The sequence below is a fragment of the Homarus americanus genome, unplaced genomic scaffold, assembly GCF_018991925.1.
Source record: "Homarus americanus isolate GMGI-L3 unplaced genomic scaffold, GMGI_Hamer_2.0 scaffold32583, whole genome shotgun sequence".
In the NCBI taxonomy this organism is placed as follows: domain Eukaryota; kingdom Metazoa; phylum Arthropoda; class Malacostraca; order Decapoda; family Nephropidae; genus Homarus; species Homarus americanus.
Window position 1 is genome coordinate 19,856,161 of NW_024713129.1, and position 72,089 is coordinate 19,928,249.

Consider the following 72,089-nt stretch of genomic DNA (forward strand, 5'->3'; position numbering starts at 1 on the left):
CTGTCCTAACACTATATTTATGCTGTTTAAGTCTGGTTATAAGATCTTTACCCGTCTGGCCTAAGTTGAACTCTATTCGAAATCACCTGGAGAAGCACCGATTGGTCAATAATTCCCAGCATGGCTTCACAAGCGGACGTTCTTGTCTAACTAATCTATTAACATTCTTTTCATCAGTTTTCGAATCGGTGGACGAGGGGCACAATTATGATGTGGTATATCTCGACTTTAGCAAAGCCTTCGACAGAGTCCCCCACGAAAGACTAATTAGAAAGGTAGAAGCACATGGCATCAAAGGTAACATCCTTAAATGGATTAGGGCGTGGTTACAGGACAGGAAACAGCGAGTGAGCATTAACGGCACTAAGTCCCATTGGAGCAACGTCACAAGTGGAGTTCCCCAAGGCTCAGTACTTGGACCATTATTATTTATTATATACATAAACGACATAGATATCGGCATAGACAGCAACATAAGTAAATTTGCTGATGACACTGAAATAGGACGTGTTATTAAATCTGACGAGGACTCCGCAAAACTACAGGAAGATCTAAACAAATTTTTCGAATGGTCTGAAAAATGGCAGATGAAATTCAACGTGGACAAATGTAAAGTACTCAGTATAGGAGATGTAAACAGGGAAACCAGATACCAGATGAACAACGATGCCATAGAGAAATCCGACTGTGAGAGAGATTTAGGAGTAACGATAAGTAGGAACCTTAATCCAAGTAAACAATGTGTTTTTGCTTGTAACAAGGCTAATAAAGTACTTGGGTTCATACAAAGGAGTGTTAGTTACCGGACTAGCGAGGTCATCCTAAAACTGTATCTTGCGCTTGTGAGACCACACCTGGATTACGCAGTTCAGTTCTGGTCACCGTACTACAGAATGGATATAGAATCATTGGAAAGAATTCAGAGGAGAATGACAAGACTAATCCCGGGCATTAGGAACCTTGAGTATAGAGACAGGTCAAAGCATCTTAATTTGCACTCCCTCGAGAGACTTAGAGTGAGGGGCGACCTGATAGGAGTGTATAAGTGGAAGTCAGAGCTAAACAAAGGGGACATTACAAAGGTACTCAAACTATCCAACCAGGGGCGAACTCGTAACAATGGTTTTAAATTAGACAAATTTAGGTTTAGGCGTGAAATAGGTAAACACTGGTTTGGAAACAGAGTAGTGGATGAATGGAACAAGTTACCAAATATCATCATTAACTCGAATACGCTGAATAGCTTCAAACATTGGTTGGATGCTTATATGAGCAATAGGGGTTGGGTGTAAACGGGACTGCCCAGTATGGGCCAATAGGCCCGTTGCAGTTTCCTCCATTCTTATGTTTTTATGTTCATATTACATTCCTTGCAAGGAACCTTGTAAATGTAAATGCAGTTAACCCATGACAATAAGAATCTCTTAGTATTACCATTTAAAAAAAAATTCTCTCAAATTCCCATATAACTAAAAACCAGGAACGTTAATGTGACATTTAAAAACCCATGCACTGTAAAACAAATGTTAATTAAGAAGATTAGAAAGGGTCACTGCCTTATGACCGGAACATTGTGGACCCCTGCTGTCCCCTAGGGACTTGATCTCACTCTCCTCTACTGTATATATTAGCCTTCTCAAGTATTTCTCCTTAGTCATTACTCACCCCTGAAGATGTGAATTACACGAAAGCTCTTGGGAACTTCGTGTTTTCTTGTTTCCTTGTGGTTATCAGCATATATATATATATATATATATATATATATATATATATATATATATATATATATATATATATATATATATATATATATATATATATATATATATATATATATATGCCCTGTATATTTAAGCCTCTCTCTGTCCATGTAATCCAGTTGCCTCTGAAGATGTCTTGAATAAAGACGAAAGCTAAGGTACTCCGTTGTTTCCCTTTTCCCGTGTGATTTTATCAATATATATATATATATATATATATATATATATATATATATATATATATATAATATAATTCAATTCAATTGTCAATGTATTTCATTATAATATAGAGAAACTCCGTAAACCCGTGACCATCATCATCATCAGTCAATAATAACAAACTACCTCGTAATACGTCATTTAAAAGTCATCAAACAAAGTGACAGTGATGTGATGTATAGTACTGTGTGTGTTGATGGTTCACTGTTATCATCTCTGTGTCTGCTCTTCTACGGTTTGGTTTTAAATCTTTCATTTTTTCTGTTATTATCGCATTTTTTTTTCTATTTATCTGTGTTTTTGTACCACTTGTTCTCTTCTTTCTTCGATCTTTCTCGCGCATTTTCGCTTTTTTCTTGTTTCACTCTCGTATTACCTTATATGTTATTCCTCTGACGTACTTTTCCTCCTCTCTCCCTCCTCCCCTTTTTCCCTTTATCCTTTTTTCCAATTCATTCTTTCGCTCTCTTTCACTCTACGCTTGTCTCTTACAACACCACATTTATTCTCTCTCTCTCTCTCTCTCTCTCTCTCTCTCTCTCTCTCTCTCTCTCTCTCTCACACACAACCTCGATCATCCTGGGATTAGTCAGTCAGGATGAATCCATCTCCCGTTACTCGTTCACCACAGCCAACAACCGCTTGGATATTCCCCATGAACAGGATGTAACCGCAGGTATCCACATCCCCGTAGCCGGTAACGATACCCGCCATGAGCGCATCCGCACACGCAACACGAACGAAATCTTTCAACAGTCACCTACGATCGACTGGAATCCAAATCGCCACATTTCCACCGTAGACGACCCCGCTGAGTGATATAATAAACATGCAAGTCGCCTTTATTCTGCTTTAATCCGGGTCTCAATGACGTCACTGACAGCTGGTGATCTCGATTTCGCGAACGTGAACAGAATCTGAGAAAACGTGACCAGATGGTACAGATCGAACGGAAATGTCTCCACAAGGCGAGTGGTGACGCCTGGGACGACATAAATCTTCTTGATTCCCCTACGACATATACGTGAAGGTGTGAGAAGAGGCTAACGTACGTGTTGTTCTCTGTTTTCAATTGTCTGTCTCATGATTATCAGTTTTCTTCTCATTTTACTGTTAGTTCTACTTGTTTCCCTCACTTTTACCATCAGTATTTTCAACAGATTCCTCATGTGTGTCTTGTAGCCATCATAGGAGCTCTCAATATAAACCTGCTGTCAGTGATGTGTCCTCGTGTCAACTATTGTGTTCCCTATCATTATTCTTTTGATCATTTGTGTGTTTATCTTAGCATTGAACTACTTCACTTTCGTATGTTTAGTATCTTAGACTTGTTCTTTGTTTTTATCTTGACTTCGTATAAGTTGATTTGTATATTTTTTTAAAAGCTTTTCAATATTTAATTTTATTCTTATGGATGTAACTGTAGAGGTTTGTTACTTTACACTCAGCTCTGTTGATGGATTAAGTGATGTTCCGACACGTTGGGTGATTAAACAACTGCAAACTGTAAAATAGATTTATTAAACATCCGTTTTCTTTATATCTCTGCACTTCTCTTATACTCTCCCATCCTCCCAGCCGCTGAACCATTCCTTCCCATCTACCTCGTTGATGAATGAACTTTCCCCCATCCTACCCCCATTCCATCCTTCCATCCTGTCAAAGGACCTCAACTCTGACCATCTATCTTGAGGGGCCTTCAACCCCTTCACAATATATTTCATTGAATTCTGCCCCAGTTGTAAATCCTCACTAGGCTCGGGGACTCGGCCATGGAGACGAGCTCTTGTTCATTGAAGAGAGACAATTTTTGTGTGTTATTCTGGCATTTCCAGGAATGAGTTTGTGTTGCTTATTTAGTCGCTGGGATTATTTATGTCTTAAATGTCTTTGTAAGGGTCTTTGAGGTTGGGGTTAGTTTCTTTTGAGTATAGAAGTGGAGGAAATAACTTGTGTATGCATTTACGCAGAGAGACACACACACGCCCTCTGTCTCTCTCACATGGATACAGTGAGGTAATATCACTAATGTGTATATGCATCTACATAAATATACCCTTGCACTCGTGGTCTACTCCCTCTTCCTCGTCTTTGTTTTCTCTCTCTTATTCTTTCCCTCTTCCACTCCCTTTCTCTTTTTAGTCTTCCCTCTTTATATTTATCTTTGTTTTATTTTTCCCCCTCACTTAATTTTCTCTCCCTCTATGTTTTCCCTCTTATCTTTCTCTCTTTTACTCTTCCTCCTCCTCCTCTCTCTCGAGCCGAGTGAGTGAACCACTGGGTGGCGTCAATGAGCGTGTGCACTAGTGCTGTCCTCTAGTGGCACGATTGACGTATGCATGAATGCTGCCACCTAGCGATGTGTATGAAGTTGGATGTCTGAGTAGTTAGATGACATAGCACGAGGTTTCGTGATCATATGTATTACCCTGTGAGACAGATTGTTTCCTGCTGCACCACTGTACAGACCTCTTCCAGTAAACTGCATCTATGACGACTGTGTTTCATTGAGCCGTCAGTAACCAAGTAGAACTTGAACATGGCTTTGTGAGTAGGATCCAGTGCTCGTCTATCGCGGCTTGTTTCTACGTATTCGAGATGGAGAAGCAACTGGAACAACTGACGGCTCTCCTGATGCAGCAGGCAGAGATGCCTAAGCAAGCCCAGGAAGAATCCCAGCGTAGGGAAGAACGCATGAGCCAAATCCTAGAGCATGTGGTCTCTCAGCAGGCGCCAAGTCAACACAGCACAACGACTACAAGTGGCAACGCCGCCGCCAGCAGCAGTGCGCCATGGCAGGCCAAGTTTCCCTTCGGCGCTGCACCCGCCCCGCACCTGTCGTCTTCGGCTTCACTACAAGAGTTTGATGCCTGGCGCCACAAGTTTAAGGGGTACGTGACGTTGACGAAGATCTCCTCCCTGCTTCCAGCCGAGCAGAGAACAGCACTTGTGTCTGTGCTGGACGACAAGTGGATTCGAATCCTTCGTTACGGAATTGGTGTAGCTGACGACACAGAGTTAGAGCCTGTCCTCGATGCGATGGAGGCGTATCTTCGGGGACAGCGTAACGTCATCGTGGACCGGAGGGACTTCTACTCAAGCAAGAACCGGGTGAAACGTTTGACGACTTCCTGTGTGCTGTGAAGGAAATAGCAAATTCCTGTGACTTTTGTGAGGCTTGTATAGACAATCGCGTAAGAGACCGGTTTGTTGTCGGTACTCGCGATGAGGAAGCATTGAAAGCTTCAGAAAATGCTAATGTGAGCAGTGCAGTGATTCGAGGCTCGGCGAGTCATACGTTACCTAAAGTGTCTCAGTACAAGCAAAACCGAAGTGCCAGTGTAAAAGTTAAGACCGGTTTATGCTCTAGGTGTGGCAAGTACTGTCGTAGTGACACGCGAGGGTGCAAGGCTGTGGATAAAGACTGTTTGAACTGCGGCAAACGAGGCCAATTTGCTGTTGTGTGTCAGAAACCCGCTCGAGTCTCACGTGACAAGGCTTCGAAGCATCCCCGAAGCAGTTCTCGAAACGAATCCCGGGGGATAAACATGATGGTAGAGCCACTCACCGGCTCCTGGCGGCGGTTTACACCAAAAGAGTGGCAGTGCGTCCGGCGCCACAGGTAGTAGTCGACGTTACCCACCCTGCAGGGTGCGACACAGTCGTTTGGACACCAGACTCCGGGGCCGAGGCGACGGTCATGGGGTTCTACATGGTTAAGTCCCTGGGTATTTCTCAGTCCACCCTGGACTCCCCAGACAGTGCAGGTCTCTTCGTCGCAGGTCACCATCTGCTCACCTGCTTGGGAACCTTCCCGTCACACCTGGAGCTGGGAAACAAACGCACCAAGACGGTAGTATCAGTCGTCAAGGAGGCGAAGAAAACCCTATTATGCTGGTACGACTCCATTGCCCTTGGTATCCTGCCAGAGGATTTTCCAGCTCATATCCAGCCGATTAAGCAGAGTAAGTTGACGGCGAGTCGAAGCAACCGTGAACCTCCCGGAGCGCTTCGGACTCCATCGCCTATTCCGACGGTGGTGCTGCCCAGGTGGCCGCATGGACATGATCCTACACCAGCACAGCGCGCAGAGTACGCCGCTACTATAGTTGAAGTCTTTCCGCTGGTCTTTGGTGCTTCGCAGCGTTTACGGGAAATGGATGGAGTCCCTATGTGTATCCAGCTCACCGACGATGCTCGTCCCTTTGCTGTTACAGCGTCCCGCACGATTCCCTTCAGCTGGCGGGCGGAGATCAAAGCACAGCTGGATGACCTGCTTGCTAAGGACATCATCGTCGGGGTGGACTACCCGACAGCCTGGTACCACCATATCGTCCTGGTAGCGAAGAAACCATCTGGAGTGAGGCTGTGTGTAGACCTCACGGGCCATAATGGTTATGTCCGAAGGCCAATGTACCCTGTGCGGTCCCATCATTACGCTGTAGCTTTCATAGGATCGGAAGTATGTTGGATCACCAACATGGATGCCAAAATGAGGTGCTTCCAAGTAAAGATTGCGGACGAGGACCAGGACCTCACGTGCTTCATAACGCCCGGGGGCCGCTTCAAGTTTAAGCGCACTTTCGTGGGGCTAGTTTCGTCCGGCGACGAATCAACGCGGTGATGAAGCTCTCCGGGACATCCCTCGAACGATCAAGATCGTGGACGACATCTTGGCGTACGACACCTCGTACAAAGACCAACTCATCCACGTTATTTCCATCATACAACATTGTGACCGGTTTGGCATCACCATGAATGCTGAAAAGTTCAAGTTTGGAAGGAACACGGTTGATTTCTGTGGCTACACCATCTCGCCCCAAGGTTACACCTCAAACACTCGGAAGGTCAAGCCAATCGCAGACTTCCCTAGGCCACAGAACTTCACGGACCTAAGGTCATTCATGGGGCTCATAAATCAACTGGGTGGTTTCTCCTCGGCAATAGCAGATGCAAAACAGCCCCTTAGAGACCTCCTGAAGCTCCGGAATGAATGGCACTGGTCCCAGCATTTTTTGACCCGTCGCTACCAACTACGCTGCAGACCGATGCATCCAGGATGTATGGATTCGGCTTCGTTCTCCAGAGACATGGCAAGTTGTGGAAGCTCGTCCAGTGCGGATCAAGATTCCTCATTAGCCGCCGTTCTCTGGGCAGTCAGAAAATGCGGTACCTGCCTCACAGGCCTCCCTCACTTTGAATTAGTGGTTGATCACCGCCCCTTGTTCCAATCCTCAACACGAAGTTTCTCAGCGAAATTGAGAATCCTCGCCTGCAGCATATACGTGAAAAGCTTTGTGGTTACTCCTTCACAGCATGGTGGCAGAAGGGCACGCCTCATTGTGCTCCTGACGCGCTGTCCTGTGCGCCAGTTCAAGATCCTGCAGACTGTGGCAACGGTCAGGCGGTGATCACTTGGATCCCCTCCACGCCGCTGTGGTGTCTGCCCTCAATGCTGTCTGTGAGGAGGGCAGTTGTTTGGCACCTCTCAAGGACCAGACCTTGGAGAAGGTGCGTGCTGCTGCGGGCGACACAGTACCCGGAGTATGCTGCCCTGAGAGACGTAATCATCACCGGCTTCCCTGAGCACTGCCACGAATTGGAACCACTCTTACGGCCGTACTGGGCCGTCCGTAGCCAACTTTGCCCTGGACGACTACCTCATTGTGTACGGGCTGCGGCTACTTATATCCTGCAGCCTTCAACTGGAGACTCTGTCACACCTGCATGATGGTCATCAAAGGGTGGGGTGCACCAAACGTCAGGCCCGGCAGACTGCGTACTGGCCAGGGAACGACCAGGACATCGAGAATGTCGTTTCTGGTTGTTCACGATGCCGTCCCCTCCTCCCTACGCTATTTACGCTAACAGTAAATACATTTGAAGCTTTCAACAGCAGTCACAACGGAACTTGAATGCTTCATCTGCAATCAGACATCTCTAAGTTGACACAAAGCAAGGGTGTTCTCTTACCAATTCAAATGCATGAACACCGTGTGCGGAATTTAGGTATACTTGAGTTTCTCCGGTAATATGACATAGAAAACGGAGGACGCAGATCTCCTGAAGTGGTTAGAGAACGAATGTTTCAACTGGGAGACTCAAAAGGTTTACAGGTTTTGTGGGCGTGGAGCGTAATATGAATTATTAGGTTAAAACAGACTAGCCATGTCATTATGGCCATGACAGTGAGACAGATTGTTTCCTGCTGCACCACTGTACAGACCTCTCCCAGTAAACTGCATCTGTGAAGACTGTGTTTCTTTAAGCTATCAGTAACCAAGTAGAACTTGAACACATATTCGGCCAAAATACTAAGTTACAACACTAAGGGACGAGGTGGGACATGGACTACTAGACTTTACCTGTGTACGGAGTGGGGACATGGCTTAAACATAAATGAGGTCAGGTCGTGGTCTAGAGACGCGGTCTCCAGCCAACGTCTCACACCCTTACGCCACCAAGCCGTAACTTACAGATAATTCAACTACTTCCCTCACTCTACACATTGGCGTATGAACATTAGGTTGCGAACTTATTCCAATCTTTTAAGTTAAGCATTTCAAGCTAAGTGGTGACTGAGCTCTCAAAGACAAGAAAAATAACTGACAACAAATACTCAGAACGGCAATGTGCGGGGGTGTGATAAGTACGTTTTGTGTTTACATTTCAGACAATTATCTAACTTCTGTAATACAAGACTGACAACACTTTCTATGTTTCCATCGGATTCTCTGATGTTCATACATCATAACAGAATGACTTCACCTTCGAACTGCCGCCACGTAAGAACGCATGGTACATATGATTTACAGCTGGCAAACAGAGTACTCAACACATAATCTCTGAACACAAAATACTCTACACATAAGATACAAGATGCCTTCACCATTTACTCAATACATCTCGACTATATCCTCTCATTGTACAATAAATTCATTCACTCACAATTTCAAATTCCCTGATCATCCCGAGTTATTTAAAAGCTACCTGAGTCCCTGAGCGAGTATATGAGAGAAAATTGAGGAATTACGACATCCTGAAATGGATAGAGAACGGACGTCTCTACTGGGCAACTCAAACGTTTCACATGTTTTGTGGGCGCTGTAGCATAATATGAATAATTAAGTGTTGAAAGGACTAACTGCACAAACGTCACCATGACACAGGTACTGCTAATTTGTTACCCCAAGAACAACGGCAAATACAGGTAAAATACGGCGGCGACTCACGCTGCAGGCATGTACAAATGAGGGTACAGTGAGACTTCAGTAAACGAAATATATGCAGGACTTTTCAGGTACAGATTGGGGGTACTGTAAGTTTGTCACTAAAAAGTAATATAAATGGACAATTTCAGCGTTGCTCACATTGTCTTATCACAGGAGTCAGGAGTCAGCTTTATTAGCGTATTTATAATTATTCGTTGCTTTTGTGAATTTAAATGCTTTATGTTTTAAATTTATTATATCTTTGCACCGATATTTCTTGTCTTTTATCGAGTTAATACCTAGCTAGAACATTCCTCGATTGGTTTGTAGCTCAACTGTTTTCGCACTAGTGGGTTGTACTCTGTGTTTGTAATGATGAGCTGAAGTTCTCGGGCCATTGCGAGAAGAAGGTAAATCAGGCAAATAAATTTTTGGGTCTTTTAAAAAGGTCGCACAGATATCTAGACGGTCCGTCCCTCGTAGCGATCTTCAGGAGTGAAGTACTTCCCCATCTGGAGTACTGTTACCCCGTCTGGTCCCCAAGATATGCTAGGGACTGTCAGTTGGTTGAAAATGTTCTAAGGAGGGCCACCAGACTGGTGCCTGCCCTTCGGCACCTCAGCTACCCTGAGAGATTGGAGCGCCTGAACCTGCCTAGCTTATACTACAGACGGGCAAGGGGTGACCTAATTGAGGTGTATAAGCATCTCAGGGGGCACTACTCAGTTGAGTGTCCTTACTTGGAGCTGGCGGACACTCGCCCCACAAGGGGTCACAGCTCAAGATTGAAGAAGCCACAAGTCCAGAAAACTGTGAGGGCAAAGTTTTCGGAGTGAGGGTTGTGAACTCTTGGAACAATCTGCCAGAAAGTGTTGTGACTGCATCGAGTGTGAGCTGTTTCAAGACAAGACTTGACCAACACTGGAGCGGGTTCAGGTACATTCAGGAGCCGGTGCATGCCCAGTACTTGCTACCAGTGCGTAACAGAGACGTGACCGATCGCCCAAGCGGCTAACGAACCGATCAGTGGTGAAGAGGATAAAAGAAGAAAGAAAAGGTCAGTGATAAATCAATTAAATATATTTCCCACAAGCAGATACCGGATTATGTCTGATAATGAAGGGATTCTACCAGTAACTGTACACAGGAAGCTTAATTACATAGACTTACAGGTACGGTAAAGCTTAATTACATGAACTTGCAGGTACGGTAAAGCTTAATTATACAACTATAGGTTCATTGAAGTCTATATCTATATAAGTGAAGTGATAGGTACAATTAGTATGATTTATTTGGGTTACAGAATACAGATAAGACATATTAGTTATGAGATAACCTGTATTGTATGAGTAGCCATAAGTCAGATATACCTACAGTGGGATAAAGCATTCAAGGTGTATTAGGTGTATGTTCAAAGCTTCATCTATCTTTGTATGTAGAGTAAATTGTGTTAAGACGATGTGTTTTAAGTGTCTAGCCACCAGCTGAAATCAGTTTGTTTCTCGTGAACTTACTTGTACTTTTATCCTCTTCACCACTGATCGACTCGTTAGCCGCTTGGACGATCGGTCACGTCTCTGTTATGCACTGTTTGCAAGTATTGGGAATGCACTGGCTCCTGAATGTATCTGAACCTTCTCCAGTGCTTATCAAGTCTGGTCTTGAAAGAGCTCACACTCAGTGCCGCCACAACATTTTCTGGCAGATTGTTCCAAGAGTTCACAACTCTCACTATGAAAAAGTTACCTCTCACAGTTTTCTGGGCTTGCTGCTTCTTCAACCTTGAGCTGTGACCCCTTGTGGGGCGAGCGTCCGCCAGCTCCAGGTAAGGGCACTCGGCTGAGTAGTGCTCTTTGAGATGCTTATACACCTCAATTAAGTCTCCCATTGCCCGTCTGTAGTATAAGCTAGGCAATTTCAGGCGCTTAAATCTCTCAGGGTAGCTGAGGTGCCGTAATGCACGCACCAGTCTGGTGGCCCTCCTTTGGACATTTTTAATCAACTGACAGTCCCTAGCATATCTCGGGGACCAGATGGGGAGACGGGGAAGCACTTCACCTTCTTATAAGACCTAATAATTGAGTTGCCTGATTTACCTTCTTCTTGCAGTGTCCCGAGAACTTCAGCTCATTGTCAACGTACACGCCGAGGTCCTTTCACATTCAGTCCCAATTAATGAAGTTTCTTCGTTCCGTTGGGACATATTATGATCTTAGGGGATAGCAATTCAAAACTGAAGTTGTATTTCCTTGATGTGTAGACCTCAGAGAATCCGATGAGAGTATTGAAATTATTGTCAATATTGTATTTTAGATTCTCATTATTCTTGAGGGAGTAAGCTATCAAGTGTAGAAAACTTTAAAAATGTAACTTATACTTCTTGGAGAACAGGATGCAGCGGTCAGAAGCTCCGCTCACAATGTACTGCCATTCTGAGGACTTGACATCAGTTTAATTCTTGCCTTGCAAAGCTCAAACGATTTGATTATGAAAGTTAATCTTAGAAAATTAATATAAGCTAGTAGTCTAATTTTCATAAGCCAATGTGTATATTAAATGAGACCGGTAAATATGTCTATAAAATCCCTGACTAAATATCAGGAGCATGAAAAGGGAGCGCGGGGTTTGAATCATTCACTCTGAACGTATTCTGCTCATCACCCAGGCACTGTGTGGGATGCTGGAGCTGCAGGGAGGTCTTTAATTCGTCAGGATTTAAATATGAATTTCATGGAGCCGACCTGAGTCGTGAGCTTATGGGTACGGCCGTGTCCGGGAAGCATGGCTCGAACCCAAGACGAGGAAACCTTGCCGCCGCGTCACGGAGTGTCTACGCTCGGCTTTGTTTTGTACACAGAACACATGGCGTTTTGGCGCAAGCCGTGGGGTGTTACAGGTACAGGTGGAGTTTAATTACCGAGTTGCAGGTACATTTAAGGCTTAATTATGTCGAATCATGGGTACAGGTGACGTATGATAAATAGTTACAAATATTATGGAGCCTTGATTAAATAGGGATACAGGTACAGGTGAGTTATAATACATGGAATTACAGGTACAAGTGATGTAAAATACCTATAGGTACAGGTATACATGAGAGGTAATTACATAATTACAGGTAGAGGTGAGGTATATAATACATGAAATTACAGGTACAGGTGAGGTATAAATACACGGGATTACAGACTTTGGTAAGAGAAATTATCTAGAATTAAGAGATACAAAAATGAAAACACTATGACAGGTAATTCTATACATTTATAGTGAAACCCCCATCTAACGAACTATAGAGTGAGATAAAAGTCCGTTATATCATGGTTCCGTTAAAGATGATACTCCAATCTAACGGATTATATGTTGAGAGAAGTCCGTTGTATGTAGGCTTTACTGTATCCAACTACCTATTCATATATGTCACGTGACTAATAAACGTAGCAGCTGTAGTAAGAGGTATGGGATTACTGGACGGAGATCACACTGTACCTCTATGACTATCCTTGTACATACTCCTGCCTAGACCCCTCCTCCTCGGTGTGTGAAGGGTATCAACGTACAAACAACCTCTAGCGTCTAGGAACGATCGTGAATGTTCTTGATGTGTACTTAAGTGAATATTCGATCACGACTCATATACAGAGTTGTGGTCAAGAGAGGCGGGCCGCTGCAGGGTATGATATGTCCACTTGGAAGTTTAAACCCAAAAATGTTTATTAGATCTATTCAAGGCGTCAGCCACACAGCCACTTGAGACGGGAGGTATGTGATTGTCTTGTTATATCTGGATGTTTCTAAACCGTTTTGGTTTTTACGACAAACTGGTGAGGGTGCCGAGGTACTGTAGCACGGCTCCCTCTCCAGTGATCTGTTTGAATATTTCGCAATGAGTATTTACTAAAATCTACGAGCTACAAAGGGTAGACTCCAGAGGAACATGCTCCCTCGGTGTTCGCTTCCCTGCGTGCTGTCCACATTACCGGCGGCTCTATATCGTTCTTCTTCCACAGGGACGCTATAACTTGGCGCGTTCGGTGGCAGAGTGAGTGAGTCTCCTCCCACAGATAGATGATCAACTCAATGATCCTGTGTTGGTCCTTTATCAACAGAACTCTTAGGTTATTCTCCAACAAGAGGAAGGCGCCAGGTGAAGCCACCGACACGGAGAAGAGCATTATATACACGTTGAAATTGGCAAAGGCAAACCGTGTACGCATGTCCATATCTCCAATTGCGATGACGACGAAGGCAGGGATGACGGAGATAACCATGACGAGGAACTGGCTGACGCAGGAGAGAAAGCTCGGGCACGACCTACTGCAGTTGTCTCGGGTCTGGTGGGCGTCCATCACGGCCCGACGCTTCTTGACACCGATGCGGTAATAGCACCAGCCACTCATCCCGAGGCACACCAGGGCGATCACCCCTAAGTGACGAGGGGAGTAATTGATGTCCTCTACCTGGATACAAGAGTAGAAGTAAGCAACTTGAAAGATGCTGTACCAGTACACTAGAACCTGTTGAGTGAGAAACTAGGAATTAGTAAATGGGTAAAAACCTGTATTGTGTACTTGTATTATTGTTGGTACATGTGCAGCTTCATCACAGGTAACCATCTTGGCGTGATCACTGTCGGTAAAATACTACTACTAATAATAAGGCTTTGATAATTCAGCATCATAAGACAGAAGACGTCACGTTGCTCTGAATATATTCCCCGTATATCACAAATATAATGTTTTATCTGCATATTGCTGTAGTAGTTCATTAAAGCTTATATATGATAGGTTACAAAATCACGTCTGTATATCAGCAACCTTCGTCCTCTTCCTTACCTGTAGTATGACCCAGGGAAGGCAGCAGAGGGTCATGGTGACGGAGGGCAGAAGGTCGTTTCTGTAGCGGACGACGATGAATGGATGGAACACATATATGTAGCGGAGAGCTGCCGTTATCACCAGTGATGCCACGAAGGTAACGTAGCTGCTTATGAAGAAACTAAGGCCCGCGCGACACACGTGGACTCTAGCTGGACCTTGGATCTGGAAGTCGATCGTGACAACCAGACAGATAAAGAACTCAATCACCGACAGCACCACCTTGTAACACTGGAAGCGCAGGATGTTTCTGTTGGAAGTTTAGGAAGGTTAATATTGAGGGTGAACGTAGGTCAAATTTTTGAGTCGAGTTCGTCCAATCTTTAGATATTACTTTTATCTCGTCTGTCTGTCTGTTTAAGATAGATTATAGGTTGCAAAAATAGTCTTTCTCTTTGCCCTCTTTCTCTCTCTTTTGATTGTTTCTCTCTCTCTGCCCATGTCTCTCAATCTCTCAAAATACACACACACACACACACACACACACACACACACACACACACACACACCACTTACTTAAAAACGGTGTCGAAGGATGACAGTCTCAGTATCTTAAGTAACTGGAGGTTGAGTGCCAGACCAGTGCCACACAACACGTACCAACCATAGGGCGTGTCCTTCTTCACGTGGCCCTCCTCTGACCCTCTGACCTAAGATGGGGGAAACTTTATCCTTTGGGGAAATTGTAGGAATCGAGAAAAATAAGAAAAGGAAATGAGAGTGAGGAGAAAAAATATGGAATGTAGGAGATGAGAGAATAATATGTAAAAGGAAATGACATAAAGGAAAAAGGAAATAGAATATAAGACTCGAGGACAGATGAAAAATGGGGTTAATTTATCATTAGTGGCTAAAACATTTATATCTATCTCTTGGTTATTCACATAATCACATACTAACATCAACCAACACACACACACACACACACATCAACCAACACTGACGCACACACTCACATTAACGAACGCGCACACACACACGTCAGTGAAGTTGTCAAATCCTCCAGTTTCCGTCTCCATCTCCTCCGCCGACTCAAGTCCCTCGGAGTTCCTGCGCCCGAGCTCCTCAGTGTTTACTCAACATTCATACTTCCCAAGCTCACCTATTCCTTCCCTACCTGGTCTTCCTCCCCAAATGCCACACAACGTAAACACCTAGAAAAAGTGCAAAAGAGGACATGCAAGACTATTCTCTCCCCTTCCTACTCCACATATCAAGAAGCGCTCAACACACTGACCCTCTCGGCTCTCTCTGACCATCACCACGACCTCATCTGAAAATTTGGTGTGAAGCTTCTGCACCATCCTCAACACCGGCTCCTACTACCATCCGAGATCCCTCGTCCGAGAATTGCTGTTCGACACCATAACCGCATCCAGTCCATACGAGAACGAACTGATCGCTATAAGAACAGCCCAGTCCCAACCATTGTAAAAATTATCAATAACTTGTAATCAACCAGAGTATTCACTCCCAGTCAATCTTACTTTTCGCACTGTCACTATGTTGAAATGCCCTGTAGTATGACCTTCTCCCCACCTAGTTATTATATATCATATTTGTATCACATACGTTACTTGTACAGGTTATATTATTTGTCAATCAAGAGACCCATTCCCCAATTATATAACTGTATATTTTCAGCCTTCCGGTTGCCATGCTCTTTCAATAAACCGTTAATTATTATTATTATTATTATTATTATTATTATTATTATTATTATTATTATTATTATTATTACACACACACACACACACATCAGCAATACACACAACGAACACACACACACACACACACACACACGCAGTCACACACACACACACACGCAGTCACACACACACACACACACACAGTCATAATCACACACACACACTCACATACCCACATCAACCAATGCTCACACACACACTCACACATATCAACACAATACTCACACATACTCACATACTCACATCAACCAACACACACACACACACGCACACACACACACACACACACTCACATCAACCAATACTCTCACACACACTCACACATATCCTTGACCACCGACGGGTCAAGACGGGTCAGACGCACCTGGCGCTGCTCAGCAGCAGCCACGTCAACTGTTATGTTGGCCCATACCAACTCCCTCCCCTGAACCCTCCTCCCCACCGGAATATCAACAAGTTCTCGCCAGAAGTTACTATTTCATTTGGGAAAGGAATGGAACCAGTGTTGAATAGTGGTGAACAGTGTTTAAGTCAGTGAAAAACAACTCTGCAGTTGAGTTTGAGCCAAGCTAACCTTCACACTTATTAGACACTGGAGTTGTGTTTAGACACTGGAGTTGTGCCAGACTTGTGGAAACAGGCAAATGTAGTACCCATATTCAAAAAGGGAGACAGAGCATCAGCGTCAAATTACCGGCCGATCAGTTTGACGTCAGTAGTGGGGAAATTTCTTGAATCAATTATAGCAGATAGCATCCGATCGCATCAAGAGAAAAGCAAATTAATCTACGGCTCTCAACATGGGTTTACAAAGGGAAAATCTTTTCTGACAAATCTGCTAACGTTTTTTAGGAAAGTCTTCGAGGTAGTAGATAATGACGAAAATTACGATGTTATTTACTTAGACTTTAGCAAAGCATTTGACAGAGTACTGCATCAGAGGCTTCTGAGAAAAATTAAGGCTCATGGTATCGAGGGGAAAGTTCTAAATTGGATAAAATCATGGCTCACCGATAGAACGCAGAGGGTCAGCGTAGATGGTGTTAAATCTGAGTGGGGCCGTGTAACCAGTGGGGTTCCCCAGGGGTCAGTACTAGGCCCACTCTTGTTCATAATCTACATTAACGATCTAGATACTGGGATCAGCAGTGACATAAGCAAGTTTGCGGATGACACCAAAATAGGGCGGCAAATTAATTCAGGGCAGGATGCAAATGCATTACAGGAGGATCTAAATAAACTGCAGGGGTGGTCTGAAAAATGGCAAATGAAATTCAACACCAGCAAATGCAGCGTACTTAATATTGGAAGAACAAATACTTATAATGTATACAGCCTTAACAACATCAACCTAGAGAAGTCGCCTTGTGAAAGAGACCTAGGGGTACTTGTAAGCCCGGACCTACGGCCTAGAAAACAGTGCGTTAATGTTCGAAATAAGGCAAACAGAGTATTGGGTTTTATATCTAGAAGTGTAAGTAACAAGAGTGCAGAGGTCTTATTGCAACTATATCTTGCGCTAGTCAGGCCGCACCTCGATTATGCGGTTCAGTTCTGGTGCCCTTATTATAGAATGGATATCAATTCACTAGAGTCGGTGCAGCGAAGAATGACAAAATGATTCCGGGACTTAGAAACCTTCCATATCAGGATAGTTAAAGAAACTTAACTTGCATTCCCTAGAAAGACGAAGAGTGCGGGGAGATATGATAGAAGTATTCAAGTGGGTGAAAGGAATCAATAAAGGTGATATAGATAAAGTTCTTATAATATCCGAGCAGGATAGGACTCGAAGCAACGGATTCAAGTTGGATAAGTTTAGGTTTAGGAGGGAGATAGGAAGGAACTGGTTCACAAATAGGGTGGTGGACGAGTGGAACAAGCTTAGCAACTTTGTAGTAAGTGCGGGAACTCTGGAAAGTTTCAAAAGGAGGCTACATAGATTCATGGATGATAGAGAGTGGTAGTAACTCTCGACAGGAGCTGCCATGCGCAGGCCAACCGGCCTATTGCAGACTCCTCATTTTCTTATGTTCTTATGTTCACACAGTGAGGTCCCAGGTACCCAGTGATAATTCCTCTGAGTCTCCACGATAGAGAGGCCTGGGACCACACCTCACCCACTTGAGTGAGTGAATTCCTGTGACAACGGACCACGTGGTGTCCCCATTATGCACGACACCGCATAGTGAATGAGTTGCTACAGCATCATGTGAAGTTCCTCATAACACCTGCGAGGGAATTACTACACCACGTGATGCCCCTTATAACACCATCCGTGAGGGAATTACTACGCCATGTGATGCCCCTTATAACACCATCTGTGAGGGAATTACTACACCACATCAGGCCCCTCATAACACCATCTGTGAGGGCATTACTACACCACATCAGGCCCCTCATAACACCATCTGTGAGGGAAGTACTACACCACATCAGGCCCCTCATAACACCATCTGTGAGGAACTACTACATCATCAGGCCCTTCGTAACACCATCTGTGAGGGAACTACTACATCACGTCAAGCCCCTCATAACACCACCTGTTAGGGAACTAGTACTCCACGTGATGCCCCTCATAACGCCATCTGTGAGGGAGTTACTACACTACGTGTCTGCTGTTCAACACCTCAGCTCACATGATCTACGTGTGTAAACATTAATCTGTATGTTCACTGTATATGTTCCTTCACCTTTCTCTAATGAAGGCTTTTGTTAAACCACCAATGTATGTAATAAGTCATTTATGTCCAATGTATATTTTCAGCCTTCGGGCTGCAAACTTTTTCAATAAACCGTTTATTATTATTATTATTATTATTATTATTATTATTATTATTATTATTATTATTATTATTATTATTATTATATCAACACAATACTCACACACACTCACATCAACCAACACACACACACACACACACGCACACACTCACACACACACCACAATTTCATCAATCTCTCCCAAACTCACAATTATTACTCACTCTCATCTCTGTTTCGTTGAGTATTTTGAGTAACTTATGAGATAGTGCCCAGGGTGGCCATGGTAGATCCCAGACCACACCATCATCATCATCATTGTCACCATCACCATCATTATCACCATCACTGTCCTCATTACCATCATCCACAGTCACCATTGTAGTGTTTGGTAGTTCTTGAGGAGGGTGGAAGCCGTCCATGTTGGTACTGACACTTCAATGGTGTTTCTCTGCCGGAGAGAGAGAGAGAGAGAGAGAGAGAGAGAGACGGCCATTTTTTTTAAACACTCGGGGCAGCAAGCCCGAATATCAATCCCGAATGTCGGGTTACTATTTAGTGACACGAACGCCGCAACTCGAGAGGGCTGGTGCGCCTTATCCAAGATAAATATAAACAAACCAGGTTGATCTGCGCGCCAAAATTGACGCAGAAACATGAGTTGTGGAGATAAAAGTTCGTCTGCAAGGAAGAAGGCAGACACCACCAATTATGCCAGCGTCTGCACCAGCAGGAACACTTAGATCAACTGATCCAACATCAGGATCACCTGTGCCACCAACAGCAGCATCAACATCCAGTCACAGGGGGAAGATAAAGGAAGCAGGTGAACAAGAGGAATGAATACTTAATTGCCATTATTAAGGACAGTACACAAGAACTGAATGGTGCTATATTGGAAACTTTAAAGGCCCTCACTAGTATGTACAATACATTATCAGCCCAATCTGTGCGTAATGTATTTAAAGCAAATATTAGAGTTGTTGACCAGTAGGGGGCAGGGAAAAACACTTTTATTTGAGTTGCAGGCTGCACTTTTCAGGCATCGTTTGTATGGCTGTAACAAACACCTGTGCAAAATTTCATGCCATTTCATGCATACTTACCCTGCCGCATCGCGAACGACTTTTTGTCAACTTTTAGTGTATACCAAAAATTAGGTGTCATTTAATGTTTTCCAGGATAATGATAAATTTTACATGGGTGACATCGATTTAATTCACATGTTATTTTACAGGTACACCGTATAGAAAATCATTACAAGTTCATATTGAAATTCTTTTTTGTGCGGAACCTTGGCATCATTTTCCTAGACAATAATCTTTGCCTAATATATCCATCTCTCGATTCGTATCCCGTCACTTCAGTGCAAGCTTCAGTCATCACTTTTATGCCTCTCTCGACCGCCTGAGTGCTGTTTGGCCACTTGGGCACCACTAATGGTGTCTCAAGAATGTCATTAACCTGTAGATTTGACAGAGAAGCAATGTAAGGAGGCTCAGTCTTGAGTTCATTCCTCCAGTTAATCATGGAATGATAGTTTTTTGCTTGCCACTTTAGTTTCGGAGTCACCACCTTTCTCATGTTGACTACAGGAGGCACATCCTCATTCCCATCTCCATCTTTACCCTCCTCATCAGTATAGTTTAACAAATTCTCGTCAACAGCAGCATCAGAATCTTCCTCCTCCTCTTCAGATCTGCCAGTGCATTCTTCCTTTTGCTGATTCTCCTCTCTAATTTTTCTTATCATTGAGACAGCTTTTTCTCTAACAGTCATGTCCTCATCTGCACACATACCAAGAAGAAGTTGATCTGTGTGGGCGAAGTATGCATTTCTCTGGACAGCCTTCTTCACTATCGTCTCCTCCTCACTATTCAGGTGTTTCATATATAGCAGGGACTGGAATACGTTCCTTGAGCCGTGTGTTACGTAAGGGTGTATCTTGATGTAAAACCACATTGGAGCACTGAACTTTATTATTGTAATGACAATTCTTTTCAACTCATGGCTGGGTCTTGATGTTGCTACATACAGCCTGAGGATTCTACTCCATAAGGTGTTCCACCTTGACACACAGGGAGGACCTGGCTCAATAGCAGCCAAGTCATCTTCAACAACACCTGTGATAACTCCTTTACAAATCCTATACAGGTATTTCTGATCCCAGGACAGATCTTTCCCCACTTCATCATTAAACACAGGGAAATCAGGGAAACTGACTGGCTGGAAGGCGACAACTGGAAGCTCAGACAAAGACTCCTTGATCTGCTTTCCAATGGGACCACGCCAATGCTCAGGACCACTTGGTTTACCACCATAGTGATAAAAAACTGCGGTGTGAACTGCTTAACGGTAACTATTTGAATAATTTCAAGTGCGCCAACTTACCCAGGTCTCCCCTACATTACAGTACAGTAACACAACATTGAGAAATGAAATGAGAAAAGGCTGATAATCAATATAGACATAGCACCATACTCATCTGCAACAAGACAACTTAAATGAAATAAGAGATATGAAAAAAAAGTTGATAAACACTGAACAGAACATTGCACCGCCACAGCGGCTGTTTGGCTAGTACTGTAGGTAAATTTAAAAATTTCAGTAGAAAATGCGGCAGACTAAACCTCGACATATCAGCTTCAAATTTGGCATGGAGTCTTAGATATGTATAAGGAACAATGCCTGAAGAGTGCAGCTTTGAGCAAAATTTCACTGCCCCCTATGACCAGTGGCATATGTCAAGAATCTGTGGGCAATCAAGTTAAATTATGGAGACTTTAACATCAGTGTCATAATTGATAATGTATAAACTGTGATTTTTTCTATCTCTCTGTTTACTATTTTTTCTTAGGTACTTAATGAAGAATATGGAAATTATTTTATGTTTCAACATCTATGTTTTTTTTTGTTCTTTTGTGAAAACAAATACAGTAGATTCTTTCAACTTAATTTGTGATATAATGTCAGATACAATAAACAGTACTGTGATACTGTGTATTATATACTGTACTCATACTTATTTGGGAATTTTAATAATTCTTTTCTTTCACATTTCTTTTGTATTTTAATTACAATTTCAATAGAGGTACAGTACAGTACAGTACAAAATCTTTCAAGAATGCTAATTGCTATAACTGTATTTGCAATTTCAAACTAAGTATGATTACTATTAATTTATATACAAGACTGTACAGGTACTGTGATAAATTTTGTTTTACTGCTTGTTCTTATTTAGAGGAACTAAAATTGTTTATGGATTTCTCTGACACTTACAAACAATTTCCGTACAGTATTGTACTTTGAAGCCTTTAAAAATGTGTACATTTATTATTTCAAGCAAAATACTGACCTGTTTGAATGATATAATTTTAGATAGACTGTACTGTATTGTACTGTGATATATTTTTCTTTAGTCATGCCAGTGTAATCCCTTTTTAATTTTGTTTGAATTAAAATACTGTTTCAAGTTGTACTGTGATAATGTTTGGAGGAAATAAAATGTGTTATTTAAAGCCAAAAAATTTATTGGAAAGTAACCTTGATAATAAAATCTATTATCTAAAACAATTTTTTTACCAAACCAACCGAACAACAACCCAAACAGTGAAATATAGCAGGGGAAATTTCTCGCATAGTAATTATGAGCGAGGGTCACAGACATACTTGTAAACTATTACCTCAGCAACCTTCCTTATATTGGGCTCATCTTATATCTTTCTATATAATATATATTGGCGAATTGGGAAATGGCATTACATTTATCTATCACAAAGAAAGTGCGTTTAACATACTTGAAACATAAGAGGATTATTGTAGGAATACAATGCTTGATAAAATTGGAGAAGGTCGATGGGGAGACTAAAAATCTTCGGAGTTGAAGGTAAAACATCACGGGGGTACTCGGTGGTCTCTTAAAAATATATACATTTCCATTGGAACCGGTTATTAGGAATTTTAAATATTTGTTTTCTTTATTATCTCATCTTAATTTGCATATATATTTCAGAGACGTTTTCTATTCATATATAACTACAGTAGTTTGAACATTGGGGATAAGTCTTTCGGGTGCCTACCCATACCCGAGGACTTATCCCGAACTTTCCAATAATATTGTCGGACTACCAAATGATAACTTGTCAAAAATTGGTTTAAAAAATGGATTACGGCTCGGAGGGCGCTTTCGGGTTATTAATAAGTAACCCGAATGTTTAAAAAATGAGAGAGAGAGAGATTTTACCAATTATTATTATTATTTTTTTTTTTTTTAATTTTCATACTGTTGAAGATTTTTGTAAATATTTAGTCTTCTTTTGATTTACGCTTCTAAATTGACTATGTATTTTATAACCTCAGTTTACTATATAATTTACAACTCTGAATCACTATTTCATTTACAACTTTAAATCATCAACTCATTTACACTCTATACTTGAGTGTAAATTATTTGTATTATGACGTTCATTGTAAAACTAAAATAATATATGTTATTGTCTAACATTATTTTATCGTCTTGCTATTTACACTTTATTGTAAATTAAAAAAAAATGCAAATTATATGAGCAAATCGTAAGGTAAATTTAACATAAAGTGAATATAAATAACTATGGTTATCAACATTCATATTTTACTAATTCTATATTTCAGTCTATATACATTGACCTCGTGACCTTTGACCTTTTGACCTGTCAGTAAAGAGGTCAAGAAGAAGGTTGTTGTTGTAATGGATTATAGACCTAAAATAAATAATTTTTTTTTATTATTTCAACAATACAACTACTTGAATTCATTTATATATTTACACTCAAGACAAGATGTATTATTTACCACTTGATTGTAAATAAGTGTAAATTAAAAGTATTTTTATTGTGCCAATTTATCTTGAAGGTATTTACACTTCATTTACAGTTGGTTGGGAAATGGTGTAAATTAGTCATACTTTGGGGGGAATGTTTACAGTTTTATATACACGTGATCAATAACTCCTGGTGTTTCATATAATGCTTCTTTTTCACTTCATTGTTAGATTTTGTAAATTAATAATGTGTAGTTGATAAATTCACGACCCCGGTTACGTATTGTTGTAAATGAGTGTAAATTACTAAACAAGTGCGTGTGGCCGTTTCTGTAAAAATATCATATTCAAGAAAATTACATTCTCGTTTACACTTTTTCTAAATAATGTAAATAATTATACGTCTATTGTGGCCATTTCACCCTCTCGTTTACAGTTTTTCTGTTAATTAGCGTAAATCACTAATCATTTATATGTAACTGTCTACATAAAATCAAAATATTCGAAAATTTTTCTCTCCCGTTTACACATTTTTAGGTAAATAGGTGTAAATCATTCGACGACTTTCACTGATATTCCTTTTTTTTTTTTTTACACTTGGTCAATTGGTGTAAATCAGTGGAACACATTGGACATGTTCACGGCTGGTCGGGAGTCACCTAGACAGGTAAGTAAAAGACAGAGAGACAGAGACACGTGTCGTCTGTCCCCTCACTCTCACCTGAAGAAACTGGCTACCTGGCAGTCGGGATACCTGATCTTCACCCTCGGGTCGCGCCGGTCTCTCTCTCTCTCTCTCTCTCTCTCTCTCTCGCTTTTTTAGGTTGTTTCTTGTTTGTCTCCTTCTATCTCATTTTTTATTTATCCATCTATCTGTCTGTCTGTCTGTCTGTCTGTACTTTTTTGTGTACGAATCTCACTCTTTGTCCCATTTACATATGACATAGTTCCTTGTCATAAAATAGCCATAAGGAATTGAAATCAGACATTATTATTACTGTTTTATTGCCTCAAACCTGATGTATATAATTCGCGTTTCACAGCAGCCAGTAATGTGTGTGTGTGTTGTACAAGGTTATGTCAGGTAATTCGGAGTTATTTTCATTTATTGTTCCCTGCAGATCTACACTCGGTAAATGCCTCTCTGAGCTATTCATATTGTGAAGTTTGACTTACGCTGAGTAACGTAACCCAACTCCCAGTTATTTGTACTATACGGTGTTGTGTGACATGATTTGGTACTAAAACATGCAAGGAATCATTTTTTTTCTTTATTATTCACATTATTTGTGCTGCAGAAAAAAGGCCTAGATTTTTAGTGTCAGCAAGCATCCTCCATTTATAGCGGTCTTGCTGGTACTGTGGTCTTTGGAGTGGTCCTAGCAGCCCCCTGGTCCCTCTGTAGTGTCAATAGTCAAAAGATCAACGTCTCCGAGGTCTGGAACGTGAGGAACAGCCTGCCGCAGGTCGTCCACGGTACAGCAGTAGGTGAAGCCTTGCACCAGGTTGTTCACATCAAAGTCCACCCAGGCGAGGCTGTTACACAGGTCAGGGCACAGCTTGGTGGGGGGTTCTTTGAGGTGGGGGTTGTTCACCCCCACTATGGCCACCGCGCGCTGTCTGCTCTCCTCATACACCACCTGTGTCAGAAACCACACCTTATGACACACCTTGTGCCACACTTCTACTACAATTTGTGATACCACCTTTACCTGCTCTAATTAGAAAAAAATAAGTGCTGACTCAACAAACAATTAGTACTATATTACACCTGATACAGACCTTCCAGGTGATGGCCGGGGCAGGTAAGAGCGCCTTTTTCTGTACCAGTCCCAGGTATATGTCGACGGCGTTGTTGTTGATGTCCGCCAGCTCCAAGACCCCCCACCCTCCGCTGTACACCTTCAGGCTGCTGCTGCTTTCTACCGCCAGGCGCCTAGTAGCGAATTCCAGGAACTGTTGAGAGTGAGAGAGAGAGAGAGAGATGAAGGTTGGGTATTAGATAAAGGAATGAGAAAGAGATGGATAAGGGGAGAGAATGCTTGAAATGTATATGAAAAAAATGAGAGAGAGAGAGAGAGAGAGAGAGAGTTTTCCTGTAGTTAACAGATTTATACTGACGATATGAGAGTTTTAAATGTCTGCACTATCTAGTTGGCCACCCACGTTACAGTTGCCATTGTTGCAAGCCTGTCACCTTCCTTCCAGTTGCCTTTGTTCAAGACCTGCCACCCACCTTCCAGTTGCCTTTGTTCAAGGCCTGCCACCCACCTTCCAGTTGCCATTGTTGTAGGCCTGCCACCCACCTTCCAGTTGCCATTGTTGAAGGCCTGCCACCAACCTTCCAGTTGCCATTGTTGAAGGCCTGCCACCCACCTTCCAGTTGCCATTGTTGAAGGCCTGCCACTGGGGGACGGCGTTGATGTAGTAGTAGGTGGCGTCCTGTTCTGCCTCCGTCACGAAGTCGGCGTCAGGAGCCATGTGGCCCCTGGCGAGGTAGAACTGCTTGCGGGAGTCGATCATGGTTTTGGCCAGGTCCTGTCGGGAAGGAAAGTCATGATTATGTTGCTGATGTGTCATGGTAGTGGCTAGGGAAATCGTAAAAAAAAACCTTGATTATGTTGTTTCATGGTATTAGTCAAGAATATTATGGTAGTGTTGTTGATGTTTTATGGTAGTGTCATAAGAAGCTATGGTTATATTGCTGGTGATTCATAGTAGTGGTTAAGGATTAATAGTTGTGTTTCTTATGTTTCATGGTAGTGGTCAAAGAAAGTCTAGATTATATGAGTCTATTAGTAATATTTCATGGTAATGGCTGAAGAAACCATGATGCCTTTTTTTTATAGTAGTAACAAAAACAACGCTAAAGTTACTTACATATTAGGATAGAATGCCATTAAACCATAATAATATTTCTGACATTATCATGGTAGTGCCAGAGAAGCCAGATTGGTATTACTGACATATTCCATGGTAGTGTCAGATGGTTGTGGTCAGGGAAGCCATGATACTGCTTACCTATAGTTACCTGGCTCCCTTCTTACCTCACTCACAACTCACCTGGGTCTAACAACGGCACTGGTGTAACATGAAAGTAATACAATGGATATGAGCCTTTCCCCTCCTCCCTTCCCCTTAGACCCGAAAAAGCACATTTCATAAAAAAAAAAAGTCGGGAAAGCTTTATCTCACCGAGTCACCGAGAAGCGTCTCCATAAGCTTGAGCTGATTGGCCTTGGTGTAGCAGGTGTTAGCCGAGACGTTGAAGAATCCGGAGGAGGCCTTGAAGGGCGGTCTTTTTAGGTCCACGTCCTTGGCCAAGATGTTGGCGCCGTGGATGATGTGCTCTGAGTACAGGGTCGTGTCCGCCTCATTGTCGTAACAGACGCGGATCTGGGAAGGTCGTTCTTAGTCGTAGGAAACAACTGATATTTTCTTCTTTGCGCGAAAAATTTACAAATGTTACCAAGTTTGTCTATTCAAACGCTGGAAGCTGGCCTGGAGTGTATGTATACAAAACTCAGTATATATTTGATTTAGGTATACATCTACAGTCATTAACTTGTTGAAATACACATACATCTGTATTACACCCTGACACAAATATTGCACTTGTGAGTGTTACTGAAATACGCACATCATTGTTGTACACGGATGTATGAGTAAAGCATTATCACTTTTGTTTTACTACGGGCACCAGCCAACAGATACAGGAATTACATATACTGATGAGGTACACACAGATCCCCGTATGCGCATTGAAGAATAAAAAAATATGCAGAAGGACAGAAGCGAGATACATACACATCGAATGGAGTACAAAAAATACACAGATAAATACACAAACACCCAATGAACTACAGAGATACGTGGCTACGGACTCACCACTTCATAAAACTTGCTCAGGGTGGGGATGTCGAAACCTATTGCCTGCAGATGTCCCAGATCTCCAGCACCACAGCGGCCCAGTTCACGACGGATTGTGGACTTGGCAGGGCTCCTACACCTCAGCTTTTTCAGGGAAAACGCCTGCAGAAGGGGAAGAGGGTGGGAAGACGTTAATGGTGGAGATAGAAGGGAGGGAGATAGGTTTCTGTTGGACGGGAAAAAATCCTGTGCCCACCTTCCCCATGCCCCCTCCTCCCTTCCACCCACACGGCCTCTTTTTCTTTGGTAGATTCATATATAAAGAGAGAGAAGGGTTGTTATTGTGGTAAGGAATATATAGAGAGAGCCTATTCTGTGGTTATTTCCGAGAGGGGACATGTTTCTGTTGTAGGGAGAGGGAGAGTAGGGAGGGGGGTGCTACTGAGGTAAGGGAGAGAGACGAGCACTTTTATGTGGTAAAGGTTTAGAGAGAGATTATTTACAGTGGGTGGGAAAGGGAGATATATAAAAGACCTTTTGCTGAGGTAGAGTGAGGGAAAGAGAGAGATAATTTACTTTACAAGGGAATGCACACCTATCTCATTTCATCTGACCATATGGAGCAGCTTCAGCGTCGTCTGGTGATTATGGTGTTCTTACCTTCCCATCTACAGCGAGCAGGTGAGCCCCTATACACGTGGCCTTCACTGCTTCTGACTTGAACTTTGTCAGAGAGCTGCCAGGACACGCCAGAGTAACCTTGCTGCCTGCTGAGAGCCTAACGAAGGTAAAAAACAATGTTAGAATATCTTGATGACTAGTTAGTAGGGCCTTCATAATAGGCTTCAATCTCAATGTGCCTCAGTGAAATTAGGCCCCAGTAATGTTGGGATCTTAGCATAATGGTTAGATTGAGTTAAATAGTCCTGGAATATTGATGAGACGAATAAATTGCAAAAGTGTGGTTAGAGAGAGAGAGAGAGAGAGAGAGAGAGAGAGAGAGAGAGAGAGTCAGAATTTAACAGTAGGATCAAATTTCAGAAGCCTGACCTGACCATTCTGTCCTCTCCCTCCAGGACGGGAAGGACCAGCTTGAAGGAGGCGTCCAGGATGAGCGGAGGATTCTTGGTAGGATAGTTCTTGTCCTTGTTCCACGCGCAGTCCTCACCTGCAACGATGATGTTAGTAGCAGGGAAGGAAATCATTATTCGGTGCAAAGTAATAGATACTACTACTACTACTACAAAGTAGCAGGAAACGGCTTAAACAACAAGATATATTATCTACTACTTTGCTGTCACTCGGAATCGAGGATGGCGATCATCAAGCTATGGGACAATGATATGATTTATTAGGAATGTCACCTTTGTTGGAGAGCTCTAAGGTGACTAGAGAGGCCGATACGGGACCGGCAGGGTCGCCCACAGATGTTGCACATGTGGAGGGCTACATCTAGTATGGGAGGGGTGGCGGCAAAATCTTTCCGGCGTTGGCGCTTGTCTGCCTCGGTATGCAATCGGGCTAACTCGAAAGTATTGACACCTTCTCGTGTGGTGTTCCTTCAAGCGTTACGGTGTGAAGCAGTCATCTCCCAGGTGAGGGAGTCGATTTGGCACTGTTTCAGGTTTGTCTTAAGACTATCCTTATACCCTTTCAGTTACCAGCCAGCATTACGTTTACTATTCATTATTTGACTGTAAAGCAGCTGCTTTGGCATTCTACTGTCGTCCACGCGGGCAACATGGCCAGTCCAACGTAGTTGTTCATGGATAATGGTAACCTCGATGCTCCAGCAGTTGGTGTCAGCGAGAATACTGGTATTTGTACTCTTGTCTTCTCAGCGAACTCGGAGGATGGAACGTACACTACGTTCGTGAAAGTTTTCAAGTGCCTTGAGGTGCTATCTGTATGTGACCCATGTCTCGCTGCCATACAACAGGGTGGGGAGGACCACTGCTTGATATACGTGCAACTTTGTAAATAATTTCAGCTCCCCACAGCTGAAGACATGGTTGAGGAGTCTGACAAAGGCTTGAGATGCACATCTGATCCGATGTTGAATCTCCTCATCGATGTCCGCAGTGGTGGACAGGTGGGAGCCAAGGTAGTGAAAGTGGGTAAAATTAGAGAAGGTATTACCGTTAAGCCGGAGTAATTGTGGTGTGGTTGAACCCGGGGCAGGCTGAAAGAGAATCTGAATCGTATGTGCATTCACCTCAAGGCCAAAGTGTGCATACGCATCTGCGTAGGTGTTCAGGATCCTCGGTAGGTCGTGTTCAGGTTCCTCGGTAGGTCGTGTTCAGGATCCTCTCTAGGTCGTGTCCAGTGTGAGCGACGAGGATGAGGTCGTTTTCGTACTGAAGTTCAGTGATGGAAGCTGCCGACACATTTGTTCCTGACTTGTATTGAAAAGTCCCTTCATCCGGCACTGGATGCCCACCCCTCTGGCTAAATTGGCACTGGCACGAGTAAGGAAGGAAGCCAAGAAAATGGAAAACAGAGTTGGTGCCAGTACATATCCTTGTTTTACCCCCGTTTGGATGGGGATGAACTCAGACTGGGTGCCATTGTGTAGGACACTGCCGTTCACGCAATCGTGGAGTTGCTTCACAATGGCAATGAATTTTGGTGGTAAGCCAGATGGCTTCCCTGTTGTCGACTGAATTGAAGGCCATAGTAAGGTTAATGAAGGCCATGTACAAGTCACGGCGCTGTTCCCTGCAATTTTACTGTAACTAGCGGGCAGCAAAAATCATGTCAGTGGTGCCACGTGATGGTCTAAAGTCACATTGAGATTCTGCGAGGGAGTTTTCCGCCTGAGGAAGCTGGTGTTGAATATCATTTGCCATTTTTTGACCACTCCTGCAGTTTATTTAATTCTCTTGTAGTGCATTTGCATCCTGCCGTGAATTAATCTGCCGCCCTATTTTGTGTCATCCGCAAACTTGCTTATGTCACTGCTGATCCCAGTATCTAGGTCGTTATGTAGATTATGAACAAGAGTGAGCCCAGTACTGACCCCTGGGGAACCCCACTGGTTACACGGCCCCACTCAGATTTAACACCATCTACGCTGACCCTCTGTGTTCTATCGGTGAGCCATGATTTTATCCAATTTAAAAATTTCCCCTCAATAACATGAGCCTTAACTTTTCTCAGAAGCCTCTGATGCGGTATTCTGTCAAACGCTTTGCTAAAATCTAAGTAAATAACTTCGTAATTTTAGTCATTATCTACTACCTCGAAGACTTTCCTCAAAAACGTCAGCAGATTTGTTAGACAAGATTTTCCCTTTGTAAATCTATGTTGAGAGTCGTAGATTAATTTGTTTTTCTCTAAATGCGATCGGATGCGTTTTGCTGTAATTGATTCAAGAAATTTCCCCACGACTGATGTCAAACTAATCGTCCGGTATTTTGATGCAGATGCTCTGTCTCCCTTTTTGAATATGGGTACTACATTTGCCTGTTCCCACAAGTCTGGCACAACTCCCGTGTCTAATGATTTTGTAAATAAATTTACGAGGGGTCCTCTAATCTGTTCCTTACACTCTTTCAAAACTCGAGGGAAAATTTCATCCGGCCCTGTGGATTTTGTCTTCTTTAATTTATTTATCTTCTTAAGAACATCCTCTTTTTTGATAGTGATATCCTTTAATTTCTCTTCTTCATTTCCCCTAAATATCAGTTCCATCTCTGGCATTTCCTCGTGAAATTCTTCTGTGAAGACTGATAAGAAGTAGCTGTTTAATGCTTTGCTTATTTTCTCCTATCATCGATCACTTCTCCTCTCTCTTACTTTAAAGGCCCCACTTTGTCCTTGACCTTTGTCCTATATACCTGGAAAAATCCCTTGGGATTTGCCTTGGATTCTCTTGTTATCCTGATTTCGTAGTCCCTCTTTGGTCTTCCTTACATTTTTCTTAGCATTCCTAGATAGTTCATTATGCCTATTTCTGTGATGCTCCTCCCCTTATTTAATTTCTTATAAATTCCTTTCTTTATTCCTATGTCATGTTTAAGTTTTTTGGTCATCCACGTTTGCTCATTCTTGTTTGATTTAATTTTTCCGTATGGTATATTTTGTTCCTATGCCTAACGTAGTATACTAGTGAATACATTATAGTCATGATCAAGTGTTGTGTCTCCGATGGCCTCACCCATTCCTACTTGGGACTGACCTGACTGTTCCCAGGCAACCTCACCTAGGTACCTTCGTAACCCCTCATAATCTGCCGATCGCAAGTCTGGGTGAACCTGATTTCTCTGTGATCACTGTTCCCTAGTTCTTCCCTTATTGTTATATCTCTGATAATATTTTCTTTATTTGTTAATACTAGGTCTAATATATTGTCACCTCTAGTAGGTTCTGTAATCAGTTGTTTAAAAAAAACTGTCCTGTACTGCGTCTAGGAAGTCTTCAGATTGATAGTCACCTATAATGTTGTCCCAGTCAATATTTCTGAAGTTGAAATCCCCCATAATGCACAGGTTGTTGTATTTGGCTGAGGGTCTCGCTGCAGGTTTTTGTGATGACAGCTTTGATGGGACACCATTTGGCACTGGGATATTGGTTGTTTGTTGTTGGGTTGTTTATCAGCCGATACACACACACACACACAAACACACACACACACACACACACTGTTAGATAAATGTAATATAATTAGTGGCGTTCATCTCTCTCTCTCATTTCCATCGCAATCATTAAACTCACAGGACACCAGCAGGAAGAGCCCCAGCACTACGAGTGTTGTGAGAGGCGCCATGGTGACGATAGTATCTCCTAGAACCTGCGACCACACACACACACTCATATATATATATACTGTGCATACCTGAACTCATTACTGGCCAGGTGTGTCATAATTCCACAAGTGTTGGGGCTAAAGTATGGGGTGCAATTTCGTTGGATGACTGAATAACGACGAAACCTTATTACTGTGTCAAGTGATGCCAATATCGTTAACTGTATTTACTCGTGGAGTCCATCAGTCAGTGAACGTCAGAAAGTCATCTTCAGGATTTAAATATTTTTATTTATATTTCGTTAATTTGGATCACTTTAAGGTTAATGTGCCCTTCCCTAACTTATTTTACCTGATGATATAATACCTTATCTGGGGGGGATTTAGGTTAAGTTAAGTTAGGTTGGGTTAGGGTAGATTAAGATCGGGTTAGTTATGTTATGTTGGATTATTATTATTATTATTATTATTATTATTATTATTATTATTATTATTATTATTATTATTATTATTATTATTATTATTATTATTATTATTATTATTATTATTATTATTATTATTATTATCATCATCTTCCCCAAAACAAAGAGACGTCTTCTGCATTGTTCCAACACACTCCCTCCACTTACCCTCCACCCTTACACACTCATGCACTCCCACACCTTCCCTCTACCCCCACACACTCCCTCGCCTGAGAAACCCCGCATCTGACGTGAGGGAGGCGCTGCAGGTGACTTACCTCTCATCACACTCGGTGTTTATGTCCACAGATGACAGAGGAGGGAAAAGCATTAGTAAATATGGCAAACTCTATAGCAGAAGTAGTGATATGGCCAATACAGTAAGTGTACCACACAGTGTGATAGTCGTAGTCAGGATCAGGTCAGGATATACAGTAGGTATTTAGCAGGATATTGAAGCTATACCCACACTGCAACACTCGGTATATGAACTTTATGATAAACCTTTAAATAATACTCTTGAACTATTATATATACTTATTATAATACATGAAACATCTTTTCGTTTTAATATAGCATAAATTATATAACAACTTCACTGAGGTGTACGTGAAGATATCCTGATAAAATCTACCCTAAATATCCATATTAACTCTGAATTTTCAATATTATGTAAACCGGCATTAAGTAGCATGACTCGTGTTGTGGAGTAAGGACATTGCCTCCTCTCGTGTGTGTATGGAACTATCTTGCGTGACACCGGACAGGAGAGAAGTGACAAGAGAAGAAATGAATAAAGTAAGAAATAGACGAAAGAGGAGGAGGAAGAGGTGGCGGAGGAGGAAGAGGAGGAAGAGGAGGAAGAGAAGGAGGAGGAGGAGGAGGAAGATGTTCTCTCGGGAACTAACAACTGTTGTTTATCTCGCTCTAAACACACTATCTCTCTCTTTATTGTGTTATCTCTCTATCTGTCTCTTTTTCTCTCTCTACCTCCTATTTCTGTCTTTCTCTCTCATCCTTTCTCTATGTTTCTGTCTCTCTCTCTCTCTCTGTCTCCAATTCTGTTGTCTTTTATATCCCTTTTAACCTTTCTCCAGTCTTGTCTTCCTCTTTGTCTCTCTATTTAACTTTTTTTTTGTCTTTCTCCTAAGTTTTTCTCCCTGTCTCTCTTTCTTTGTTAGTTTATGTTATTTCCTCCTTGTTTCTGTCTTTCTCTGTTTGTCTGTCTCCATCTCACTGTCTTCCTCTTTCCCCCTTGTCTGTCTGCTTCTCTGTGCCTCTGCTCCCTCTTAACGTCTTTGTCTCTGTTCCGTTGTCTGTCTGTCTGTCTGTCTGTCTGTCTCACCTGCTCTTGACTATTTCCCTGTCTCCCAGCTTTATCCCTCTATCTTTCTCTATGCCCCTGTTTCTCTTTTTCTGTCTCTATTTGTATGTCTGTCTGTCACTTTATTGGTCTTTCAGTCAGTCTGTCTACTTGTCAGTTTGCTGTTCTGTCCGTGTTTCTGCCTGGCAAATCACTCTGCTTATCCGTCTGTCGATCTATCCTGTCAGTCTGTCATTCTGTTTGTATGATCTGTTGACACTTTCATCTGTCTGTCAATCTGCCTCACTATCTGTTTGCCATTCTTTCTGTCTGTCAGTTTAAGCTCTATGGTGACCCAGATAACCTGTCCATTGTGTTACTAGAACTCTCATAAGTCCATAAAGTTTACGTGTCTATAGAATTATATGTTATAGTTATAGAGCTCTTATAGGTTTTAGCGCTCCTGTAGAGTTATTGTTTCTCTGTTATTATACTGTACGTAAATAGAGTCCCATAAGTCTATAATGTGTTACTTCATCAGCTCTATAAACCCGTAGAGTGTGTTATTTCTACAGCTATATAAACCCGTAGTTTGTGTTATTTCTACAGCTATATAAACCCGTAGTTTGTGTTATTTCTACAGCTCTATAAACCCTTAGAGTGTGTTATTTCTACAGCTCTATAAACCCGTAGAGTGTGTTATTTCTAAAGCTCTATAAACCCGTATAGTGTTATTTCTACAGCTCTGTAAGTCCAGTGGTATTGAACTTTATCTCTGAATAAAAATTTTTGCCATGACAGAAAAACAAGTCTGCAGATTTCACAGCCTTATTCCCACAGCTCTCACAGTCTTATCTCCCACAGGGGGTGAGTGTGTTATATATTATGGTGTAAGAGTCTAGGTGAGAGTATATAGGTGTGTGAGAGTCTAGGTGAGAGTGAGTGGAGTCAGAATGGGGAGTCATCGGTGTGTCTCGGTAATCGTCATCAATGTGGTCATCCTCGCAGCCGTCACTGGTAAAGTTTTCTCTCTGTCTGTTTGTTTATTTATGTATGTAATTAGTTGTCATTCTATTCATGTCGGTAAATAATTCGAAAAATTATGAGAAAATAGATAAACAATAATCGATGTTATCAAAGAGGAAGCCAAACATGATGTTTTTGTGAGTCAGTATAATCCAACGAGTTAAGTGCATCTTTAGTTACGAAAATCAAAACACTGCTTCATTTGTCTTAACTTATCTGTAAGAGCTATGTAGCCCCCCCCCCCAAGCCACCCCCCAAAAAGTGGATCTCCTCATTAATACATTTGTTTTGTTATAGAAGGTCATGGTGGTTATTAAGAGAGCTGGAAGGGGTTAATGTGTGTACATAACCCCTGGCTGTGACAAGTGTAGGGGGTCACTGGGTGTAGTTGTCTTGTGTTGTAAAGAAATTCATTGTCTTTTTGTGTCGTGTGTTACGGAGTTCAACATGTTGACAAAGTCATCAACGACGCGCGTGCGTGCTGTGGGTGTCAACAAAGGCTGTAAGAGACTGTTCCTTAAAAGTCGTTTTTCTGACGAATTCAGTCTACTAATCCCAGTCTGTGCAGATAACTATAGTAAGACCCAGTTATCAGCACAGTGGCATATATTTTTCTTTTAAGTTTTGAACTTTGTCATTTTTGCTTGATAAAAACATCTGGTCCTACCACCCGGTCCCTCTGGGCGTAGTTTTTCAAGTTTGCGCAATGTGAAGTGTGACGTAGCAGTGACGTCTTTACCACTCCACCTGACTGCAGTGGTGCCAATGTGCCCTATGCCCGCCGTTAAACGCTCCCGCTCGTTGGAGACGGCGGCAGTAGGTGACAGTGATGCTGACGACTTTCATCTTGAAGACAAGTCTAAGAAGCAGAAACCTCAGAAGTCAGGGTCTCCAGCAGGGGCTACGGCCACCCCCTTGCACCCCGTCTGGGGCTGTAGAGGGTGGCCTCCTTCTGCCGTCGGGTCCCCAAGTGAGCTTACATGTGACTCAATGACTGACCCTCCGCCGACGATGGACATAGGGGATTCCCTTCGTCTCCCTGCCCCGTTGCGCCTTCGTAGTCTGGCCTTTCCTCGGGACTTGCCTCTGAGCACACGGATGACTTGGTTCTTCCGTCACTGCTCTCCACTTCAGGACTCAACACTTCTCCTCCGCCGAGGTCCTGCAGCCGTAATAGTCACCACACAAATGGACGAGACGGTACACCTGCTTACTCAAGTGGGCTTTCCTGCTCCCCAGGGGGAGGTGATGCTGAAGTTCACCACCATCACCCCAGAAACTCGTCGTACCAAGGTAATGGTTCGCCACGTACCCTGGGAGATCCCTATCGACGATCTTCGCCCTCTTCTCCCACAACTACTGGACATGGAGCGCCGCATCAACCCGGTCTCCAAACGTCCATCCAACGAACTCATCGGCTGGTGGGTGGGCCCACTCCCTCCGAAGGTGAATGTAGGACCAATTCACAACTGTCCTCTCGACCGATTTATCGGAACCCCGAAAATCTGTGGAAACACCGCACTTGAGAGTGCACGAGGATGGTCGCCTGCGGTTTCTGTGCAGTAACCAACAAATTTTCAACCCTCCATACATCCTTCACTCTGACTCACCCCAGTCTTATGGGATGAAATTTCTAATGCCAGACAACAAACATCAGGCTCACTTAACTGGGTGTGTAGGGCATACAACACAGTTCAGTTCACGTTACTAAAATTGAACACATAACACAAGATGCCGTAACGTACACAAGTGACAAAGGTAGAAACGTCTAAAACCGTAATTAAAGCTCAACAATATCGAAATAAGTCTCATGGAATACTAAAGATATCTCACTCCGTTTTATTGTTTCTTGTTCTCGTCCGGAGCGCCTCATTTAGTGACAGGCGTGATAGTGACTCATGTAACATAAATCCTGGTAACACCATTTTCCCACAGCACTGAGACTTCCGGCATCAACCTTACCTCGAGTCTTACCATGGCAGAATTAATCAGATCTCTGGTCAAAGCTACTTCAATGAATCTTGAACCCTTGGCGACTGCTTATATGAACTATATTCACTATCAGGTAGACCACTGCTGTCATCATCAAGCTGGGCGTGGTGTTGGGGCAGTTCATCTTCTAATACATCATATAATAAAACACCAAAACAGTCAGTAATAATAACCTTTCCAGAAACCTTTCAACGTTGTACATTCGCAATGACACTTTCACTTATGCTATAGAAACTTCTATCGCCAGTGTTCTGACGAGCTACACTCAACAGTGACACCACAGCGCCCCATCAATCTACCTGCGAGGGAGCTTGGGAGGTCCCATCACTTTTGTTTTTTCATGTTTCATATTGAAGAACCTTTGTCTTTTAAAATTCATTTATATTATGGAATAGTGGTGTGTAAGTTCCTGCCCCCCCACCACCACACGCACGATAGGTAAACGATTACAATGTTTCCTTCGCTCGGTCGAACACACCCACATCTGTGTATGTCAGTCAGTAAGCAGGCTCATGACCCCACCTCCTCTGATGCTCAGCTCAAGACTGCGTGTGGAACAAGGATGAGAACTACCCACCGAACCCCCCCATCATCCTGGACGACTCCCACGAGATAGTCCGCCCGGTGCTGGAGGGAGAGGACAGGATTGTCAGGTGAGAGAGAGAGAGAGAGAGAGAGAGAGAGAGAGAGAGAGAGAGAGAGAGAGAGGGGTGACCAACTATTGTAAGGCTATGATGCACTCATAAACACACCTGTCACACGTAACATCCTACCTTCTTTTGACAACACCTGACGATGGGACTTTACTTTTGGCCGATCTCGACCTAACTCAAGAATTATCCAGGATGTTATGTGCTCTTCGGACAGTTTGTTAGAGGTTGAGATGTCGGAACACTCACCCGGGCTGCTTGTCAACATTAAGAAACTCAGAGATTGTGGCCTTCTTAACCCCCTGTGTGTGGAAGAAGAGTGGTGTTACACAAGTCATTTTAAACTTGTCAAAAATAATAATGGTTATGACAAGAATGTGCCAAACATGAGGGGATAAGATTATTAACATTTCATATAAGTTACAACATCTTCTATTATCCTCACCAGCTGGCACCTACAGTCATAAATGATATAGACTACTTACAAAGGCTCATCATATATACGCATGTACAAACTCCCCAGAAAGGCCTATCCTCCAGTGTTATTCTCATACTCTCACTTGGAGCCTAAACTCGCTAGTACAATGTTTGAGAGGTTAGTTGGTGCCGAGACATAAAGTGACATTAGGACGGCCGCCATGTTTATAAACTCGCTGCTGGGTGAGACGTGTTGTGTCTTGCTCACAAAGTGTATCACCACCGACCCTCTTACTATGAACAAGGTTTAGCAAGATAAGCTACGTAGTAGGCAGCTATCAAACAGGGAGGTACTACCTCCTGGGAAGATATTGGAAGCATAATGTGTTGTCTAATGGTAGTAGACCCTGCTGATCTGACTTTCTGCCTCATTTACACACAATTGTAGGTTCTCAATCGTTTCTCCTACTTTGACAACACAACATACAGTGTTGTTATTATTATCATTGTTATCATTATTATTTTATGATTTAATTTATATATTTTTTTATTATGTATTTTATTTACGACGAAATATTATTTTATTTTTAATTTTGTAATTTTATTAAAAATTTTGTTTACTATGATTATTATTATTATTATTATTATTATTATTATTATTATTATTATTATTATTATTATTATTATTATTATTATTATTAATTACATTTTCGCCCCCTAGGCTCCGATGTGGGTCAGTGACCTGTGCCCGGTTGGGCTTATCCCCGTAAAAAAAAAAGTGGCGACACATGTGACTAATTAAACAGGACACACCTGAGTCTACCTATGCCGTTATATGCTAGGAAAGTTATTAGGGGAAACTACAAGAACCAGTTTGTAAAAGTTTATTCCCGAGCAAATGACCTTTGAAACTTGTGACTAAACTTTGACCGATCTTTATTAAACTTAAGGGATGTTTAAATAATCTTATCTAAAAGTTTGAGGGCAACAGCTTAAAGCGTTTTGGAGGTAGATTCCTAAAACTCAAAAGTGATAATTTGTCGTCGATTGTGATGTACCTTGATTTTGACCTTGACCTTTGACCTAACCTGAACAAAAACAAGAGAACAGTCGAGATTTTTAGCCAGCTGTAACTGGCTGATCCAACGAATTCAGATGGTTATAATTAGCTGGTCTTTCTAATCCTTGCTTGTGTTATAACTGGTCAATCCCTCTTACCCTAACAATGCTCTAGCTGACCAGTTCCTCTCACCTAAGCCTGTGAAGTAAGTAGCTAATCCTGCTGATTTAACCAAAGTATCCACTAGCCAGTCATTTTAATCTTACTTTGCTAATAATCTTATAACTCAGCCAACCTTTCTTGATAAGCTAATTTATCTAATCTTACCTGCATTACAAGTGGCTAATCCTTCGAACCCTGTTTCCCTAGGCTGGCAGCGAAGAGCAAGGTGACGCTGGCTTGCCCTGGCACCAAAATTTCTAACTTGGACGTGGCGGTGGTGGAGGCTGTGTGTGCCGGGGGTGACCTACTGGCTGTGGAGGGCACGGTGAGAGAAAGAGAGAGAGAGAGAGAGGTGTGTGTGTATGTTGTGTGTATACCTAGCCTTTGTGACTGTGTGTATATATTCTACTCATCTTTGTGTGTATCTTTCAGGAATGGCAGCTGTTCGAACTAGGGTGCACCGAGAAGTTGTCTGAGTCCATTCATCGGGATATGGGCAGCTGCGGTTCTCAGGACATGGGCGTCATCCACAGCATCGGGTTCGAGATCTTCGGCCCTGAGGACTTCTATGAGCTGGCAAGCATAACGGCGTCCAAACCTAATAGCCACTTGTTTAATAGAGGGTATACGTATAGGTGTTTTTAAAATCCCTGACGATTTATAAATTCTACATAATTACTTTGCACACACATATGATGAAAACAATGTGTAAATAACGTATAAAAGACAAATTTAATATAGTTTTAGCATATTTACTGCATATATTTCTAGCATTTAGCATAATTATCATATTTCATTATACAACATTCAATACTCTACTATCGCCATTTCAATCAGTGAAGGATCTTAAGGAGAAATTTATTAAAGAATGTCTATAAACTGAAGATATGTATGCATTAATAATTGTGTTTCGTGAGACCAGAAGTAAAAGGTAATATTTTGAACCAGGGACAAGAGTGAAAGAAAATGGATAGTCATTAGTAGGAGTAGGGGATACTCTGTTATATCTATACCAAGGTAAAAGAAAATGTAAAATCAGCAATGGGAAGAGGGGGATACTCAGTTATGTGTATACGAAGAACCAGATTGAAAAAAAAAAAGGGTATTTGTTGATATGGAACTGGGTAGACACTTAACACATACCACAGCTCTCATTAATCCATTCATTATTTTTTTTTTTCACTGATTCACAAAACACATAAACCCTCCAGATACGTGTGTGTTTCGACCCCAAGGCAGAGACAACCTTGTACTCAGAGAACGTCATCCACGGAGCCAACATCGCCGCCAAGGACAAAGATAATAGTAGGCCAGGTTTCAAGTCCTCCACTGGGTTTTTCACAGTGTCCATGAGCAACGTCTACACTGAAAAATCCCAACTGAACCTCATGATTGATCTGTTGGGTGACGAGGTGAGTTGAAGTGTTCCAAGGTTCATTTGTTTCTGTTGTCTGGAGAAGTGTGAAAAGACCGAGACATTTTTTTGTCATTGAGTGGTGAAGGGGAAAGGAAACATCGTGATTGGTTCTTCCGTTTGTTTACACACACACACACCAAACTGCGTAAACAAACTTGATAGAAAAATCACTGTCTGGATGGTGGTTGGTTAAGAGTGTCAGAGGAAGAGTTGCCATCACCAAAATTGCCATAACGGAAGTTGCCCTGACGACTCTCCAGATAAACCTACGTCAGATGTGTTAATTGAAGGTGAGGCCCCGCCCACCCAGGTGTGACCAGGTGTGACGGTCACGTTTGCGGTCTTTGTGGTGTAAATTAACGGGGATAAAAGTTATTGAGGGAGACCTTGTGTAGTGAAATGTGTCAGTGAAAAGAGAGAGAGAGAGAGAGAGAGAGAGAGAGAGGTAAATAGATGAATGTATAGATATATATTAAGAGAAAGATGTGATGAATTAAAAACAAACCAATAGATAAACGGAATGACAGAAACGGTGAATAATGTTTGTGATTATTATTTATTCTTTATATCTTAAATTCGATTAATTTTCCTGTGTTTATATATCTCTATCTCGCTGCTTCTCTCTCTTTCCTTTTGTTCCCTTTATCTCTTTGTCACTTTGTCTCTTCCCTCCCCCTCTTTCTTCTCACCATTTCTCTCTCCCCCACCTTCTCTTCTTTGCCTCTCACATTTCCTGCTCTCACCCCTTCCCCGTCTCTCAGTTCCCTTCATCTTTCTATACTTTCTCCTCCATTCACCTCCATTTTCTCTCACCCACCCTCTCCCCCCCCTTTACACTCTCATAATCTACATAAACGATCTAGATACTGGGATCAGCAGTGACATAAGCAAGTTTGCGGATGACACCAAAATAGGGCGGCAGATTAATTCAGGGCAGGATACAAATGCATTACAGGAGGATCTAACTAAACTGCAGGGGTGGTCTGAAAAATGGCAAATGAAATTCAACACCAGCAAGTGCAGCGTACTTAATATTGGAAGAACAAATACTGACAATGTATACAGCCTTAACAACATCAACCTAGAGAAGTCGACTTGTGAAAGAGACCTAGGGGTACTTGTAAGCCCGGACCTACGGCCTAGAAAACAGTGCGTTAATGTTCGAAATAAGGCAAACAGAGTATTGGGGTTTTATATCTAGAAGTGTAAGTAATAAGAGTGCAGAGGTCTTATTGCAACTATATCTTGCGCTAGTCAGGCCGCACCTCGATAATGCGGTTCAGTTCTGGTGCCCTTATTATAGAATGGATATCAATTCATTAGAGTCGGTGCAGTGAAGAATGACGAAAATGATTCCGGGACTTAGAAACCTTCCATATCAGGGTAGGTTAAAGAAATTTAACTTGCATTCCCTAGAAAGACGAAGAGTGCGGAGAGATATGATAGAAGTATTTAAGTGGGTGAAAGGAATCAATAAAGGCGATATAGATAAAGTTCTTATAATATCCGAGCAGGATAGGACTCGGAGCAACGGATTTAAGTTGGATAGGTTTAGGTTTAGGAGGGAGATAGGAAGAAACTGGTTCACAAATAGGGTGGTGGACGAGTGGAACAAGCTTAGCAACTTTGTAGTAAGTGCTGGAACTCTGGAAAGTTTCAAAAGGAGGCTAGATAGATTCATGGATGATAGAGAGTGGTAGTAACTCTCGACAGGAGGTGCCATGCACACTGCACAGGCCAACCGGCCTATTGCAGACTCCTTATGTTCTTTAATGTTCTTATGTTCTCTCTCTCACTCAATTCCCCCACACACACACTCCCTTCCTGATTCTCTCCTTCACCTCCTCACTCTCCCTATATCATTCTCTCCCCCTCACACCCGCCCTCCCCGATACTCTCACCTTACCTCCTCCTTCCTTCACCCCCTGTAGGACTTGGCTCACAAGATCATAGACGTCCACAAGCAGTTCTACCTCGCCAGGGGCCACATGGCTCCCGACGCCGACTTCGTGACGGAGGCAGAACAGGACGCCACCTACTACTACATCAACGCCGTCCCCCAGTGGCAGGCCTTCAACAATGGCAACTGGAAGGTGGGTGGCAGGCCTTCAACAATGGCAACTGGAAGGTGGGTGGCAGGCCTTCAACAATGGCAACTGGAAGGTGGGTGGCAGGCCTTCAACAATGGCAACTGGAAGGTGGGTGGCAGGACATCTTCAACAATGGCAACTGGAAGGTGGGTGGCAGGCTTTCAACAATGACATCTGGAAGGTGGGTGGCAGGCCTTCAACAATGACAACTGGAAGGTGTGTGGCAGACTTTCAAAAATGACAACTGGAAGGTGGGTGGCAGGCTTTCAAAATGACATCTGGAACAATGACAACTGGAAGGTGAGTGGCAGACTTTCAACAATGAAATCTGGAAGGTGGGTGGCAGGCCTTCAACATTGACAACTGGAAGGTGGGTGGCAGGCTTTCAACAATGACAACTGGAAGGTGAGTGGCAGGCTTTCAACAATGACAACTGGAAGGTGAGTGGCAGGCTTTCAACAATGACAACTGGAAGGTGGGTGGCAGGCTTTCAACAATGACAACTGGAAGGTAATCCACCTATACCAAAAGTTCCTCTAATATACTCTCAAATGACCTGATTGACCTAAGTACTTTAAGTTCCTTGTAATTTACGGACCTGGGATCATGGATCACTTACTTCCTGTGACGGATTGTAATCAACTGTGCCTTGGCGTCGTCTTACTGACTTGAGCTACGTAATGTGGCTTTGTTTTGATTGAATTTACCGGAGTATAATGGTATCTATGTCAACTATAACCCGCAAGTGTTATACTAAGTTATCCGAACCGTTTAAATTTTTTTTATAACAAAGCCAGATTAATATTTTGTTAGTGACCTGGACTATTAACTTGTTATAATCTCTCTGTGTCTAATTCCAGTTCATCATTACACAACTTATTTCTTTAAGACCTTCTCTTACTTGTCTACTTCGACAGTACCTGGAGTGTCAACAAACCTATCTATTATGACCTGTTCCTCCTATATGACAGTTCCTGGAATTCGCGACTCGAGACCTGGCAGTGAAGCACGGCTCGGACCTGACGGTGTACAGCGGTGGTTGGGACTTACTGGAGTTGGATGATATCAACAATAACTCCGTCAAGATCTACCTGGGGCTTACAGAAGGCAAGGAGGTGGTGCCCGCTCCAGCCATCACCTGGAAGGTCTGTGTGCGCCTTTCTTGGTAGTCGCTCTATATGTTGTTTAAAAGGTGAAAAAAAAATATTTATCTCTATATAGATGAAGTGAGTTACTGAATGATTATTGACACAATACAGGTGGTATGGAGGGGTCGTGAGGTGGGGTAAAGGTGGTGTCACAAGGTGTGATAGAAGTGTGGCACAAGGTGTGTCATAAGGTGTGGTTTCTGACACAGGTGGTGTATGAGAAGAGCAGTAAGCGCGCGGCAGCCATAGTGGGGGTGAACAACCCCCACCTCGAAGAACCCCCCACCAAGCTGTGCCCTGACCTGTGTGACAGCCTCGTCTGGGTGAACTTTGACTTGAACGACCTGGTGCATGGCTTCACCTACTGCTGTACCGTGGACGACCTGCGGCAGGCTGTTCCTCACGTTCCAGACCTCGGCGACGTTGATCTCTTGACCGACTAATTCTCAAGTCATACAATGATACAATTTGAAATTCAGATCAATTGTTCTTATCACATTACACTGAAATTGACTGGGTAGGCAGTATTTTATTTTTAATTAATTAAATTAGTACAGTCACTCGTGTAACATGCAAGTAATAAATTCATTATTTTGTTTCTCGTCTGCCATCGATTTCTTTGGAGTATTCATCTTTTACAATAGGCTCTGATGGTGAAAACCACGAGGATAGATAATTTTATTTATTTTTTTAGTTCAGAATGTGAAGTTCGTAAATTGACATCTTTTATAAAACGTCGCGGATTACAATGGTTGTTTCTGCCAAGTTTGGTGTGTGTGGTTGTGACGCCTAGCAATAGTTAGGTGATAGGTAATATAATGTTTGTATCTTTAATGTCAAATTATATATGAACAAGATCGTTTATATATTGTGAACCATCGCCCTCTCTATGTCTAGTATACTGTATGTAACACACACACACACACACACACACACACATAACGTAAATACAAGATTCTCAGCGTCACATGAGATTCAAATAACCCATCAACTATTTAACCAACATATTTTACCTTCCGCACGTGAGAATATTCTTTCCTTCTCGCTCTCCTTTACTAAATTGTCTCCCTTACTATTGTGTGAGAATCTTAATGTTCTCCGTCAGTCTCCAAGGCGAGGAAGTGGAGCATAGCTGTGTGTCCGTGAGTGATTGCGTCCGACCTTCCATCACGGACGATCGTGAGAATATGCAACATCTTGAAGACAAAGTGAAAATTTTTGAGGTTTAGAGTCGTAGTGGGGAAAGAGGAAGAGAGAGAGACAGAGAGAGAGAGAGAGAGAGAGAGAGAGAGAGAGAGAGAGAGAGAGAGAGAGAGAGAGAGAGAGAGAGAGAGAGATTAGCAGAAGAGCAGTCAGATAAACAGTGACTGACAGATCGAGAGATAGATAGATAGATAGATAGATAGATAGATAGCCAGCCAGATGGATAGATAGCCAGCCAGATGGATAGACACACAAACAGCCAGATAGATAGACACACAAACAACCAGATAGATAGACACAGACAGCCAGATAGATAGACACAGACAGCCAGATAGATAGACACAGACAGCTACAGGTAAAGACTTATCTCCTCTAAGCTGTCCGGTATTGTGTTATACATTGTCTATTTATCATAAGACTTAATTTGTGGCCAGTAGAAGGTCGACAGCATCCTGGAGTTATGGTGTGGTTTGTTTAAAGGGACACACACACACACACATACACACACACACACACACACACACACACACACACACACACACACACACACACACACACACACACACACACACACACACACACACACACACACACACACACACACACACACACACACACACACACACACACACACACACACACACACACACACACACCTGTTGACGGATTTTCCTTTTATTTACTGTTGTTCTTCGCGCCGTAAGTTTGATCCCGGGACACTCCCAGTTCACCAAGCTGTAAATGAGCATCTAAGACTGTACGAGTTGTGTACATTGAAGGTGGTTGAGTGCAGTGTCGGTCACGTTGCTTCCTTGTGTACCGAAAGCTTAGTCTACAGTGTGTTGTGTCCACACTGTTCCTAACGAGTAGTCATGACCTTTGGATCCACTTACACAACAAGACCCAAATACCCGTCTGGTTCACCTACCTGTGCCTCAAGACCTGTTGCCTCTGACACTACTCACTGATGATGATGATAATGAAGTAAAGTGACAAATGACTTTGCACTGGGGAAGGAGAGGAGAGAGAGAAGTAAAGCATAGAAACGGGAAGAAAAGTAGGAGGGGGAGATAGCAGGTGGGCTGTCCACCTAACGGAGACGAGTTGATATGTTGGGGTGGTGGCCGCACGCAGCACACGCCCGCCTGCTCAAGGGAGGCAGGTGGAGGGGGGGGGGGGTAGCTAAGCTAGCTAGGTATTCATTATTGTAATGGGTGTAAATTTATGTTTGGGTGTTAATTTATGTTTGTTAGATTTTGTTGTTATTTGTTCACATATATGTGTAAAGTGGGTCTTGTTCTTCTATGACAGCATGGAGGCTCTTGGGCCACCAGCTGTGTGTTTTAGTAGTTCCTTCTTCTTTTAACTGGGAGAATAATGGGTCCTCCAACTCTTCAAGTTTGCTCCATATTCTCTGTGCTTGGCTGTGTGTACGTGTGTTCAGTGGTTCGATATTGTATAATTCGTGAAGTTCTCGTATTTTGGTGGTGTATGGCGGAAGTTGCTTTGATGCTGGATTTGCTGATCGTGTTGAGTGGTATTGGTGGATACTCTAGGTGGGGGCGGACAAGTGCTTTGAATAGATGTACTGTAGTTGAATTTTGGTGTCCATTTTGCTAAATCTTCGTAGTTTCGTGAGTTGTGATTGGGCAATCTGTTTGCGTTGTGTTATGTGTTTTGCTATGCCTGTTCTTGTTATTGTGAGTCCCAGAATTTTGCCTTCGTTGGAGTATTGTATAGGTACGTTGTTGACTGTGATTGGTGCAGGGTTTATTTTGGAAATGTGTATGATCATTAGTTTCTATGTATTGGTTTGTATTTTCCACTTTTTTTCATATTCGTTGATTTGCTCACTACTCATTAGCAGGTTGTCCTTCGCCTTTTATCATATTATTCTAGACCAGAGGAATATATTTGACTGTCGCCTTAGGGAACACCAGCAACCATAGCAGAAAAATTATAAAATAAAATATAAGAAAACTATAACAGTGTGACCAGTAGTTATGTTATGACCTTCAATCAGGTGAACCCGGGCTGTTGTTACGGGTGTTGGTGTTGTTAATGACTATTTGTTAACATTATTGTTTATCTGAAACACATTGTTTACATTTTTTATTCTAACTAAAAATACACACAACAATGTTTATATAAAACACCTTTTTTGTGTTAGTGTTTGTTTTGGACAATCACATTCACACGGATGTTTATTATATACAGTGCTTATGACATTGGGCACAGGTAGTCAACCCACAACTGGGCTTGGGGGGTGAGGGGGGGAGGGAGAGAATAAGAGTAAAAAGAAAATAGAAGAGAAAGAGACTATGTTAATCTCCACCACGAAGATGCCAGGAAACCAGCATTTTGACGTGAGACTTAGTAAGAGGATGGGAACACAGAGGAAGGCAGAGCATTCAACAGCTCATCCAAACACTCAAATGTGAAAAAAAGTTAATAAAACTCAGAGTATAAGACATTAAACAGTACACACAAAAATAAGACGAATGACTAAGAGTTTTTTAAGCTTTATCTAAATAGGACTTAAATTAATTGTAAATCACATGAATTATCCAATGTATGTCTCAGTAGAACTTTAAGTATTAAGAGGTAAAAATAGATAAGACACTACAGGTAAAAATAAACGCAAGAACACCTGGGCTAATTAGTATGGCTCGCTGTTTTAAGACATACATGAAGTCTAAGTATTTGTGTATCCTGCCAAACGAACAAACAATCACACAAAAAAAAACACCTCTTGGATAACGTTTGTGTTTTATTTTGTCAATAAGAGTAAAGCAAATTCCCTGTGTTTGAAGTCTGTTTTAAAGGATTGGATGACAATAGGATAAAGATAGATGAACCGAACGCCACAGGCACCTAACCTTACCTAACCTAACCAAGCCACACTGGGGCCGTGAATGTGTTTCTGGTTATTTACAGCGTGGGTGTGGCTGAGACTAACAGGCAGGTGGTGGTGTAACGCCTGACCCTCAGTGACTTACTGCAATGTGACGTAAGGAAGGTCGTGGAGAGGGAGGAGGAGGAGGAACAGGAGGAAAAAGAGAAAGGAGAAAGAGAAAAACAGAGGAGGAGGAGGGAAAGAGGATGAGGAGGAACAGAAGAGGTAAAGAAAAGGAAGAGAGGGTGAGGAATTGGAAAAGTAGAAGAGAAGGATAAGAGGTTGAAGAGGAAGAGGAAGATAAAAGTAGGAGAAAAAACAGGAGGAGGAAAATTAAGAGGGGGAGGAGGAGGAGATAGAGGAAGAGGAAGGGTGTGGACTCCGAAACACGAGAAGAAAATTGACTAAGTGAAAAAAACACACACACACACCAATCTTATTAATGGTTTCCATTTTCCTCCTACACCTCTGGAAGACTAATAGCGTTAACACTGAGTAAGGTGTGGTGAAGGTCGTTTGTCAGGGCTACCGGTGTGAGGACTAGTTAACTTGTGATTGGAGAGAGAGAGAGAGAGAGAGAGAGAGGTGTTTGGCAAAGGTAGGTTGAGAATATAATTGTGTACAGTAATCAGAATAACATAAAATAAGGAGATGTTCTCACTGATACCTCCACATGATACCTGACACTTCACATGACACACCTGACACTCTACATAAAACACTTGAAACTTCACATGGCATTTGACACTCCACATGACGCCTGACACACCACATGACTACACCATGACACCCCACATGACCACACCTGACACCCAGCATGACCATACTTGACACCTCGCATGACCACACCTGACACCCCACATGACTACACCTGACACCTCGCATGACCACACCTGACACCCCACATGACTACACCTGACACCCCGCATGATCACACCTGACACCCCGCATAACCACACCTGACACCCCGCATAACCACACCTGACATGTTCCAATAATTGTGTGAAAACGAAGCATAAGATCAAAAGAAAAGTTCCTTAAGGGAAATGGAACTGTTTCACGTAGCTACTCCATAATAAAAATAATATGTACCTTCAGGACGAAAACCAATACACTATACAGCCTTCATAAGGATAACATTATATTACGTTATATTTCGTTATGTTATCATGAGAGTTATATTAGCTATTATATCCGGAGTTATGTTAGGTATGATAAATTGAGAGCTAAATATTGTTATAGTGCGTTTTTTTCCCAGCTGAGAAGAGATGCCCCGCCTCTTCCTCAAGAGTTACAGCTGATTGGCTGTTGGAAATTTGTCCGATTTCGTCCTGAAGTAATGACGTGTTTCTAAATGAGTTTATTCATAATCGCTTCTGACGAGAAAGATATTTAGCTAAATTATATAAAGCTACATACATTCATTATTTCAAACACGTAGGAAGTTTAACAGAAATCTTATACATGAATATTAACCGTTAAACTCTGGTAGCAAATTCACGCTTTCTGAGGACGCATTTAATATATACTTATTTTTACCCACAATAAGACATACTAAGACAAATTACGTATTAGTAATACTACAGTACCTCACACAACAGGTGCCAGGTGTCAGATGCCAGGAGTCAGGTGTTAGATACCAGGTGTCAGACGCCAGGTGTCTAGATTATTGTGTTAATTTACTTAATACACTCGTAAGAATGGACAGGTACATTTTGGGTTCAGGTTTTCACTAATATGAAAATATACCGTCGTCCTTTATTGTAACGATACACAAAATATTTTTTTTGGGGGGATGTTCACAACAGTTTTTGGTGGCTACTTGAATTTTGGTCCATTTTCAATTCTGCATTTTGTTATCATATATTTACAATCAGCCAGGTGTTGCTAATGTGTCTATGGTCAATTATGTTGGTTCAGGTGTAGAAATCGACAGTCCAGCTCAGTAGTGGGTGTAGTCGTCAGGCGCCGCGGCTGCCGCTGCTGCCTGCCTCTCGAAAGTCCTGAAGAACTGAGCTTTGGCGGCGGCCACCTCGGGAGTGTCCTGGACCGGCCGGGGGGCGACATTGGAACTGTAGGTAGTCGCGGGAACGACAGGGAATGAGGGGATGGCTGGAACGGAAGAGACTCCATAAGAACGGGAAGGGACGACGGGAGAGAAGGTGTTGACAACAGGGGCGTAGGCGACGGGAGAAATGGAGGCGTAGCCTGGGGTACCATAACGACGGGAACGAATAGTATCCAGCTGGTTCTGGTAGGCCCTGAAGAAAGCATTCTTATCGGCGGCGACTTCGTAGGTGTCGGAGACAGGGATGACTCTACCGTCGACGCCGGCGGGGACGGTGGCAGCCACAGGACCTGTCCACCTGGGCTGGACGGGGACGCCGTAGTGGTGGCCATGGTCGTAGGCCTGATAGGTGGAGGCGGAGCACACGCCCATCACTGCCAAAACAACCTGAGGGAACATAACATAACCATCTGTAGTTCTTATCATAAAGAAATAACAGATTCCAATAATTGTATTGTTAATGTAAGTTACTGAGAGTTACTGACAACTTGTGACTTGATGAGAACCAGAGGTGCTATAGTTACCAGAGCCTTCATGATTACTGTGCGTAGGTGTGAGCCGGACTGTGCCGGGTGAGGCTCCTCACTCGTCATTTATATCTCACTTACGACCCTCACTCCTTCACCTGCCATCCACTTAAGTCCTTCACAACTTTTTTTTTATAATTTTTAAATTAATTTAATTCTACAGAGTGTCATCATACTATGAACAGTCCGCCGTTCCTCCTGAGACTCTCTTTCTGGTTAAGCGGTTACGTCTTGCCTTTAGTTTCTTTTACCTCTCCTATTATATACTCGTATGAGATTTAAGTCTTACTGATTCTCCCATGTATGGACGTATGTACAGTATGTATGTATGTATGTATGTATGTATGTATGTATGTATGTATTATCTTTGCCTTTCTCTCGCCTGTGACAGGAGAAAATATAATGGGAGAAAACTGTATAGAAAGAATTAAGAAAATATTCAACAACAGATGAAAATATTGCACATACTTGTTGCTCATATGCAGTCCTTACGATAAACAATGATTTAATATAAAGTTATAGAAAACAGGTAGAGGAAATAGAAAGCTTCGATACACTTCTTGCCAAACGGAACCACTAACGACTATAATACAAAGAGATACAGAAGAATATAAACGAATTCAGTAAATATTAGATTAATTTTAGTGTTTACTTATAACCACAATTGGAGTAATATTCCTAGCTGAAAGTCGTTTATATAATCAGTAACGATTTAGGAGTGATATTCAGAGTAAAATACTGATTCGTTTTGACTCTAAATCGTGGTAAATCATCAAATTTTTGCATGTCATTCGTGGTAAGACTTGAACAAATTCTGTGGTATATTGTACTTCTCGTTTTAAACATTTTTTTTTAATTTTTGTCGTAATTATTAGTATTTTTTGTTAGTTTATTTTTCACATAATAAGTGTTTCTCAGTACATGTATTTCTCAGGGAAGATATTCGTTATTACAGATATTTTTCGATACAGATACTTTTTGTGATATTTGTTTCTCGTTACAGTTGCTCTCTTTACAAATACTTGTCATCAAAAATATTTCTCTCTACAAACCAACTCTCAGGAAACAGAAATACCCTCAGCAGGAGCTTATTGAAAAAAAAAATCCATTATATTCTTGTATTTCTCGTTACCAATCCCACACTTTACAAAGAAATATATAACACTCGTATATCAAATTTCTCTCTTGTCATTTAATCGCCAAAAACTGCAAATCATCGCCAGTTATTTCCATCAGGGTCTGTACTGTACAATAAACACTTAACAGTCGACTATTACCGCACTAGGAATAACACATACGCTGTGGAGTAACCTTGTCGTAATGGTTAAAATCCTACATCTGATAATATCCTCATTTGATGTTTATACCTTGTAATATCCTGTTAACTGTATAGGTTATGACTGTTGTGAAGTGTTTTTCTTACAGTTCGAAATGCTACGTATGACTGGTGGTCCATTCTAGCCCAGCCGTAAAGTGTCAGAGGTTAATGAAATCTTTAGTATGTCGTAGGATGTCGTTAAGAAACTAAAAACCACGAGAGAATAAAAAAAATGTTGAGGATATTAAAAAAAAAAAGCCGGGTCAATATATCAAAATTAACTAAGTGTTTGTACTGAAAAAGATATAATAAAATATGGATAAAAGAATAAGTGAGATGAGGTAAATATAAAAACAACTACACTAATCTATTTCCTCAACACACTCCACGAGGATCATTAATAACACCAGAACGAAGAGCAAATTAACACGCGAGTCTTAACGAAGTGTTTTTTGCTAACGGCATCAGGCGGTGTCGGAGAGGCACGCGTGGTGGGATCGTGATTATATCTCTCAATGGCTTGTTTTGCCTTCAGCTTCGTCCTGTGTTTTTTTTGTTTTTTTGAACATCGTGACTTACCAAGACCGGCACTGACGTCTTGAACATTGAACATAACTCTGATAGATTATGTCAGGTATTAAGGCTTATATTTTTTACATTTTGTTATCTTTTGTAAATATACGATCATAGAGGAATTAGGTTTTACGGGTAAATGTGATGTTATCTTCAGGTGTGCCAAGGATAGTTATTTTTTAGAACATGGTTATTGTTTTTAATATTCTTGGTCGACCTCCGCTATCAACTTTATTTCCCAGGCCACACCCCCGACCTAGCTCACGCCCAAACCCACGGTCATGTTGTAACCTCACCTCTACCCTCACCTTCCTCCCATCGCCCACGGTCATGTTGTAACCTCACCTCTACCCTCTCCTGCCTCCCATCGCCCACGGTCATGTTGTAAACCTCACCTCTACCCTCACCTTCCTCCCATCGCCCACGGTCATGTTGTGTAGCCTCACCTCTACCCTCACCTTCCTCCCATCGCCCACGGTCATGTTGTAACCTCACCTCTACCCTCACCTTCCTCCCATCGCCCACGGTCATGTTGTAGCCTCACCTCTACCCCCACCTTCCTCCCATCGCCCACGGTCATGTTGTAACCTCACCTCTACCCTCACCTTCCTCCCATCGCCCACGGTCATGTTGTAGCCTCACCTCTACCCTCACCTTCCTCCCCCGTAAACCCTCCTCACCTAATCACTCTCCCATGCCTGCTGCGATGTGTCTGTTTCAGCCTTAGCGCCCAAACGTAAGCAGTTAAAGACAGAGACCTGAAACTTTACACACAAATATTACACGGGTTCCAGGGTTGTGCACTTTGGTAATACACTGACCCTAGGGTAGTCCGGACAAGAACCAAAAATCTTCTCCGACAGAGATATCGTCACGGCGATTGCGGGAGGGCAAACTAACAGTCAAGGTTAGAGGTGGTTAAGTTAAATTAGGTCAGGTTACCCACGTCAGGGAGGGTAAAGTGGGACAGTCAAGATTATACAGTATATAAGAACATAAGAATGGAGGAAACTGCAGCGGGCCAATTGACCCATACTGGGCAGTCCCGTTTATACCCAACCCCTATTGCTCATATAAGCATCCAACCTATGTTTGAAGCTATTCAGCGTATTCGAGTTAATGATGATATTTGGTAACTTGTTCCATTCATCCACCACTCTGTTTCCAAACCAATGTTTACCAATTTCACGCCGAAATCTAAATTTGTCAAATTTAAAACCATTGTTACGAGTTCGCTCCTGGTTGGATAGTTTGAGTACCTTTTTGGGCTATCTAACCTGAGCGAAGCCGGGTAATTTTGATAGACTTTATATAAAATAACCAAAACACAACTACCTGTCATTAATAGTTTTTAAAATTAGTCTGTTGTAGAAATTAAAACTGTGAAAGAGGCATAAACATCTTGGTACATGAAGCACCTAATTATACTAAAACGACAAAATGGCAAGTGTACATTAAGGTACTTGTCAAATTCACCTAACGGAAAAATATTGTTTCAGTCTCTAGAGTCACCATGAAACACGTCATTACTGGGCCACAGGACCAGGGAATGACGGTCGTGAGTGAGGTATAAATAGCTAGTGAGGAGCCTCACCCAGCACAGTCCGGCTCACACCTACACACAGTCATCATGAAGGCTCTGGTAACTATAACACCTCTGGTTCTCATGAAGTCATATAAGTGGTCAACACACTTCGTTTAGCACCATTAACCCTTTGTAGGACAGGAGTTTCTCTCAGCTGAAATAAATCGTATGGCGTTAGCCAGAATAAAATACCTAAGTGCGCCGCTGCCGTACAAAGAGTCAACAGTTAACTCTCTGTAATATACAGTAACAAAATAACTTGGAATCTGTTATTTCTTCATGATAAGAACTACAGATGGTTATATTATGTTCCCTCAGGTTGTTTTGGCAGTGATGGGCGTGTGCTCCGCCTCCACCTATCAGGCCTACGACCATGGCCACCACTACGGCGTCCCCGTCCAGCCCAGGTGGACGGGTCCTGTGGCTGCCACCGTCCCCGCCGGCGTCGACGGCAATATCATCCAGGTTCCTGACACCTACGAAGTCGCCGCCGCTAAGAATGCTTTCTTCAGGGCCTACCAGAACCAAGTGGACACTATTCGTTCCCGTCGTTATGGTACCCCAGGCTACGCCTCCGTTCCTCCCGTCGCCTACGCTCCTGTTGTCAACACCTTTACCCCCGTCGTCCCTTCCCAGTCTTATGGAGTACCATCCGTTCCCACCGTTCCCGGCGTCCCCGCGACTACCTACGGCTATAACGTCGCCCCCGGCCCGGTCCAGGACACTCCTGAGGTGGCCGCCGCCAAGGCTCAGTTCTTCAGAACCTTCGAGAGGCAGGCAGCAGCGGCAGCCGCTGCGCCTGACCACTACACCCGCTACTGAGTTGGACTGTCGGATCAGCCTTCGAGACCCAACCCTTCGTTATTGTAATTAGAAATTTCCCAAATTTATCCAAATAAGATTGACTCCTGTTTAATTACAATATTCAGTAACAGTTATCACAAAATGATTTACCAAGTTCCTTGATATATGTTAATAATAAAGGAAGACGGAGAAAACTGTCTAATTGTGAAAATGAATTTCCTGTAGAGGTGTTGGTGGCAACAAAGCACTGGAGTAACTAAGGGCTTGTTTACACGATCAGTTACCACGTATGGTGGTCGCGCACGCCTCGGATCAGTGGCGAAGCATGGGGTCGGAGCAGGGTATTGGCCACTGTTTAGTGGACAGTGTGTTTACACGGAACTGCCACACCGTGTGTGGTAGACTGCTGGGCAAGAGGTTCATGGCTCCCAAACAGACGAGTCGGCAACGGACGGCCGCACTGTTGTGTGTTTTGGCCCCTGGGATGATATTAAAGAAAAAACAAGAAAACGGACTGTGTGTGGGTGAAAAAATGGTTAAGGAACAAATCGTGTGGTGCTTATAACCAAATCATTGCTGAAATGCAGCGTGAGGACACACAGGACGTGCAACGATACATTCGCATGACCCCTGAAATGTACAACACACTCTTGGATAAAGTACGTCCACATATTTCCAGGACGGATACAAATATGAGGGACTCTATAAGTGGCAGGGACACACAGGTGGCCACTCAACTATTAGGCTCCCAAACGAAACTGCCCGGGAAGGGTTGGTGGTTCAGTGTTGCCGTCTACACGATCACTGCCAGAGCACGGCTTCGTTACCATGTTTCAAAACCTGCTACGAGACTGATCGTGTAAACGAGCCCTAATAAACGACTCTACCACGGCCGTCAGCACAGCTGTCACACACTCAGCGGTTGTACACACGAACAGATTATCCTTTGACATTAGAATCTTTATTCTTGATTTTTTTTTTGCTGAAATTGAATGTGTTTCAGTGATTTTACTTGGAGGATCAAAGTTGTTCGGTCATGTTCTGCATTGTTTGTTATATAAGAGAGAGAGAGAGAGAGAGAGAGAGAGAGACCCAAACATCAACACCTCCCAACTCTGAGTGGCCATAACCTCATCACTCTTCCAATCTTCTTATATCGTTCTGTCTGTGTTTGCTCGCTTGTTTCTCTCTGCCTGACTGCTGGTTGTAATACATGCTGAGGCAGATTTTCCCACCACTCTGAATGAAGCACTTGGGTCGTGGAGTTTTGAAGCATGTTCGAACAGATGCTCATTAACTATGGCCGAACAATTTGCATTAATTGCCAGAAAAAGATAAGCCAATTAGATTAAAAAATATTAATAAACCGTGATTTATTAGAGTAACTTGATAAGAGTTGGTTGAACAATGTAAACAATCAACTAACTGAATAAAGTAAGTAGATAAAATAGATGGTTAAGTAAAGAGAGGTGAGTGGGCCATGAACTGGCTAGCAAATACAAACACTATTTTGCCATAACCCGGGAATCACATGGACACATTATTTAGCCGTCAACTTCTTATAATACCAACCAAACCTTACCTAACCTAACTTAATTAACTTAACCTAACATAACCTAACCCAAACCCAACTTAAGCTAAGCTAACTTAACTAACCTAACCTAATCTCAAGTATACTATATCTAAACTAACCCAAATTAATTTAGAACATATTTTTACTTTTAAATTTGAGTTTTAGCCTCTTCACCACTGATCGAGCTGCTTGGGCGGTCGGTCACGTCTCTGTTACACAATGTTGGCAAGTACTGGGCATGCACTGGCTCCTGAATGTATCTGAACCTGCTCTAGTGTTGGTCAAGTCTGGTTTTGAAATAGCTCTCACTCGGTGCTGTCACAACACTCTCTGGTAGATTATTCCAAGAGTTCACAATTCTCGCTCCAAAAAAAGTTTGCCCTCACAGTTTTCCGGACTTATGGCTTCTTCAACACTTGTGAGACGGGCGTCCGCCAGCCCAAGGTATGGACACTCGACTGTGTAGTGCCCACTGAGATGTTTGTAAACTTCAATTAGGTTCCCCTTTGCCCGTCTGTAGTATAAGCTAGGCAATTGCACGCGCTTTAATCTCTCTGGGTAACTGCGGTGCCAAAGCTCAGGCACCAGTCTGAGTGGCTCTCCTTTGGACATTTAAAATCAACTAACAGTCTCTAGCATATTTCGGGGACCAGGCGGGGTGACAGTACTCCAAACGGGGAAGCACCCCACTACTAGCTACGTTGCTTAATTCATCTTCTTCTCACAATGGCCCGAGAACTTCAGTTCATTGTCAGCAATCACACCCAGGTCCTTTTCATACTCAGCCTCTGTTAATGATGTTTTTTCATCCCGTTGGGACATGTGATACGCCTTCTTACTGTTGGTATGACCTGGGAGCAACCTCTTACACTTCGTGACAGCTATTTCTTCGACCACTCTTGAATCTGGCAGAGATCTTTCTGTGGCTGTTCACAGTCCGTTTGGCTTTTAATTTCCCTGAGTTTTTGACAAGTTTGTTTAGGTAAGTTAGGTTTGGTTTGGATGTTTTTACATTTGTTAAGAAAGAAGAAAGAACTGAAAAATGACACGCTAAAAGACTTTTTACAGACAACCAAATTATCCTGAAGATTAGTTCCCCTTCATATTTCACTTGATGGTTAGATTGCAAATGAAGAAAGAAAATAAAAATAGAAGAGAGACGATGCAGAAGGGGAGGAAGAGGAAAATAAAGGAGTAATAATAATAATAATAATAATAATAATAATAATAATAATAATAATAATAATAATAATAATAATAATAATAATAATAATAAAGAGAAGAAGAAGAAAGTGTAGGAGAGAGAGAGAGGAGGGGGAGGGACACAAAGTGAGAGGAAAATAAGAAAAAAATATATAAACAAGAATAATAATTCCACCCGAGCCGTCAAGACTGTTCTCACACGTTGGTCTCCTCTTGTTATGTTTCTCACTGTCAGCCTTCAGTTCCAGGGCGACACACACACACACATCAGGGACCACAACACTTGCTTGCACTCTCATAGTCCAAGCATATCATTTCTTGTCCTTCGTTGTGGTCAACCTTACACACACACACACACACACACACACACACACACAGAGGCAGCCACTCCTCACTAAAGACTCGCCAAGACCTTCCAATGAGAACGAGATAAACGTGTGAAGGTCAGCCTAGGTAATAGTTTGTAAAAGTAAGTAAGTGAGTGTGTTTACGTTGTCATGCTATCATTCACCTACTGTTTCCGTGTTACATCTCAGTGAGCGTATGAGGATGTGTGGTGAAGTAAGTTTGTATAAATCAGATCTTGAGAGGCAGAGGAGGAGGAGGAAGAAGAAGAAGAAGAGGAGGAAGAAAAAGAGGAAGAGGAAGAAGAAGAGGAAGAAGAGGAGGAAGAAGAGAAGAAAAATATTAAACAATAGGATCCCCAGAGCAACGCTCTTGTGCATTATGCAGAAGACCCGACAGCCGCACCCTTATCCACTACCTCCTAAGATGTCCCCACACACAACGCTTCCGTGACGCCTGCTGGACCACCACTCCACGACCCCCTGACGGAGACACGATGATCCTCCCCATACTGGCCACATATTATGTAAATAACATTGATTATGTGTTAAAGGAATATCGTTCCTTCCTTGCGCTTTAGTAAGCCCCTTTATAATATTTATACCCTTATATACTTGTGACACTTGCCAGATGCTTCTGGTGTCATTGTACAGGGGTACCTAGTGACAGCACTAGGATCCCGCTTCCTCTATCAAGGAATAAACAATTGAAATTGAAATTGAATTGAACAATAGAATAAGCAACATGACAAGAAACAATTTAAATATGCTGACCAAATTACTGTTTTAATAATAATAATAATAATAATTATAATATTAATAATAGAGAACAGGTAAACGGCTTATATACCTCATTAGTTTTAATCAATGAATAAGTTAAAGAGATTAATAATAACTTGCATTCATTTTCTCTTTCGTTTCATCAACCATCACACACATCAATACACATCTGATAATTCACTCAATACAAAAATACCTCCCAGTCATTGTATTAAGAGTTCAGGTATCGTCGTGTCATTACCAAGTACGAATCTGTATGGCTAATCGCAGTCATGAGCTCATTCTACGTACACAACCTTGAGCAACAGGATGAATCGTCATATAAAATTGGTAATATATATGAATTATTGGCTGCTTTATATCTCTTCTGAAAATAATATCCCCCACACTCCCAAAACATCCTCAGTCAGACCAGTGAAGGTAGAAACTGGGGTAATTGTATATATAACCCTAATTTAGTATTATTTATACACTATAGACATGGGTAGTTTGACGATTTATTGACTCAGTAAAAAAATATATAATACAGGTTTCATATGCCGTTACATTCTCGTGATTAACATTCTCTGTAAACCACATTTTGGGATCCTACGTGCCTAAACATTTGTCAACAGACTCGGGATAAACCAGAGAGGCAGATAATAAAATTTTTACTTTACCGTTGAACTGACAATATAATCTGGCGAACTAATATCACAAGAGATTATGAAGGGAAATTCTCAGGCATATATTCTCAGAGTTGCTGTAGAAGGCCCAAGGAAAGAGGGACTCAGGGTTAAGCAAAATGAGGCGGGGGGGCGTGTGTATATATAGCAAGGGAGGAGCCACACCCAGCACAGTCTAGCTCCCACCTTTACTCTCGGTCATCATGAGGACTCTGGTAACTATATAACTCCATATTTTGATGAAGTTAAAGAGAGAAAAAAGTGTTAGTGTTGAAACTTTCCTTAGAAGTGCAATGGATTTTGAGAGAATTTCGTGATCTTTGTCTTGTTGATGATGATGACTTAGTAAATCATTTTGACATTTTATTAGAAACATGAAAGTAAATGGTAAGGAACAGTTTGTTTGTTGGGTTTAGATGGATAGCATAGTTACCAGGAGACGTAGAAGTGAAATATTGTAGTTATGCTTGTGGAGTCACTGTTACCAGGAGCTTCCAGACGCCACAAGGTAGGGGTTGTGTACATTAGTGTAAGTGTTAGTGTATTATTAAACACAGGGTGAAGGAAAAACATAACGGCTTATATTTTTTTCAAAGCCGGAATTTCTTAAGTTGATTACTTTTCAATGAAAATCAAACCCAGCACAGAAGACCAGAAGGTTTTTTGTCCTGTATACCATCTCTACAGCTTCATGTGTGTGTGTGTGTGTGTTCTTATAATAATTTACATTAATGCCATACTGCAGTACATAACACAATATACCTGCAAGCTTCAGTTACTCAAGAAAATCCCAAAACATGAATGTTTCGACTTAGTTGTACGGATATTTAAGTAAGATATGAACATATTACTGTATAAATCATACGAATATGCATACAGTATAAACATAATGTTCAGTTATGTTTACGTGGTGAAGGAGAAGAATATTATGTGAACGGTGTACTGAGTTGAACATAGTAACTCTATGTCCGTAATAGGAAACTTAACATTACTAGCACTACACACAGATGTCGACTACACTCCTGGAGTAATAGTGTCGTTACATTTGTGTATTTTACCATCGATCCTATATATTGTAGTTGATCATTGCACAAAAGGCAGCAAATTGAGGTATTCGGTGAATCTTCTCCTCCATCCCTCAGGTTGTTCTGGCAGTGATAGGAGTGTGCTCCGCCTCCACCTATCAGGCCCACAACCCTGACCACAGTTACAGCGTCCCCGTCCAGCCCAGGTGGAGGGGTCCCGTGGCTGCTACCGTCCCCGCCGGCGTGAACGGAAGAATCGAACAGATCCCCGACACCCCTGAAGTTGCCGCCGCTAAAAACGATTTCTTCAGGGCCTACAACAACCAGTTGGCTGCTGTTAGTTACGGTACTCCAGGTTACGCTCCATCTCCTCCTGTCTCTCACGGCCCCGTTGTCAGCGCCTTCACCCCCGACGTCCCTTCCTACCCTTATGGTTTCCCTGCTACCACCTATAACGTCGCCCCCGTCCAGGTCCGCGACACACCCGAGGTGGCCGCCGCCAAGGCTGAGTTCTTCAGGACCTACGAGAGGCAGGCAGCAGCGGCAGCCGCGGCACCTGACGACTACACCCGGTACTGAGCTGGACTGTAGAGACATGTCGACCTCCTTCTTTAATAATAATTTTCTAACGACCGCCTCTCTTTCTCCGACATTACATCTGATGTTTTACTTTTTCGTCAAGATGAGTTAAGAGAAAAAAATGCTGAGGCTGAACATACTTTCAATAATTCTCTGTTGTCCTTTTTATTTTGAAGAACCTACAAAAATATCATGTAACTTCTCTTGTGTCGACAATAAAACTTTTTGAACGAAATTTCGTCTGTATGCTTATCAACTATTTATTCCACTGGTAAAAAGATGCTTGAATTCTAAAGTGGGTAGGAGGAGAGCCAAGGGTAGACCAATTATACCATGGGGAGAGGTTGTAAGATATTACCTCAAGAGATAAAAACCTGAGTGAGAGAGTGCAAGACAGTGCAGAGAGGAGAGTTGCCAGCAGGTACTCACGGTTAATCCATACAAGTGTGGAAAATGACTGAAAAAGGTGATGATGCAGATGAAACTGTGAGTAGAATCCCGTTGAAAATTTTGCACACATAATATTAAACCCCTGGAAAACTTGATTCTTAAATTGTCGGCCAAACTAATTCGTTTCCATTTGCAGTGCTCATGAGAAGGTATCCAGGGCGTCCTCTTGCATGGTAAAAACATCAAGAGTCATTGGTTGAGCTTGCAAGTTTTAGGCCAAATATGTAAAACTGTAAAAATTATGTATGACCGCGGAATAGGTAGTAGGCAGTTACCAAACAGGGAGGTACTACCGCCTGGGAAGATATTGGAAGCATAATGTGTCATCTAATGGTAGACCCTGCTGCCATATGGCATCACGAAAATTGTGACCAAGTCCCAGGTTGCTGATATGACTTTCTGCCACATTTACACACAATTGCAGGGTCTTAATTGTTTCTCTTACTTTGACAACACAACTTATATATCGTTTCTCACTCTTGATTTTTTTATTTTTTCCATTCAGGTATTTTTTATGGTGCAATTTATTTATTCTCCCCCCCCCCCCATCCTCGGCCCGCTGTGGGTTGGTGGCCTGTCCTGGGTGGGTTAATCCCCCTTTAATGAAAAGTTCACAGTAACCTCACAACTCAAACCGCTGTATTTGCTGTAGAAAATAAGAAAGTAAAGTCAACTCTATTAGGGACTTAAAAAGTGGAAGACCTATACAGTGTTGGTCCCACAGGAGGGCACCTTTATATCCTTATATTTGGACACTATTCAGTGTTACTAAATTCTCGTCATGTTAAATTACCTCAACTACAAAGAGTAATGTCTTAAGTTTTTGAACGAAATATAAGTTCGTATTAGAACACATTCGTTTAGGCTCAATAATATCTTGAAAACCCTTGGAATATATATAACTGAGATTTTACCAAGAATCCGTGCTGGCAAAAAGTCCCCGAGATGTGTTAACACATCATATGATATATAGAAATCGACAAGATGATTAACCTCCTTGTGCCGTATACAAACCCCAGAACGGTGGATGTTTAGCTCCAACATAAAGGAAAGAAAAGGAAAGTTAATGTGTGGTAACGCTGAAAGAAGGTTGTTGTGTAAGTGTAAATTCCTTCCCGAGAGCAATTAGTTATTCACAATCTTTAGAATAAATCCGGAGATCAAGTTTTCATCGGACGAGCAGATACTTACCCCACAGATTTACTCTGTAGAATACACAAAGGCTGGAGCTTTAGTCACGACAGATTAAGGGGAAATCGGTGGAACTGCCTGGAGGGATTGTTAAAATATGTATCACGATTGCGTCGTGTCTACATAACATAAGAACATAAGAATGGAGGAAACTGCAGCGGGCCTATTGGCCCATACTGAGCAGTAATAATCTATATGAAATTTGAATCACAATAAAGGTCAAATTTGGCTAAAGAACAAGAGCTACACTGATCAATTACGAAAAAGCTTAAGATATTATATTTTGTGCGAGTTTCATCAAATTTATCACCTGTTGAGAAAATTAAAACCACTGAGATGTATAAAGGAACACCGTTAACTAATACATAAAATAGTTTAGTTATGAAGGTCCTCTCTCTGCTCTCTTTACGTGGCTGAGTAAATAAATATCGCCCTGAAAGCGTATCCACACCGGCCATCTTTATTATGGTGGACCATGATGATCAAAGCTGACCTTCACGACAACTAAAACCAATGGACAAAATTTATCCCTCGGTATCATTTAGGTGGTGGAAAATAGACGATGAAAAATGCAAGGACTTGGAGACGGAGTTAAGTACAATATAATGTAGAGGCGTCAAGCAGGTTAATAGTATAAATTATTCTACCTGCAGGAAATTATTATATTACATTTCTTATCACATAATTACAACACGTTACATGACGTTAGTAATTACACATTTAATTGTTACCTCATGTTCATTTTTTTTCTTGCTTTTTGGATTTTTTATTTATTTATTTATTAATTTTTGTTTTAGTTTTTCTTTTCAAAATTTGTGTCTGTTTTATACTAAAGACTGTAAAGTGATCTCAGATATAAATAATACCACTCGCAACATTGTCTAGGTGAGGTGATGGTATTATTGTGGTGGTGTTGTTGTGGTAGTTGTTGTTGTGTGTGGTGTTGTTGTGGTGTGTTATGGTGTTGTTGTGATGGTGGTGTTGTTGTGGTGGTGTTGTTGTGGTGGTGTTGTGGTGTTGTTGTTCTGGTGTTGTTATGGTGGTGTTGTTGTGTTGTGTTGTTGTTGTTGTTGTTGTTGTAGTGGTATTATTGTTGTTGTGATGGTGGTGTTGTTATGGTGGTGGTGGTGTTGTTGTTATGGTTTTGTTGTGGTGGTGTTGTTGTGGTAGTGGTGTTGTTGTTAGGGATTTGTTGTGGTGTTGTTGTGGTGCTGGTGCTGTGATGGTGTTGTTGTGGTGGTGTTGTTGTGGTGGTGCTGTTATGGTGTTCTTGTGGTGGTGGTGGTGTGGTGCTGGTAGTGATGTAGGTGTGGTACTGGTGACAGTAGTGGTACACCTAACCTAACCTAACCTAACCTAACCTAACATAACCTAACCCAACCCAACCTAACCTAACCTCCATGATACCTCAGGTTAGTCTCTGTAAGTTAAGTATTAAATATTGTTTCAAAGGTCGGTGACGTTATGTATCTCGTCTTAAGCTAATTTTTACCTTCAAACTCTATACAAGAGGAACTAATAAAATTCTATGTACTGTTTTTATAGTGAGTAGTTCATACTGACGGTAATACTGTGCCCACCAGTCCTTAGCAGCGTAACTAACTGTGGAGATGTTTATAGTCTTAAGAAAAAAAATCAATGCCATGACTGGGAGAACGCGCATGAGTGCCGTAAGTGTCAACAAAGGCTGTAAGAGACTGCTCCTTAAAAGTCGTATTTCTGACAAATTCAGCGAGTCTACTAATCCCAGCCTGTGTAGACAACTATAGAAAGACCCATTTTCAGCACAGCGGCATCATTTTCTTTTTCTTTTGGACTTCATCTTTTTGGGGGATAAAAACATCTGGTCCTACCACCCGGTCCCTCTGGTCTAAGATTTTCAAGTTTGCGCAATGTGAAGTGTGACGTAGCAGTGACGTCTTTACCACTCCACCTGACTGCAGTGTTGCCAATGTGCCCTATGCCCGCCGTTAAACGCTCCCGTTCGTTGGAGACGGCGGCAGTAGGTGACAGTGATGCTGACGACTTTCATCTTGAAGACAAGTCTAAGAAGCAGAAACCTCAGAAGTCAGGGTCTCCAGCAGGGGCTACGGCTCCCCCTCGCACCCCGTCTGGGGTTGTAGAGGGTGGCCTCCTTCTGCCGTCGGGGTCCCCAAGTGAGCTTACATGTGGCTCAATGACCGACCCTCCGCCGACGATGGACATTGGGGATTCCCTTCGTCTCCCTGCCCCGTCGCGCCTTCGTAGTCTGGCCTTTCCTCGGGACTTGCCTCTGAGCACACGGATGACTTGGTTCTTCCGTCACTGCTCTCCACTTCAGGACTCAACACTTCGCCTCCGCCGAGGTCCTGCAGCCGTAATAGTCACCACACAAATGGACGAGACGGTACACCTGCTTACTCAAGTGGGCTTTCCTGCTCCCCAGGGGGAGGTGATGCTGAAGTTCACCATCATCATCCCAGAAACTCGTCGTATCAAGGTAATGGTTCGCCACGTACCCTGGGAGATCCCTATCTACGATCTTCGCCCTCTTCTCTCACAACTACTCGACATGGAACGCCGCATCAACCTGGTCTCTAGAGAGTGTGATTCACTTGGTTTCCTTCTTTCAACTGCAAAAATAAAAGCCATGTGGCACGGTCGTGTTGTACCTCCCCCCCCTTCTCTTATCAGGAACGCCCTTGGACTGGGTTAATGAGACAAAATACCTGGGTGTGTATGTAACTCGCACATGTTGTCAGATCCCTGAAGTCCGCTATCTTCGAGACATATGCTTTCGGCGTCTCGCTCCCCTCTCTACCATGTGCAGGGGTTCCCTTGGTACCACCATCCCTGTACTTCTCACCATGTACAAGTCCTTTGTCCGTTCCTGCGTCGACTACGCTGCCCCTGCCCTCGTCAACATTAGTCGGACTGCTGTCAACCGTCTCGAAGTTATCCAGAGGAAAGCTGCTCGTATCATCCTTGGGGCTCCTCAGTGGACACGCTCTACTTCTCTATATACCGAACTTGGTCTTTCCCCCTTACAGGATCGTGTCCAGGAGTTTTACCTAAAAACTACCGTTTCCATTCTACGGGATCCTCGGGGCAACTATGTCCAAGCCAACTTGACTCCTGCTGTCCGAGGCCGACCTCCATCTAGAAGACCCTGGCGAGGGTCACTCATCCGAGCCCTTCAGGAACACGACCTCCTGCCTGATATTGTTGTCACCCCAGCTGTTGGTTCGTCTCCTTCTCCCTGGCTGGTTTTTCAACCTGAAGTGATTGCCCTCGGTGGGCCGCTTCCGAAATCCCACGTGAACCCTGTTCTTCTCTGCAAATACCACCTCTCCCGGATCGCCCACTGGTCTCCAGGTAGAGTCGTTCTCTACACTGATGGCTCTGTTGACCCCGCTACAGGTCGGGCCGGGGCTGGTGTCTACATCTCCCTTCCTGATGCCCCTGAGGCTATCAAACTGTCTCTCAGAGTTTCTGACGGGGCATCCTCCACTCAGGCTGAACTGATAGCCCTCCTTGCTGCCCTTCTCGCTGAGGAAGAAGCAGATGGTTTCTGTCCCTTGCTTGTCTGCTGCGATTCCAGGTCTGCTCTCGACGGGATCGCATTTGGATCAGGGGAAAATATGGACCTCATCCTCCGAATACGAGGGGTAACATCCACACTTCAGAATGCAGGCCGTCCTGTGACATTCCTATGGATACCCAGTCTTGTCGGTATCTTGGGGAATGAGGCAGCAGATGGCCTTGCCAAGACTGGCTGCAACAAGGCCACACCTGACTACGTTGTTCCTCGAACACTTTTACAGCTTAGGACCCAAGTTCGCCGCAAACAGAGAGAAGCTCGGGAAGCAGCCATCCCCCTGGACTCCCCGCCCACTTGGTACGATGTCCTCCGTAAACTTCCTGACCTCTCTTATGTCTATGGGAAAGGGTCGCGGAAAAGGGACGTGATTGCTGCCCGTATCATCATTGGGTATGACTTTGCTTGGGAGATTGGTATCCCCGCATCCCCTGAGCATCGCTCTTGTGCATTATGCAGAAGACCCGACAGCCGCACCCTTATTCACTACCTCCTAAGATGTCCCCACACACAACGCTTCCGTGACGCCTGTTGGACCACCACTCCACGACCCCAAGGTTAAAAATGCTTTGAAAACCTTGGATCTAGATGTAGGATATATATATATATATATATATATATATATATATATATATATATATATATATATATATATATATATATATATATATATATATATATATATATATATATATGTGTGTGTGTGTGTGTGGGTGTGTGTTTGTTTATGTGTGTAAGGGCGAGTTGGTGGACATGTATTGTACGTGTTATAATATAAAATCATTCTAATCAACAGTTGGCTTTTATATTACTCTCGTCCATATTCATACTTCAGGAAATATATAGTATTTCTACTGTATGTGTTGGATAATGAACCAAGAAGGAATGCTGCAGTTGTTTTATTAAGTAAGCGTCTTCTACATAAGCGTGGGATGTGACAGTCCAGCTCAGTAGTGGGTGTAGTGGTCAGGTGCCGCGGCTGCAGCTGCTGCCTGCCTCTCGAAGATCCTAAAGAACTGAGCCTTGGCGGCGGCCACCTCTGGAGTGTCCCGGACCGGGCCGGGGGCGACGTTGTAGGTGGTATGGGGTACACCATAGGAGTGGGAGGGCACACCGTAGGAATGAGAATGGGTGTAGGTGTTGACAACAGGGGCGTAAGAAGCGGGAGGAACGGAGGCGTAGCCTGGGGTACCATAACGACGGGAACGAATAGTGTCCAGCTGGTTCTGGTAGGCCCTGAAGAAAGCATTCTTAGCGGCTGCGACTTCGTAGGTGTCAGGAACCTGGATGATATTGCCGTCGACGCCGGCGGGGACGGTGGCAGCCACAGGACCCCTCCACCTGGGCTGGACGGGGACGCCGTAGTGGTGGCCATGGTTGTAGGCCTGATAGGTGGAGGCGGAGCACACGCCCATCACTGCCAAAACAACCTGAGGGAACATAACATAAATGTATTTTCAACCAGGACGCCTAAAACGAATTTTCACTGAGAGGAGCTGTGAGTGTTACGTCTCCCTCCCTTCACTAAGCGATCACCTCGTGCACCAATGTTTGCTAACAATAAAACGTTTATTCACGTAAAGCTAACGAGACGAGTTGAACTAATTCCAGAAGAGAGAGAATGTCAACTACATAAATCACAGTGACATCCTGTCACTCTGTGTCCTTGTTGTGGGTGTATCTGGTGGCAGTGACAGTGACACAATGACACACTCTCCAGTCATCTCTGTCATGGAGGAGTCATTGTGTCTAGTGGCAGTAACAGTAACTCCGCCAGGCACCAGCGTCGTCACGTCGTTATTCCTGTGTGAGTATGATGCTTCCCCCAGCCTGCCTGTAATACGTCTCCCCCTGTTGTAGGTTGTGATGAAGACTCTTTAAATTGTGATGGTGCACTGATGAGAACGACTCTTGTGTGTGTGTGTGTCTGTAGAGTATGCACACAATGATTATGTTATATTTTTAGAAAGACGACTATTTAATCAATACAGAAATACCAAATTGTAATAAGAGGGTAAGGAGACATACACCAGACACAACATGGGGGAAGGGCGGGAGGAGACAGATGAGTGAGAGCTTCTACAAGAGTACAACATAATGGTGAAGGTTCAGGTAGTGGCCAGCACACGTGACGAGAACAATGCAGTGGATGACGGAGCTCCTCTACTGGGCACCACCAGGTACAAAAGAACCATTAAAACAAACTACCAGATGGACAGATGAAAATATGGAGTTTGGAGACGGTAAGTGAGTAAGGAAAGCTCTAGGGGAGGCTTATGGATTATGGATTGCTACAGGATGATAATAATAATGATGAGAATGATACGTCCACGAATATGACTACGTTTGGTGGTAACTTTAGCACAAATCTATATAATTTTCTACTCACTAAAACAAACTAATATGAAAAAATAACTGTAATACCATATATCATTCACATACACAAACAACAACTTATGAGTGAAACTGTACTAATATACTTTACCAGAGTCCTCATGATGACGGTGAGTGAGTGAGTGAGCCAAAGACTGTACCAACTAAGGCTTCTCACACACCTTATATACCCCGCCCACGACCCTGACCCATGGCCCTGTAATGATGTGATTGTGGCTGCTTGTGTTATTTTCTCACAGCTGTAGTAACTTATTATCTTATAAGAAAACACTTATGTTCTGTCGTGTCATGTAAGTGGTTTGCAGGTGAGTTCTTAGGCACCCTGTTTTACGTTCATATGATCAGATGGTTCCAGAGAGAGAGAAAGATGGTGTTTCTTCCTCTTATCAAAATAGAGAAAATAAAACGATTGAAATTTTGTGCTGTTCTTTTATATTTTTACCTCTAATAATAATACTATTATTTTTATTATTATTAATATTATTATTATTATTATTATTATTATTATTATTATTATTATTATTTTTATTATTATTAATATTATTATTGTTATTATTATTATTATTATTATTATTATTATTATTATTATTATTATTATTATTATTATTATTATTATTATTATTATTATTATTATGAGTAGTAGTAGTATTAGTAGGCCAAAGTGATAAGTTGCAGCAACTGCTGCTGCAAGTAGAGAATTTGAAGAAAAAAAAGTAGCTATAGCGCAGGAGGTGGGCGTCTCGAACTGGTTAACTACGTTACCGATAAGAGCAAATGGTTTCAGTCTTAATAAACAAGAATTTACAGATGCCATTGCTATAAGGTACGGTAGGCCAGTAGAAGGTTTTCCCTCCCAATGCGTGTGTCTCTTCCTATGACGTCGACCACGCCATGGTGTGCAAGAATGGGGGCTTCATATGCATGAGGCATGACGAAGTAAGGGCTGTTACTGCAAATATGTTGAAGGAAATCTGTTATGATGTCAGGGTAGAACCGACCCTCTTTCCATTGGACGGTGAGAATTTCGAACATAGGACTTCAAACACATCCAACGAAGCCTGTGTTGACGTCAGTGCTCGAGGATTCTACAATCGGGGACAGTAAGCCTTCTTCGACATAAGGATTTTTGATCCCATGGCCACATGTCACCATAACTTAGTTCTCGATGCTGCACACAGGAGGAACGAGAACGACAAGATAAGGGCATATGGGGAGAGAATTCAGAACGTTGATCATGGCAGCTTCACTCCTCTGGTGTTCACAACCTCTGGTGGGATGGGACCAAATGCAAGATGATTCTACGCCAGACTCGCGGAGGTGTTATCCGAACAGAAGCAGCAGCCCAGAAGTTACGTTACAGCCTGGTTGAGATGTCGACGGTCCTTCTCTCTCCTTCGGTCTGCTTTGCTATGCCTCAGGAGAACGAGAGCATCGGCCCCAAAGCCGACAACAGTTGCAGATATTGACTCCGAGGCAACAGTCACTGAATGCCGCATATATTTGCGGCTCAACTAACTCAACACAGCTAGGGTAGCTACTTATGTATTAGGATAGTCAATTTTAAGGTAATAAAATGGCGGCGAAGGTGTGGTTATTGGGGAAGGCTGGAGGTCACTTAAAAAGAGTAAAAAAAAATTAGTAGTAGCCTCACATTTTGATCAAGTAAATTCTACCAGTTTATAACTGTTTTGGAAAGAAGAGGAGGATAAGGGGGAGGAATAAAAGGAGATGGAGAAAGAAGAGAAGGAAAAGGAGGTGGAGAAGGAGGACAATGATAAGGAAGAGGGAGAAGGAGGAGGAGGAGGGCGGGCCATACCTAAGAGAAACCATCCTACGTATTTTCACTTAACTTAAGGACACTGAGGTCCTTCATGTCTCCTGATTCACCCCACCTGTCCAACCTCTTCATTAAGGTAAGGTTGATAGATAGATAAATAGATAGATAGATAGATAGATAGATATATTAAATAAGTTAAGGATAAAACGGGGTTACTAAAGAAAGATAAATAGAATGACAGATCCAGCGATAATGCAATAAATATAAGAATAAGTAAAGAAAGATAACTAGTATGGGGAGATAGATTGATGCTAATGGAGATGTAAAAGAGAAGTATAATGAGGCGAGTAAAGAATTAAGTGAGGAAGGAGATAATAATTGATAATTACAATCACTGACCTTGAGGGAGTTGACGGATGTGTGTGTGTGTGTGTGTGTGTGTGTGTGTGTGTCTCCATTATTATTGTTATTTTTTACTTTCATTATCTTTTTTTATGAAGGATATTATTGCTACTGTAGAAATATATGTAAGTATAGATAGATAGATAGATAGATAGATAGATAGATAACAAGGAATATAAATAAGTATGATAGATTAAATTATTTATACAGATTACAGGGTGTCCCAGAAAGATGTCCCTGCCTCCCTCCTACTTACAGTGTCTCAGGCAGGCAGGGAGGGAGGGAGGGAGGCAGGCAGCAGGCAGGGAGGAAGGGAGGCTGGAACATCCTATTTATTTAGAAACAAATATTAATATTTCGATGTTCCATTTTTCTTAGTTTCTTTATTTTATTTCTTCTTTCATTCTCAGTTATCGATCGAATCCTGGCACACAGCACGGCAGTGTCAGCCAGCCAGCCATTCCTCATAGTGAGTCAGCCAGCCAGCCAGCCATTCCTCACAGCAAGTCAGCCAGCCAGCCAGCCCCCACAGCGAGTCAGCCAGCCCCCACAGCGAGTCAGCCAGCCAGACAGCCAGCCCTCACAGTATGCCACAGTGAAATCACATTATGCCCTGATAACACGAGGCCACACCATAATTTTTTTTCGCTACGTGACGGTGTTCTCTCAAGGCCACACCCGAGTGCCACTAACCGTGATGCCATTGGCTGAATGCAGGGATTTTCCACCGTGATGTCATTGGTTGAAAGATTTCGTATACTCTGACGTCATGCCAATTACAGAACGGTTACAGGACGGGTTGATTTTAGGGGGAGACACCTGTGTTTGTATCATCTAGGAGGAAGTTCTCTTTTTAACGTTCGTGATTATGGCCGGTGTGGTAAGTGTTGCTTCCTGTAGTTGAGTCGTAAATGTGTTGTGTCTGAGAGAGATGTCTTACCAGCCTTTCTGTTGAGGTCTCTGAGATCAGTGTGCTAAATCCTGATACGTGAATTTGTAAGTTTCCATTTCGATATGAGTGTTTTTATTTTTTCGTATTCCTTCAAGAACTCGTTATTTCATCGTTACATTGACTTGTGGTTGGTGGAAAAGATAATATTCTTTGGACAATTTGGTTTAGTATGTCTTTTATTTTCTGCGAGTATTTTCTGTTTTATTTGTGGCGGCATCAAGGCTTTTACTGCGGAGCCTAAGACGGACACTACTATAACTGTTATCCTATGACCTCGTAGTCTAAGAGGAATATTTATATCTTTGTGTGCAGGGACCCATGTTTAGGATACTCAGTGTTGACGTATGATCTCGAGAGCCTTCTAAGGATATGAGTATAATAATTAGTAATACTATTTACATTAATATCACTATTACTATTTTATACACAAGTCTTACTGGATAAATTTGAGCCTTCGAGACAATAAAAATAATTCATTCAGGACAGAGGAAAATATTAAGTGCTTTAGGTACACAAGGAGGCAGGGTGG

The 72,089-nt window shown here is 42.5% G+C and overlaps 6 protein-coding genes across 6 annotated transcripts; 3 read left to right on the forward strand and 3 right to left on the reverse strand.

The window, feature by feature from the left end:
- Window positions 1-24,586: 24,586 nt before the first annotated feature.
- Window positions 24,587-32,006, reverse strand: LOC121871214. Its single transcript, XM_042373410.1, has 8 exons — window positions 31,918-32,006; window positions 28,252-28,369; window positions 27,862-27,979; window positions 27,220-27,363; window positions 26,527-26,727; window positions 25,708-25,869; window positions 25,114-25,287; window positions 24,587-24,971 (listed from the first exon to the last, which is right to left on the reverse strand). Exons 1-8 carry the CDS (start codon window positions 31,967-31,969, stop codon window positions 24,711-24,713), a joined length of 1,230 nt encoding a protein of 409 aa, XP_042229344.1. The 5' UTR covers window positions 31,970-32,006; the 3' UTR covers window positions 24,587-24,710.
- A 2,615-nt stretch (window positions 32,007-34,621) lies between these two features.
- Window positions 34,622-44,279, forward strand: LOC121868979. Its single transcript, XM_042370029.1, has 8 exons — window positions 34,622-34,729; window positions 37,269-37,383; window positions 39,227-39,344; window positions 39,452-39,595; window positions 40,231-40,431; window positions 42,368-42,529; window positions 43,498-43,671; window positions 43,884-44,279. The coding sequence occupies exons 1-8, from the start codon at window positions 34,666-34,668 to the stop codon at window positions 44,115-44,117; spliced, it is 1,212 nt and encodes a 403-aa protein (XP_042225963.1). The 5' UTR covers window positions 34,622-34,665; the 3' UTR covers window positions 44,118-44,279.
- A 5,224-nt stretch (window positions 44,280-49,503) lies between these two features.
- On the reverse strand, window positions 49,504-50,400 carry LOC121871224 (cuticle protein CP1499-like). Its single transcript, XM_042373420.1, has 2 exons — window positions 50,366-50,400; window positions 49,504-50,228 (listed from the first exon to the last, which is right to left on the reverse strand). Exons 1-2 carry the CDS (start codon window positions 50,375-50,377, stop codon window positions 49,716-49,718), a joined length of 525 nt encoding a protein of 174 aa, XP_042229354.1. The 5' UTR covers window positions 50,378-50,400; the 3' UTR covers window positions 49,504-49,715.
- Window positions 50,401-53,799: 3,399 nt separating this feature from the next.
- On the forward strand, window positions 53,800-54,842 carry LOC121871231 (cuticle protein CP1499-like). The gene is made up of 2 exons (XM_042373433.1): window positions 53,800-53,901; window positions 54,163-54,842. The coding sequence occupies exons 1-2, from the start codon at window positions 53,890-53,892 to the stop codon at window positions 54,664-54,666; spliced, it is 516 nt and encodes a 171-aa protein (XP_042229367.1). The 5' UTR covers window positions 53,800-53,889; the 3' UTR covers window positions 54,667-54,842.
- A 4,551-nt stretch (window positions 54,843-59,393) lies between these two features.
- LOC121871235 (cuticle protein CP1499-like) lies at window positions 59,394-61,052 on the forward strand. The gene is made up of 2 exons (XM_042373447.1): window positions 59,394-59,428; window positions 60,356-61,052. The coding sequence occupies exons 1-2, from the start codon at window positions 59,417-59,419 to the stop codon at window positions 60,815-60,817; spliced, it is 474 nt and encodes a 157-aa protein (XP_042229381.1). The 5' UTR covers window positions 59,394-59,416; the 3' UTR covers window positions 60,818-61,052.
- A 5,866-nt stretch (window positions 61,053-66,918) lies between these two features.
- On the reverse strand, window positions 66,919-68,564 carry LOC121871245 (cuticle protein CP1499-like). Its single transcript, XM_042373456.1, has 2 exons — window positions 68,521-68,564; window positions 66,919-67,465 (listed from the first exon to the last, which is right to left on the reverse strand). Exons 1-2 carry the CDS (start codon window positions 68,530-68,532, stop codon window positions 66,983-66,985), a joined length of 495 nt encoding a protein of 164 aa, XP_042229390.1. The 5' UTR covers window positions 68,533-68,564; the 3' UTR covers window positions 66,919-66,982.
- Window positions 68,565-72,089: the final 3,525 nt, after the last annotated feature.

Bases quoted from the DNA above. Each gene is read 5' to 3' on its own strand.
- LOC121871214 (XM_042373410.1), bottom strand. From the start codon at position 31,969: ATGGCGCCTCTCACAACACTCGTAGTGCTGGGGCTCTTCCTGCTGGTG. The intron at 25,870-26,526 runs GTGAGATAAAGC...CCTTCCCGACAG, and splicing joins AGACGCTTCTCGGTGACTCG to GACCTGGCCAAAACCATGAT. The intron at 24,972-25,113 runs GTCTGTATCAGG...TTTCTGACACAG, and splicing joins CCCCGGCCATCACCTGGAAG to GTGGTGTATGAGGAGAGCAG.
- LOC121868979 (XM_042370029.1), top strand. From the start codon at position 34,666: ATGGGGAGTCATCGGTGTGTCTCGGTAATCGTCATCAATGTGGTCATC. The intron at 39,345-39,451 runs GTGAGAGAAAGA...TGTATCTTTCAG, and splicing joins TACTGGCTGTGGAGGGCACG to GAATGGCAGCTGTTCGAACT. The intron at 40,432-42,367 runs GTGAGTTGAAGT...CACCCCCTGTAG, and splicing joins TTGATCTGTTGGGTGACGAG to GACTTGGCTCACAAGATCAT.